This window comes from Amblyomma mixtum, chromosome 9 (assembly GCF_055824585.1).
Source record: "Amblyomma mixtum isolate Tamu chromosome 9, ASM5582458v1, whole genome shotgun sequence".
Classification (NCBI taxonomy): Eukaryota; Metazoa; Arthropoda; class Arachnida; order Ixodida; family Ixodidae; genus Amblyomma; species Amblyomma mixtum.
This window is the reverse complement of record NC_143020.1, coordinates 30,079,718-30,140,665: the sequence shown is the minus strand read 5'-3', so window position 1 is coordinate 30,140,665 and position 60,948 is coordinate 30,079,718. Positions and strand designations below refer to the sequence as shown.

The 60,948-nt window shown below is 47.1% G+C and overlaps 1 protein-coding gene across 1 annotated transcript; it reads left to right on the top strand.

The window, feature by feature from the left end:
• The first annotated feature begins 1,765 nt into the window (after window positions 1–1,765).
• LOC149328641 (uncharacterized) lies at window positions 1,766–32,571 on the top strand. The gene is made up of 4 exons (XM_089559044.1): window positions 1,766–1,832; window positions 13,036–13,209; window positions 29,766–29,960; window positions 31,986–32,571. The coding sequence occupies exons 1-4, from the start codon at window positions 1,766–1,768 to the stop codon at window positions 32,018–32,020; spliced, it is 471 nt and encodes a 156-aa protein (XP_089415170.1). The 3' UTR covers window positions 32,021–32,571.
• The last annotated feature ends 28,377 nt before the right edge of the window (window positions 32,572–60,948 follow it).

Genomic DNA, 60,948 nt, shown 5'->3' with positions numbered 1-60,948 from the left:
TGGCGCACCTGATTCGCATTTGGCCTGACTACGGAAATCTACCGTCATTTTTTTTTTCTAGACAACACCGGACGGTTCCCGCCAGCCTCTTCACCGCTGAGACCTCTATTCTGCCGCATAATCAACTACCACTAGTAGGATTTAGCTCATGAATTTCTAATCCGATACAATGTTTCACAGTATCAGCCCTAATGCGCAACGAACCCAAGGATTGCAACTAAACTTACAACACTGAAATAGCGGGTACAATTTAGCGAGAGTACGCTAGCGGGAAAAAGAGCGCAAATCTCGTTTTGGATTAGCATTCAAAGGTTCGGATTAGTTGTAAATTAGGCAGTCGGCTTCTATGGTAGGGGGAGAAAAATATTGTTCGGTACACCCCAATAGTGTAAAGTTTTGCTGTCAGCTGAAGAACATGAAGTACACGGACGAGGATGGCTGTGCTCTCCTGAGATCAGGAGTAGTAGATCTATGTAACAGTTTAAAATATCAATATAACTTTGCTAAATATGCCGTAAATGCATTTAAATGCCACAAACGATTCTCTAAGCCGCAGTATTGTATGTTTTACTACTGACAAGTACCCTTGTCGAAACGTTGGCTCAAGCAACCTGAGGTTTTCCCCTCCCTTGTTCATTTAGTGATCGCCAAGGACCATCTACCACACCCTCTCTCTACCATGGACTACTGTCTGGAGGTTGTTTTCACTAATGTCCAAGTTACAGAGGGAACATTACTTTTCAAATCGAATGAAAATGTTTTCATTAAATACGCCCCACTGTGCTGTTTTTAAAACCTAGTGAAAAAGAATATAATTGACAACAGGTGATTAATATGTGTGAACGTATATTTGCTGCCGTACTTAGAGTATTTTAAGTGTCAACAGTATGCAAAAGCGCTTTAAATAACTTTGGAAAGTATAGCGCGTGCTTCCAAGTTAGCTGTTTATTTATTTATTTATTTCTTCCTTTCTTCACTCCTTTCTTTCCTTATTTCCTCTTTTTTTCTTACTATACATAACGCTAGACAAATCTGAGATTAACGTGACACGGAGATCAACTAACACCAGGGATGGAATGCTAATTTTAGTAAACTTGTATCAAGTTCTAAAGCGGGCCTCACTGCAGTTGCCAAACTTGCTGCCGTGCTCCACTAAGGTCGCAAATACAAAAAGCTCGCGTCGTCTCCGGTTATTTCCCTTAAGTTCCGCAACACTACGAGCAAAGCGGTTGATACGTCACTATGACAGAAAGCTCTTAGTCATGTTTAAATTCAGTAAGGCCGACAACCTCGGCCGTGGAGCTTATGACAGAATGAAATATGTGCATATTATTATAACCACCCATTATTCTTTTCATTTTTGCCCCCTATTGAAATATTGACGAAACAAACAGCTTGCGGCCTCAGTATTCGTCCGTCAACCTGCCGTAGTGTCGTCACCGCCAAGGAGAACAATGCCGCTTGAGTGGAAGTCTTCGTAAAGCGATCGCCGCTGACAATCGGCGTTAGGTCAAAAACGATGCCGCGTCATTCGAGAGCCGAAACCCCAAGGGTTTTTGATTGTGCAGCCAGCTTTTGTTGTCTGTGTGAGAATAATTTCGCTGGTTAAAAGTTGTGGAAATGAAAAAAAAAAACAGACATAAGGCTTTTCAACACCAGTTGCTTAGTACGGCTGCTGCTTTGTTTGAATAGGCGGCGACGAAGTTGCTTGAATTACGCCAGGGAACGATATCATGCTGACAGCGTTGTTGATATGACAACAGGGATGTCGAGGTTACGCACCATAGTTGGAATTCTGGTAGCATACGGCAGCGCTCTGTACTACGCGAGAGGTAAGTTGCGTGTTCGAATTACGCGAAATTAGTCTTTGGCTGCAAATTTTATGCCGATTTGTGATGCTGTTGCTTCCCTTTATTCCCTTACGAATGGGATGTCGAATCAGGAAATGGGCGCTAAAATTGCTGTGCTGGCGGCCGTTGAATGCACTGGGGTCAGAGAGACAATTCACTGCAGGAAACAAATCTTTATTAAGGCGAAAGCCTTTATTGGCACATACTCGCGGCCATGACTCTGTTCGTACGTTCCACCGTTCATTACACCTGAATGAAACTCATAATTAGTCATTACTAGTCACGAGCCATGACTAACTAGTCATTAACCGAAATAAATCCAAAAATTTTGTGCACGGCGAGAATCGAACCACCATCCTTCCGTTCCGTAGGTGAGTGTGCTAACCACTATGCTAAGCCGACTTTATTTTTCCTTTATTGCCTGGCTTTGGCTCATGACATTGCACAACAAAAATACACATAACGCTATATACATACGACACTGTCGTGGTCAGCCAGCACGAGACTGGCTTCGTCAGCTTAAAATTCCCGCAACATACACAACGGCTCTAGTCTTGAGAGCCACTCGGGGGGCTCCGCAGCTGCTTTTTGGATTGCAAGAAACCAGTCCATGCTCTCCCGAAAATAAATTTCCTACCAACGGATGTGCAGTTCTTCTGGTCTAGCGTAAGGACTCTGGAGAGCGTTGTGGGAAAAGCTGCCGCCTTATCGCATCGAAGTGCCCCCTCAAATTTTTTTTCAGGGGCTGCGATGGTTTACAGCATGTTATTGCGCGCGACCACGTATTAATTCCCTTGTGTTTATTTTTCAAGATAGAAATGTAATTTATGCAGTGTTTTTGTTGTCCATGTTCGCCTGTCAGCATCGTTACAGGCTGCTGCCAAGACGGCGTGTGTCGTCGTTGGTGAAAGGAAATTTCTTGTTCTTTCTTTAACCATAAAGCCAACCTGTCGCGTTAACCTCAGCACACCCAAAATTGTTTGCCGCTTCTGGCTTGTCGGTCCATTTGGAGTGTACTGACAATGAGCGCGCCATCGACACACAACACTGTCAACGCCAAATCACCGTTTCCTTTAGTGCCCACGAACACAGTCGAACCATATCTCCGTTTATTTTAAGCTGAACATCAAAGGGAGGTAAATAGCCTGTAAATTTTTTCTGTTTCCTTTTCTATCAAGTGAACTCCGCACTCCTCAAGCTTACACCGTCCCGACCACATTGCCAAGACACCCTAGAACTCCGGTGTCATCAGCAAGCTTCGCTTATAGAGGCACTAGAAGCACTAGTCTTTAACACTCACTTTTGAGTGCTAGACAAGTCGTTGCTTACGGCGTCCACCACTCTGAAACAATTGTTCGGGAAACAATTTTGAAATTTTTAATTAGCCGCGACGAACTTTTCTAGCAGCTTCCTTTTGGTCCGTTCTCCTGCCGACAGATGCTCTGCTTGGACTGAGTGCCAGTGGAAGTAGCGAATAAGCCACTGCTGTCTGGTCGCGTTCGCCTATGCATATGTAGTTCAATGTGGCTTACCTTCTTATGAGTGTGCTGACCGTTCTGCCGCTTCTTCCCGTTTAAAGAGTGGTTTAAAAGATTTTCCGGAGCGCAATAGTTTATAGAGCCCAGCTCTGGCCATCAACCGCCGTTAACATCCTCTCACGGCGCATCGATTCTCTCTTTTAGGGCCTGCTTTCTTATATATTCTTAAGCAAACTGTTCTAACGCCCGTTGTTCTATTCCGGCACATGTCATCTCCCTTCCCCTTTTTAAATTTTTCTCTTTTCTTAGTATGAACAAAACAGCGCTTCTCAGCTTAAAACATTATGAGCAAGAATGCTAAAGCATTTCAAACTGAATTTCCGAAATTCACTAGACCATACAGAAATCGATCACGTGGCTTAAAGCGTCCCGATATATAGTGTGAAAAAATTAACCTTAACAGTTTTCCCACAATTAAGCACTGAGAGGTACGTGAAATCGGCCTTTGCACATAAGTAATTCAGCCAGGTGGACACAAAGTGCGGTGACAGTTGTCGTCGCCAGGTACTTCATTAACCTGCGCCGATTTTAATCTAACCCAGCTAATTAACAAACCCACACGTACCACCAGCACATCGTCTAATATTTTAGACCTCTGTTTTACTACAGCTCCAGATTTGGTCTCTCCGCCAACGTACCTAGAAGGACTGAGTGACCACTCACTGCTTCACTTCACAATTAGGAAGAATGTTCGTCCTAAGAAAATAGTTAAGACCATATGTGATTACAATGCCGCCGATACCACGTCCATCACAGCTGAACTAGAATCATTCATTGCCGACTACACTGAGAACTTTTCCGAACTTACTATTGAAGAAAACTGGTCCTTGTACAAAAATAAACTGATAGAATTAATAGATAGATACGTACCTAAAATTAGGATTGTCTCAAATACTACCTCTCCGTGGTTTACCAAAACCCTACGCCTGCCTTTTCTGGATGTCCTACTTACAAGGCACGACAAAGGCCTGCAGTCCTCGGTGCACAGGAAGCCAACCCACACAGGACGGTACCTACATTTCGATTCGAACCATCCCATCCCGCACAAAGCATCTGTCGTGACGTCATTACTGAAGAGAGCCGACTCCATATGTTCCTCAAGTGAAGATAAAAGGAAGGAGAAGAACCGAGTCATTTCTGACCTCCAAAAGAACGGCTACCCAAGCTCATTCATCCGGCGCATTATCAGGAAACAAGAAAGGCAAAACAAAATCCGGTCTATTATTTCCTCAGACGCATGCCAGAAGCGGAAACGTGTTTGCATCCCCTACGTGAGAGGCGTGAGCGAGACGCTCGGTCGCATTCTCGGAAAAGAAGGGGTGCTGACAACGCACAAACCGACCAGCACTATCGGTCGCCTTCTCCCCCGCCCAAAAAACCGGCAGCCCAGAGAAAAGGCCCAGGGCGTCGTGTACAAAATTCCGTGTTCCGTCTGCCCGGCGTCGTACATAGGGGAAACGAAGAACTTCGCGGAAAGGATGAACCAACACAAAGCGGACGTCCGTCACATGAATCGTCAACGCAGCGCCGTGGCCGAACACTGTGAAGGGTGTGACCACCCAATTGACTTCGACAGCACCATTGTATTGGAAACGGAAGCTAACCCACGCAGGAGGCTTCTACTCGAGTCGTGGCACATACAGCAAACACGAGAGAATGTTAATCGTTCCCTGGGGACTCTCCCCTCATCCTACGTCCATGGGATGCGGCCATTGACCCGCAGGTCCTCCACACAGGGGCTTAAAAAGCCAAGCTGCGCTCGCCCGTAGTCACACCGTGAAGAAGGGGCCGAGCCGGTCCCGAAACGTCGTGTTTTTCCTGTATTTTACTTGGTTGGCGTCACTTACCTTCTCCTAACAACAAAAAGAAGCGTATTTTTCGTCGCGCTAAAGCATCTAACCTTCCTGAACGCTGGGCAGCATATCATCGCATTCATGCTGAATATTTAATGGCTGTTAAAGATGCTAAACAGAACATTTTGACAACACCCTCCCATCACTTCTGCAATCTAATCCGCATAAATTCTGGAATATTGTTGGGGGCAAAGAAGATAAGGTAATTCAACTAAGCCGTTCTGACAATATTTCCATTCCTCCGAACCAGTGTTGTTCCGTTTTAAATGATGTGTTTGCTTCCGTTTTCCAGAAAAGTGCTAATATTTTACCGTCTGTAACTACTTTCTCTTATTTGCCAATGGACCCTATCAGTATTGACTGGGTCGGTGTGCAAAAGTTGGTTGAAAACTTGAAAATGTCTTCTTCGCCCGGTGACGATGCAATCAGCTCTAAAATGCTGAAACTCTCTGAACCCTACTCTTCTATTATGCTTTCAATGCTTTTTTCCCAGTCACTCTGTTCCTCAGTACTTCCAGGCGATTGGAGGGTTGGCAAGGTTGTTCCAGTACCAAAATCAGGTAACACTCATTTTCCCGATAACTATCGTCCTATATCACTCACAAGTATACCATGTAAAATTTTGGAGCATATCATATACTCTCATCTGATTGATTTCCTTGAGTCTAATTCCTTCTGAACAACACGGTTTCAGGAAGACATTTTCATGTGAAACACAGCTTGTATGTTTTACTAATGACCTTTTTGCTTACACTGACTTGAACATTGATGTAGACTGTGTGTTTTTGGACTTCGCGAAAGCTTTTGATACTGTTTCCCACGATCTCCTAATTCTTAAGCTTAGCATGCTTAACATTGACCCTAACGTACTGAACTGGATTAAAAGCTTCTTATCGAATCGAACTCAATATGTCTCTGCTAACGGCTGTTCCTCCTCTCACACCTCTGTGACATCCGGTGTACCACAAGGGTCGGTACTGGGACCTCTTCTCTTCCTAATTTACATTAACGATATTCCTGAATGCATTTCTCATTCTTCTATCAGGCTTTTCGCAGACGACTGCGTCATCTATCACAAAATATCTAACCAAACTGATTCTATTTATTTTCAGGATGATCTCACAAGCGTATCTAACTGGTGTGATAAGTGGTGCATGCGACTAAACGTTAATAAATGTAAAACGATGCATGTGTCACGTCGCACTAACATCACTGATAAAAAGCGTACTTATGTTCTTCACGACATTCCACTTGAATCAGTTAACTCCTACAAATACCTAGGTGTTCATATCTCACGTAACTTATCATGGCATAGACACGTCGAACATGTCGCAAATAACGCCAACAGGACTCTTGGATACTTGCGCCGAAATTTCTCTACCGCGCCTCTGCCGATAAAACTAACCCTTTATAAAACATTAGTACGACCAAAGTTAGAATATGCATCTGCAGTTTGGGATCCTAATATAATCACACTGATAAACACACTAGAATCCATTCAAAATCGTGCAGCACGTTTCATCTTAACTAACTATTCCCGTTACGCCAGCATTACTTCTATGAAAAACACACTTGCCTTACCAGACCTTTCTTCGCGCCGGAAGTGTTTTCGACTATGTATTTTCCACAGACTGTATCACCATAACCCCCTGTTAAAGGATCATCTTTTTTCGAGCCCTTCATACATTTCATCCCGTTCCGATCATATATTTAAAGTCGGTGTTCCATTTTCGAGAACCAAATTGTGTCATGATTCTTTTATTCCTAAAACCAGAGTTGACTGGAACGACCTTCCTCCCTCCATCGCTGCCATTACTGATGTTGAGAACTTCAAGAAAACTGTGTTTTCTGCCATCATATAACTTGTTTTGTATAACTATGCACTGTATTTTTTTTGTTGTACCACTCCTTTCTGTAATGCCTTCGGGCCCTGAAAGTATGTGAAATAAATAAATAAATAAATAAACTAAAAAAAATTAGGAGAATGTTTAAGCTCCGCTTTATGTATAGACGCGATAGTGCGTTTCCTTCTTTTTTTCCATTTTCATTCTTTCTGTTTCGCAATTCCTACAAGCCACCTATCCGCTATGACATTACCAATCGCGTTCATTGATTGCAATCACAATTACCAATCATGTTATCGATTACCAGTCAGGAATCAAAATTACAACACTTGGTGCCCCTCTAACACGTTTGAAGCAGCGGCCCTTTATGGCATGGAATTGTAAACAGAATAATGTCATCACCATGGCGTACTCGCAAGAATTAGTATTCCCGATGCTGAACTTGCGATGCCTAAGGTCTCGCCAGCGGCCGATACAACTCCGCCAACTTATGCAAAGCAGGCGTCTATAGATGCTGTGGCTGTCCAAAAGACAAACACTGAGAGTGAAGAGGAGACCCGAAAGGAACAACAGCCCTTTCTGGCAGATTTTAACGCTCTGGTGACTCATGCTGTCGGCTTGTCGGCGGGTTGCTGTCCTATTTTTGTGAAACACGTTCCTTTGTTCTGCCGAAATTTATAACAGCTACGCCGAGAGCCGGTGCATTAGCAGCGATTGTTTGCTTGATGGGAAGCCACGGCGACTGATAAATGTTTATGCGTTCAATATCGTAGCCCGGCGCATTAGACAGTTTGAAGGTATGGCTAAATTACTTGACTGTGACCGATACGTCATGCTAATGGGCATTTTCAATTGCATTTGTGACCCGATTGATCACGTCGGTCCTGATGACCGCAGGGACAGGAACGGTGATGTTTGCTTGTTGGTTACAGAAGATGCGAGGCTTATTGATGCAGTGCTTATGGATGCAGGAGCTTCATGCTTTGGTTTTCGATCATTCACGCGCATTCAGGGGCAGTCTCACGATTGCCTAGATAGGATTTATGCATCTCGTGCACAAGTTTCTCATGAGCTTGTACTTGAAACTATACTGGTTTTGTTTTCTGATCATTGTGTGGTAGTAGCACGGCTCGGTGGCAAGGACAGGTCACAGTTTAGGCCGCAGTGGGCGCTTAGAAAGTTAAACTCATCGCTCTGGTGAATGACCAAGAGTTTGTTATTCTTGTGCGCTCGCAGCTGCTGTTCTGTTTTTCTGGCAGCCTCCCCTTGTTTGCCGCATAAGAAAGGTTCATGCCGGCAGTACGTGCGATAGCTATGCAAATCGGCTCTGTTAAGTCATTTCACAAGAAGCATCAGGAAGAGGCACTTAAATAAAGGTAGTGCGATGTGTATGAATTGGAATGTAAAACACCTGGCTTATATGCGGATGAAATCGCTGGTGTCAAAAGTGAGTTACAAAGGCATGAAGCGGAACGATGCAGTGGAGCCCTAGTCAGATCTCGTACCAAGCGTAAATTGCACTGTGAACACACGACACGACACGCTTTGAAAAGCAGATTCTGGGAATGATGTCCAGTGGGACTATAGTGACAGGTGCTGGCGAAGTAATGTCCGTATTCGTGGATTACTACACGGCGTTGTGTAGTGGTACTTCTGATACACAAAATTCGGATATTATGGCGCGCTTCACATCACTGGTGACGCCTTTATTAGAAGAGGACTGTTCCTTTATTAGCGGCTCTTTCACTCATCAGGAGTTACAACTATCAATCGATCCCTTACCGCTCATAAAAATGCCTGGTTGTGACGGGATTTCGAGTGAATTTTTAAAACATTTAAATCCATTCAAATTCCTATTCTTCAGCAGGTCATAATGATGGATTTCAATTTGGAGGCTCTTCCGCAGTCTTTTACAAGGAGTCACACAGTCGTAATTCCTAAAAGTACTGGTAAATAAAAACTACGGTCAGTATAGGATTACAGGCCCATCATGATGGCAAATGTGAATTGCAAAATTTATGCTAAAGCTTTGAAAAATGGCCTAAAATTCGCAATGTCGTATCAGTGGTCTTCACCGGACATGAGGTTTGAGAGGCCGTTCAATTCAAAGTAATTTACACACGCCGCTGCGGTGGCTCAGGGATTATGGCACTCGGCTGCTGACCGAAAAGATGGGGGTTCGATACCGGCCGCGGTTGCCGAATTTCAATGGAGGCGAAATCTTAGAGGCCCACGTACTGTGCGATGTCAGTGCACGTTAAAGAACCCCATGTGGTCGAAATTTTCGGAGCCCTTCACTTCGGCATACCTCATAGCCTGAGTCGCTTTGGGACATTACGCCGCAATAAACCAAACCAAAGTAATGTACACATTGCGCATACAATCCTCTAAACTTGCTCCAGCTCTCAAGATCAACTTGCTTTGCCTCAGATCGATCTCGCTAAGGCGTTCGACCCTTTTCGCAATTCATTCCTGTTTTCTCTTCTCGAACAGCAAATATTGGTGCACTTTACTTCAAGTGGAGAAAATTTGCTGCAGCAATTGTTTTACCCGCTTAATTTTTAATGGTCATTTGTGAAACCATGTGCCAATCCGCTATTCTATGAGGCAAGGCTGCCCGACATCCCCGCTGCGTTTTGCCCTATATCTGGAGCCGCTTTGTTTGACTGTTCTATGTAACGGTAGTATTCATATCTTCTCTGTTTTCGGCAGTGAAGTTAAAGTGCTTGAATGTGCTGATGATTTTCCTCTTTTCTACATTGACAAGCACTGCATTGACAAAGATGCATCGAGAATAGAACACTTTGGCATCGTCTCTGGCGCACAGATGAATCGCTCCAAAAGTTGTGGCTTGTGCTTCAGTTCATGGGCCTCAACATCACTCCGTTATGCCGGTAAAGAATGGTCTTGTGTTCCTCATAAATATCTCGGTGTTCCACGTCTTGCATTTAAATGAAGTGCACATTAATGCAGTGAGCGGGATCCGGCCACTGAGAGTTATGCTCAGAGCTTTGTCCCACATTGACTTTCAATTATTCTGCACACTACACTCTGTCTCTTAAGTAATTCTACATAATACTTTGTGGAGGTATTGGCTAGCACCATCCGATCACATCCAAGATCATCGAATTGGTCGTCGTAATGAGAGAAGCACAATGCGGACCGACGAAGCCCCTTCTACAGTGCATATTTCAATACCGACTGCCGCCATGGCACAACCCCGCTACCCGGACGCCATATTGTGCATTGACGACATCGACAACTGGCTTGCCATGTATGAGCGCATGATCAAACACAACCGCTGGAATGGGGCTCTACGGTCATACTAGATTAAGTTATTTTATAGTTGGTTAGCACCGCTCGCGTCTCCTTCAAAACTCATGAGGACGACTTGACCTGCTGGCGCATCATTGAGCAGAAGCTCCAAGACTCGCCTGAACAAACAATTGAATGCAAGCTCGCTACTGAAGCTGGTCTAGCCTCGTGAACCTAGTCTTCCGCATAGTCCTTGCTATCTTACACCCAGCATGCCCTAGCTTTGTGCCACAATGCGGACGCCGCCCTGAGGTAGACCCATAAAGTGGGCCATGTCCTGGAGGGGATTGCCTCATGGCCAACTTTCCCTGAAAAAAATTTCGACAGTGTGAAAATTGTAAGATACCCTTATCGAAATATCGAAGGTAATGGTCCATTCTCCTGATATGTATCGAAGTCTTCCTTTTAAAGTTTTTTCACCAACTGCGTAGAACAGTTAAGATTGCGATAGAAAACCAGTGGGCAGCTCCTTTGACGATGGGAACAACTTTCATAGAAAAAAAAATGCACAATTGGCGCCGGGTGATCTGCGGATATATTGATCGTTAGAGTGAAAACTTGTAATATATAGAAAAATTGCGTTCGTGAACGGTTTCGCGCTTAAAAGTGATTTTGTCCAAAATTTTTGGATATGGCGACGCTTACACTTTCTGAAGTGAATGAATTCAAAGTCAAATCAGTCGTTGTTTTCAAACCTGCACGAAACTCTATCAAAAATATTTGGACCGATGCCGTGCGGCTAGGGAAATGGTTCTGCGCAAAATAAACTAAAATACACAAGACAGCCGTAATGAGCAACAAAAATTAAAGTAAAAAGTAATAAAACAAAACAAACAAGCAGGAATAAAAAAGGGAGCGCCTCCAAGTGAAGGAACGCAGTGCGCCGCGTCTACAGGTCACGCGTGGCTACCGGCCGCCGCTGCACGACGACTGAAAGCGTCTTCAAAAGCGGTGCGCCGCGTCTACAGGTCACGCGTGGCTACCGGCCGCCGCTGCACGACGACTGAAAGCGTCTTCAAAAGCGGTGCGCCGCGTCTGCAGGTCACGCGCGGCTGCCGGCCGCCGCTGCGCGACGACTCAAAACGTCTTCAGTATTTTTTTTATATTTTGTTTTTGATGTTGTTGCGACTGAGAGAAAGAAAACATAATCTACAGCTGGTATGACGTTACACCGGCAGTAGCGCCACAGGTGCGCGGCGCGGCAAACACACACCGTAACTGCAGCCGGGCTCTCTGAAGGAGCGAGTTGGTCGCCCATAATCTACAGCCGGTATGACGTGACAGCGGCAGTAGCGCCACAGGTGCGCGGCACGGCGTAACTGCAGCCGTGCTATCGGAAGGAGCGAGTTGGTCGCCCATACGCACTCTGCTAAAGGTCAAACGTAACTACGGCCGGGTCACGCGAAGGCTTGAAAGTGCGAGTAGTATTGTTTTCGCAATAAAATGACCTGGAACGAAACACGCACCTGAAGCAACACTTCATAGCAAAGCAAACGTAACGGTCAACAATGCGCTCCAGGTGTGCCGACAGTTCGAGCAAGCCAAACAGCGCCACATTGCGCATCACTCGGCCGCCCTCCGAACACGACGGCTAGCTGGCTGTGCGACTACCTGCCCACCTGCCCGCGGCAGGTGTGCTATCCATCGAATTTTACCGGGACAGTAAACAAAGAAAGGGAAGCTATGACATCCCTTCACTTTTCCCCTCATTCGCAACTCCCCCCCCCCCCAAAAAAAAAAATATTTTCTTGACCTCAGCTGTCGATCCCCATGAGTTCCCGAAATGGTATTACTCTTTTTAGTGTTGAATGCGGCATGCGGAAGCACGATGACAGCGATGACGCGTGATGCCTGTAGCCTGTAGGCCTGATAGTTTTTCGAAATTTGCGAAAGTTAGTGCGCAGCACATATACTTGCTTTTCATAGGCATTTCTCATGTCAATAAGATGTAAAAAAAAATTGAAAATTTCTGAGCTCAGCGCCGACTTCGCAGAGTCAACCGGTCTCGAATTTTCCATATCGCACAAACAAATACTGCTCAGGCATAACTGCTCGTTTTTCTATATCCACGTGCAGAGTGTGGAATTAGAGTAAACAAAATCTACGCAATTGCTGTGCATTCGTATCCATCCGTGCGCCTATTTTCTGTTAAGTTAGGCCGTGATTTGCATACGTAGGTGTTGCGCGGCCATCAAATAGTCGAAGCCCGCGTAGTTGTAGTGTCTTCCTGTCCGTTCCTGTTGGTTTCCTGCGCGCTATGATGAAGTCAAGCTTGTAACCCTAATTAGGCCAGCGCAATATGAACGGATTATTTTCAAGTTGAAAACCACCTCTTTGTCTTTATCTGTTGGAGCAAGCCCAAAGGCGCCGTTAGAGCTTCATAATATACACTTAGAACCAAGGCTATTTGCGTTTGATCAGACGGAAAAGAAGGCACGAGGGGTAAAGGATACGTCTACTTTGTTTATAAAAATGGTATAACACTGGGTAACCACGACACTAAACAGAACAAAACTTGTAGGCTCAATAAAGAACGGGCGTCCATCGCGATTAATCCGTTCAGCAGTGCTAATAGATAAAGAAGATTCCATTGTACACTTTCTTTCGTCTCGTCTATGTTCTCTATCTCTAGCAGGTGCTGCTCGAAATTCCAGCTGCATCGAAGAACCAACTGTGGAAAACTGCACTACTGTTAGGCTTCTGTGGCGATTTATGCAAATAAGGAATAAGTGCGAGGCTGGATTTGTCTGCACAGATCACAAGAACGCATTTGAAACGGAAGAAAACTGCAATGTGACTTGTCCTCCTGGTGAGTTAGTCCTCACAACTAACTTTTTTTTTACTTCAAATCGTTCTGTACTTATTCACATGCCCATATGCGAAAATACATGCGCTTTCGAAAGCATACAGCAAAGCAACCCCTTAAGCAGCCGTAACAAGTCTAAAAAGCCAAATTTTCCCGAGCCACAGCGCCAAGGGTACTCGCGTTTTCTAAATTCCAACAACTATTACTAACGACCGACTGCAAATCTCAATTTGCGACTAGTCGCTTAACTCTACTAGTTAAAATGTTAATTATTATTCACCGGTTTTCTTGTCTCCACCAACGCTGGTAAAACTATGCGGGAAAAGGCATTTTTTAACCCCAAAAAGCTATCTTTGAAAACTTTTCGAGAGAGAGAGGGATAGCTTTTATTTTTCAGCTCAAGTCCGAGCCTTCTTAGCTGCCCATTTGGTGGGCGTTATTTATCGGCGGTGGCGGAGTAGGGCCACGTGTCCCTTGGATGTGTCGGATGTGGGCGGCGAGGAGCGGCCCGAGGGTGTGCTGCAGAGGGGTTGGTGGAGCGGTCCTTCGTGCCCACGTGAGGTGAAAGGAGGGAGGCAAGGTATGCGAGGAAGGTACGGTGGGAGAGTTAGTGGCGCGGGGGCATAACCAATATGTATGAATGTTTGAGGGATGTTCTCCGCACACGAGACAGGCGGGTTTTCCCCGCTCATGAGGGGTATAGTGGGAATACAGTTCGCAGAGAAGGGCGTTAGTCTGTGCCTGTCGAATTAGAGTGGCATCGGCACGGCAAAGGAAATGGGAGGGTGACGGAAGGATGACGGAAGGTCGCATGTCCCGCAAATTGCGAAGGTGTTCGCGGCAGTCCTGTCGGTGTGTAGCGCGGTCTGCCTTGAGATTATAATGGGCTGGCCAGGTAGTCGGAGGGCCCGGTGGTATTTTTTCTCGGGCCAGAGCATGAGCAAGCTCATTCTTCGGTATACCTAGATGACCAGGAATCCATTCAAGGCGGACATGGAGCGTAGGGTGGGCTGTTAGGTATTGCAGCAAAGTGTCTAGGATATGGGAAGGTTGGTTGGTTTATGGGGTTTAACGTCCCAAAGCGACTAAGGCTATGAGAGACGCCGTAGTGGAGGGCTCCGGAAATTTCGACCACCTGGGGTTCTTTTACGTGCACTGACATCGCACAGTACACGGGCCTCTAGAATTTCTCCTCCAAAGAAATTCAGCCGCCGCGGCCGGGATCGAACCCGCGTCTTTCGGGCCAGCAGCCGAGCGCCGTAACCACTCAGCCACTGCGGCGGGGTGATATGGGAAGGGAGTTTTTGAGATTCGATTGAGCGTATGGCAGCCTGAGAGTCTGCACATATGGTGATGGTGGAGGAAAGGTAGTTGTCAAGCGTAATCGCCTCTGCTATGGCAAGAGTGTCTGCTCCGGTTGAGGAGGGCACTCCTGTGTGGAGATCTGTGGAGGTGCTTCGAGGGCCGACTACTGCAGTAACTACTTGGTGCTCGAGGGTATGGGCATCGGTATAGAAAGTGTCGTGGCCCAGTGCGGGTAAATGTTGCGCCAGTGCTTCACGCCGCCCGGGATTTATCGTTGGAGACATGTGGCGTGGAATTGGTTTTACAGTAAGACGCAGGAGGTTTTTCCACGAGGGAGCAGATGGCTGAAGCGGGGGGGGGGGGGGGGGGGGGACTTTTTGAAGTGTTCGCTGAAACACGCAGTATAACTGCTATGTATTGCCTGCACTCACCTATGAGGTAGAAACATGGAGACTAAGAGAAGGGTTTTACTTAAGCCGAGGACAACGCACTGAGCCATGGAAAGGCAAATGATAGGTGTAACCGTACGGACAGGAAGGAGGAGGAGTAAGAGGAAAAGCAGGGAGATTAACTGGAAGAATAATGGGTTTGCTACCCTACACGGGGGGAAAGGGCTGAGCAGATAAAAAAAAGAAAGAGCAAGGGGGGTAGCAGAAAACTGAAGTCACTAAGAAAAGACACCGTTTCTAATAGTCACAGCTTATCATGCAGGCAAAAGACCGCAAGAAGCGGAGGAGTGCCTTCGAGGCCTTTACCGACAACGATCGCCGCGGCCAGTGGCTCAGAATCTTCATTTCCGTCAGTGGGCGTGGATCTAGACACTCCAGCGCATGACTGAGATACTGTCTTTCGGCGCTGTAGGTAGGGCAGCGACAAATAATGTGGGGGACAGTCTCCTCATACCCGCAGATGACACAGGCAGAGCATCAGCCATACCGATTAAAAAGGAGTAATGGTTGGTGAAGGCTACACAAGCCACAGGCGACACAGTAAAGTTTAATCACGTCGTGGTAGGCCGGACGGAAGCCCAAGCTTCAGATCAGAGTTCAATAATTTTAAACGTGAATTGAAAAATTCTACGCGGCAAGAGTGATGTTCCGGGCAAGTGCGCGAAGCCTGCCCGCTGCGTCTGATCTTGAAATGGGGATCGACACAAAATCGCCGTCGTGGTGAGCAGTTCGCGCGACCTCATCCGCGCGGTGATTGCCTGCTATGCCGCTATGCCTCTCGGTTGACTCTCACGTCACAGGAAGAGGGCACAGTAGGTCAGGCAGCAAACAGAGCTTCATAACTTCTTAGTCGAAATCAAGTGGAAGAAATGGGCTTGGGCACGGCATGTAATGCGAAGGCAAAATAACCAATAGTGACTAATGGTAACGACTGCATTGCAGTAGAAGGCAAGCGTACCAGCGGGCGGCACAAGTTATGTGAGTGGATGTGATTAAGAAGTTTGCAAGGACTGGGTGGCGGCAGCTGGCACAGGAAAGGGTTCTATGGAGAGATATGGGAGAGGCATTTACCCCTCAGTTTGTACAACAGTCAGGCTGATGGTGATGACAATGATGATGTTACGTAGAGGAGAGGACAGTCAGTTTAAAATCAAAGAAGCTGCCTGGCGTCCAAATCACAAATACTAATAAGGCCAACTTGTGCTCTCCCAGAAAAGGCTGGTGATAGGCTGTAGTTCAAGGTGCACTGGAAATTCGACGAGGATCATGATTACCGTTGCACTCGCTCACACTAAATTTGGTAATAACTGCGAATTTCGAGTTGAAAGTCTTCAAACACCGACAACAATGTGAAGCACCAGATACCAAGTTCTCGCGAAAGGGGAGTTTGCTAGTTATACCGGCACATTGAGCGCAGCAGACAAAGACTGACAAAGTTTCTTGGAGGAGATTGTAGGAGAACATAAAAAAGAGTCTTAAAAAACTGTGCATAATTCCTATGATAGGAATTCAGCGATCAGATTTTTTACAGGACACAGCTAATTGACGATTACGATACTCGTTAATCACAAGTTGAAATGCAGCTGCTTATTACATTTTCAATAAGCCCAAACAAACACATCAGGAACATAAACATGATTATATAGTTCACAGAAAACACTTTCACGAATGCTAGACTCATCTGTCTGTCATACTAACCAAATTCATTTAACGGCTCTCTCTGGCGCTGTACTTAGAAGCGATAAATGACTCCTTGTTGTTCGCAAACTGACGAAGCATTTGCATCAATCCCAGAGCAAATACTCCGCATTGGCAGCGCTCATTCCCGGATTCGAGCGGAGGCCCAGCAAATAACCTCCGAATCGCTCGGGCGGCCAGCTGCGCGGGCGCCCGAAGCCACAGCTGCGCGCTCGGCATGGACGTGTCACTGCGGGCGTTGTGTTTTGAAACGAAAATCTTCACTACGCGGGCCAGAGCCGATATTCGCGTGAGCGAACTGGTGAGTTATACGCATGCGCGAAACCGAGTGACGTCACGAGCCACGCATGTGGTCGCTCCTCGCCGCTGCCGCAGCCATCGCCGCCGCTGACTCCGTCGCCTGATCTTTTGGTGCAACCGCGCGCTACTGCGCAAGTGCGTCGCCTCCTCGCTGTCGCTACAACCGCGCGCTTCGCCTCCTCGCCCATCATTGGACCTTTCGTTGCAGCCACGTGTTGCCCGCATCACAGCCGGCAATCCTCTTCTCCGCATTCCTGCGGGCAGTTTTAATCGCGCCGATTTCCGTCTCCTCCTCCGTCTCCGTGCAGGCAGTGTGTGGACGGACATCAAACCAAGTATAACTGAAGCTTTTCGCTTGTATATCTAGGCTCAACCAGAGCTAAGCCACTGCCTAATTTTTTTGCTGGGATAGTGTGTTTAATAGTCTCTACCGACACAACATTTGTACTGGCGGTGGCTTCCTTCTTGCAAGTGCTTTTTTAATTTTTCTTAGCATCTAGGTTGTCCTCTTAAAAAACCTCCAGGCTTCTCTATAACGAAATTCCCTGATTGGTCTAGAGGGTCCTGCCGTCATCAGGAAAGCAAATTTTGAGAATGTGAGGTCCAAAAATTTCGAGCACCTTATTATTGTGGAGAAGAGATGACATAAGTTGTTATCGGGTCAGCTCGAATTGTATTTGTCGGAACCCGCTCAGTAAGCCGGGAGCGAGACAGCGCTTCGCCGCCATTCCGCTATGGAGCCTGAAAAAATCGAATCTGCTCGTGCTGGACAGGCGTGCTGGCCCGTGTCCTTGTATTATGCGGCTCGACCACTATGGCCCGCTTCAGAGCCCCCTTTCAGTGATGAAGCTATGCGTAAGGGATGAATGGCGAAAAGCTGATAGTGATGACGGGAACGACATGCGGCAAGGTCTGGCAATGTCGGGAGCTGATGAAGCTGCACATGTAGCGATGACGTCGGAATTAAGATGCGCAGGTTTTAGCCAATCTACACCGATGGTATTCTCCCTGCCGTTGATGAGGAGAAGTACTGAGCAGCACGGTGGAACACCTGGAACAGACCATCGTATGGCGCCGTAAGGGTGGACACACAGTGTCGTCTTCGGCGCTCGGCGCAGGTACCGCTGAAGGCCGGGGGGGGGGGAGGGGGGTACGTGGACCCGGCGAGAGTACTGTCATTAGCAAGAGGGGGGGGGGGGAGTGAGAACGACAGTGATCATACCGCTGCATAGACTGCAGGTGTTGTCGGAAACGCTCACAGGTGCGGGCGGCGAGTGCTCGAAGAATTCGCCAGGGACGCGAAAAGTAGTAACGAATCTCAACTCTTTGCACAGGCGGAAGAGTCATCGCGAATGCGGTGCGGAGGCAAAGCAACGCAAAGGGTAGGTTCTTAAAGGGTCAAGGGAAAATCGACACCATAAAAAAAGCTTTCAACTGCCGGCGAAACGTTCCATCACACTGTTGGAAATCGGTTGGTACGAGGTCGTCATGATGTCATCGACGCCGTGGAGGCGAGTTAGGTTGGCCAATAACATGAAGTCGAACAGACGAGCATGGTTTGTTGCAATGATAGAAGGGACACCGTAGCGCCTTATCACGGGAGTGATGAGTACTCTTCCGATCGACTCTGCCATTACGTCCATAAAGGCCATCGCGTCGGACCATCTGGTGAACCGGTCAGTGCAGGTGAGTAGGTAGCGGTGTTTCCCCCTGGAAGGAAGGACACCAACAATATCGACTTGCTTATAGCAGAAGCGGGCGTCCAGTGAGGGAAAGGTGCCAAGAGGAGTCCCAATGTGTCGATGTGCTTTGAACTTCTCAAAAGCGGAGCCACGCTCGCGACGAGCGGCGAACGTGGACGAGGATGCCTGACAAGACGTAACGAGATGTAACGAAGAGTTGGGTGGCGCGAATTCCAGGATGTGCCAAAGAATGAAGGGCATGAAAGACAGTTCGGCAGTACCACAGAGGCACACAGGAGCGGGTTTAAGTGGTCGACGTATTACAAACGAGCGGAACGGCGCAAGTCGTTATCCATCACAATAGATGTCTGGTTAGTATAGTGTCTGGTTAGTATAGATATGAAAGGTGTGTCCTTCCACCAAAATCCACCAAGTCCTACACTGTTTGACGTGCTTGTTCGCCTCCCTTGACGACATCCTCGTCTTCAGTCCCACTTCCGAGGCCCACAAGCTCTATTTCTGCCGCTTTGGCCTTGTGGTAGGCGCTCCCAAAGCAAGTTCGGTGTCGCAAAGCTGGATTTTCTCGGTCATCGCGTCAACGCACAAAGCACTGGCTCGCTACCAGCCCGTGCTACAGCCGTCAGTTAGTTTCCTCGGCTCGCCACCACCCGAAAATTTCGCGAATTTCTTCTCCTCATCAACTATTCTCGGCGCTTCATTCCTCGCTGCACCTCTATCCTGTAGCCACTCCACGACTTCCTCTCGGGCCACAGCAAGCCGACCGCTCTTGTCGCTTGGACTGATACCGCTGACCTGCACGAAGGAGCATAAAGTGTCATAGAAACCACACAACTAGTTTCCACAATTCATTCCTTTTCCTCTGTTCTCGATAGTTCCGGTCAGATTGACGTTATATTCCTGGACTTCAGCAAGGCATTCGATGAAGTCACTCACTCCGGTCTGCTATTCAAACTTGACGAGCTGGGTTTGCCACGAACTGTAGTGGACTGGGCATCGTCATATCTTGATAAGCGCCAGCAATTCGTTGATTTCGAAGGGCACCATCCCGACGTCCTCTCTGTAAATTCTGGTGTCCCGCAGGGCAGCGTCCTAGGCCCTCTTCTTTCCTTAATTTATGTAAACGACTTAATCTCCGTCATACATGAAAGCGTCAGTATTCGATTATTTGCGGATGACTGCTTGCTCTTCAAGGCTGTTAAAAATAGTAATGATAAGGCTGTGCTTAATGAAAGTCTTAATGTTGTTTCCAATTGGTGTGATCGCTGGGATATGAAACTAAATCTCGATAAAACTGTTTTCATGCGTATCAGAAACAAAAAGTCTCCTCTTGCTCACCAGTACACTATCAAGCAGAACCCCATAGCTCAAAATGACTGTTTTAAATATTTGGGCGTAAAGATTACAAAACATTTAAGCTGGTACGCTCATGTTGACAATACCTGCGCCTCGGCGCGCCACAATCTCGGCCAGTTAAGACACAGACTCAAATACTGCCCTTCCTATGTAAAGCTTCTGGCCTACAACACACTGATCAAATCTAGATTACAGTATGCATGCGAGGTTTGGGAACCTTTCAGTAAAAAAATGGCTCAGGCTTAACTTGGTTAACCCTGGTCAGATGCGAAGCATATTGATGGCTAGGCTTGGTAATACATGTCCTTCGCCGCGCGTTCGAAATGCGCGGGAATGCCGCTCGAGGACATTCCGGTGTCTGTGCGATGGCATCGTTCTCCCTCTCCCAGCGCGTGACGGCGATCTGTCGTGACGTCATGTGTCTTGTGGTATGTCACGTGGTGTGACGTCACTGTACCACGTGGTCTGCACGGCGTGCAACCACAGCGACGGCGCGAGGTAGACCCCCATGTTCTCTGTCGGGACGTCATGTGTCACGTGGTGTGACGTCACTGTACCACGTGGTGTGCACGGCGTGTAACCACGGCGAAGGGCTGTAGTGTACCTCCGTCTTCCTCTGTCGTGACGTCATGTGTCACGTGGTATGTCACGTGGTGTGACGTCACTGTACCACGTGGTGTGCACGGCGCGTAACCACGGCGAAGGGCTGTAGTGTACCTCCGTCTTCCTCTGTCGTGACGTCATGTGTCACGTGGTATCTCACGTGGTGTGACGTCACTGTACCACGCGGTGTGCACGGCGCGTAACCACGGCGAAGGGCTGTAGTGTACCTCTAGTAATATGCTTCGCATAAAAAGGCATTAGCAAACTTGAACGGATTCAAAGATCAGCACTTCGCTTCATATACAACCGGTACCGTCGACATGACTCCCCATCTGAATTAATGAGAATCAACAACATCAAACCCTTAGAATACTGGAGAAAGCTAGAAAGAATAAAATTCCTATTTAAACTCTACCATTCTCAGTTCCGTCCTGACCCTTCATTGTATATGAAACCGTCAACAACTAGAGCAACAAGGCATTACCATCCACATAAATTATTATGTCCTTTGTTTGCCCGCACCAATAACTTTAAATATTCCCTCTTTCCTCGAACTATAGCAGAATAGAACAACCTAACCCCTCCTGTGTTTTCATCTGAAGATGTGCTCTCCGCCGTTTAACAAGTACTTGATCGTTAACCATTATCTGTTGTTTGTTGCGACTTGTTTTATTTTCATTCTCCGTATTTACTACATCGCTTCTACGGAATTCTGCTGTTGGCGTCGTCTTCTGCAAGTCGTCGGAGTTCTCTGTGTGTTTATCACACTCCTGCTTGGACCTTAACGGCCTGCAGTATTGTATAAATAAATAAAACAAATAAAAAATCCGCACCGAATGCACAGCGAAAGGTACGGCGGAGCCCGATGTCAAGAATCAACCACTTGTAACCTTATGACCGTATGGTCGATCTGTTTACTGCGGTTAGAAAAGGCGATTCTGAAGGACAGCGTCGATCGGCCAACGTAGGAGGAAGGACATAGATCTCGGCGACGGTGTCAATACGGTAGCTGAATTTGGAAACATGATCGGTGACTTGGCAGCTGGATCTTGAACCAAGAACAACGGTCGCCTTCAATGTTCGGCTCCACCGTTTCCCGCGTAGGCGCTGGGCTGGCGGCATTGGCGTGCGCGATATCTCTAGCCGCGGCGGTACCAACAGAGCATACCGGGGGACGGAGCAAGGTTGCCAGGAGCACTGTGGATGGTGAAGCGGGAATGAGAAGAGGAACGCGGCCGGCGAGTCTTAAGGGCGCTAATAACAGCTGTAAGCAGCGCTGCTTGCCGGCTCGTTAGCAGCGATGAGAAGTGCATATCAATCGCCAGCAGCTGCGCTGAGGAACTGAGGGGCTGGAAGGCGATGAATTGCGATGAATCTGCGAAGGAACGCGGTGGCGATAGAACAAGGCCTCCATGGTCTGGAGGCAATGCTCCGAGTGATGTCCAGAATTCGGGGAGCTTGAGGGCGGAGACCGCGGGTTCACGAGGTGGTGGCGTAAGGGGCGATGGAGGCGGTACATGCGCGGAAAAATCCATGCCTGAGGCTTAAAGAAAGGAAGGCAGGCCGGCGAAGGGAGGCGAAGGCAGCCGGTGTCTCGAGCTCCGCGCGGTGGTAGGCCTAGCGAAGCGGCTGAGGCAAAGGCAGTGCAGGAGCAGATAGCGAAGAAACGAAGTCCAGAAACACCAAGTATGGAGAACAACCGACACAAATTGATGTCAGCTGTACACAAAACATTTCTCGAGAGCCGCTCTGTCAGACGGGTGCGGGAGGGCGCGCCGCCGTCATTCAGCTCTGCAGCGACGAAAAACGAATCTTCTCGTGCTTGCCCGGCGTTCTGGGACCTCTCTTCGGCGGGCGTGCCGCTATGGCAAGCTATATTATCATATGTTATTATACTATCCGCATTCACTCTTCTACCTTAATCCAGGCGTCCATACCTACAATATAATATAAAACACTACTAATACCCTCCAATTCCTATAGCCGGACTAAAGTGAGCTAGAAGGGGGTAGTGGGCTCACTCCTCAGCCGGCGCCATGCATTGCGGTGACGCCGTCTATGTCAACAGATTCTACTTCTCCGCGCCACCGCGAGGCGGCACCACCGCCGCCTTCACTGTAGGAGCGTGCGTTGACGCGCGCTTGAGCCGCTGCCGCCGCTGCAGCCGCTGCTGTTTGCCTTCGCGTCTTGCGCGTTGCCATAATCAGTACTTCAGCCTATCTGACGCAGAAAGTTGGATACAAATACTGGATGGCGTCAAGAACCAGTCAGGACCCCCTTGAAAACCTATTTGGTATTATCCGGCAGTCATCAGGTAGCAGTGACGGCCCCACTCCCAACAGATAATGTCTTTCATTTAGTGGTCTTGTCAAGACAGTAAGCCAGGGGAACTGTGACCAGGGCGAGCTAGCCGCATTGCTAGATATACAGACTTGTGCTGACACGCTGTCACATCAAGAAAGCACAAATGCAGCTACGAGTGTAAATAGGTCAGCCAGTTACTGCACCGACATCTGCTGACCACAGCCAGCATACAGCTAGAAGTGATTCTAGACTGATATTTTACATTTCTAGTTGCTAGAAAATGTGTAGTGAAAACGAATTGCGAAGCCTGTACAAGCCTACTAACCATGGCACCGCAGGGAGGCTTTCAACTTGTTCGGCTTACAACTTTTCGCGACCATTTCCAAATTTCAGCCAACTTTCATAACATCTCAAAGAACAGCTATATTTTACTCGCGTCCGCACGGTACTCGAATATGCCTCAGTGTGCTGGGACCCGCACACACAAGAACTTATTGGAAAAAATACAAAACAGCTAGGGCAGTCCGCTTTTGTATTTGGATATTATTCCACGACACTATTTCAGAAACCAGAAGGAATCTTCAGTGGAAACTCGAAGCAGAAATCTGTGATCGAAATTTTTACATAACATTTTCTATTCCAAGAGTGGTATAGACGGAACAAAATATTTGAAGCCGCCTTTCTATGTCTCGAAGCGAATTGGGACCACTACTTAAAGCTTTATGAACTTCCCTTAAGAGGTGGCGTACTCCGTTATTCGTTTTTCTGCTAACAGTTCGCGAATGGAATGCTTTGCCGCCACATATTGTTAATGTTCTACCTAATGAAGCCTTTTTTTTCACGCGTTGAGTGCATGATTTCTTGTTTTTTGAATATGAAGTGCCCCCCTGCTGTAATGCCGAAAGGCGATGCAGGTACCAAATAAATAAATAAATAAATAAATAAATAAATAAATAAATAAATAAATAAATAAATAAATAAATAAATAAATGAGAGACTGCTGTATAACGTCAGGTCAGCTGTACAGCTACATGAACAAACTAGAAAATATGTTCACGTTTTTCCTGCAACGATCGAGCTGCATTCGGACAGCATCATGGATGTACTCAGAGTTGTAAAAGAAAGGCTCTCGCAAGAAAACGGGTGCCCACAACATGCCTCGCGTCCCTCGGCTAACGTTTTTATCTAACGACACGGTTGCATTTTTTTTGTGTGTGTTTGTGAAAGGAATGCTGGCGGATCAGGGAAGCGAGAAAAAGATAAACATTTAAAGTTGAGCCGCTGCTCATGAACCATACACGTCCTATAAATCGTGGTTTTCATGTGTTCAGAACTCCATGGTGCGGCCTCACTTCTTTCCTATTCAGTTTTCATGTCAATGTAAAAACTGCATATGCGCTAATAGCCATTTCATATTACAGTTATTTGAGATAAATTATCTACATTGGACAAGCGCTGCTGCAAGCTTTTAAGCTATGTTGAACACAACAACTTTAGGTAGCTCTGTTCCAGAAACGGTGTGAGCAGCAAATTCACGAGCCAAAAGAAATGCGCGCAACGAAACGGCGCTGACAACTACAGCTGTAGTGAAAGAAATACCAAGAACATATGCTAGTCCTTGCACGCTTCGTATACTTGAAGCCGTGAGTAATAATCCTCAGAAAGCGGGGCTATTGGGCGCCGCAATCATTTTCATACAGGTGTGTATTCGTGTTTCTGATCTGCGTTGCGGCAGGTTCGCCGGAGAGGAGCCAGAAATGCGTTTGCGGTTCGAACGCGGTAACCTGTTAGTTCATCGTGTGCTACCGGCAGCAGCATTATTTATTATTATATTCGACGTCTGTCTACCTGCTCCATGCAAGTCTAACAAATGTGACTGAAGGCAGCGAGTTTTTCCAAGCCAGACTGCCGCGAGAAAGCTGCTCAACCAGCACAGCGCTACAGTGAAGTCGCCGGTGGCGCCACCCCGTGCGTGTAACATATACTGCGTCAGGGAAAGAGCCCCAGCGAGCCCACTACCCCCTTCTAGCTCACTTTAGCCGGACCCAATCCAATTGGACCCCCCTTAATTCATTTCCTGCGGCTGCTTGCTTCAAAAATTTGGGCGCTCATTTGAAATGTTTAGACGTGGGCAACTTTCAAAATGCTGTTGCATTTTCTTCTGTAAGAATGTAGTAAGAAGCACCCCGCTGGCCCAATGGTCTTCATTTGTGTTGCAATAAGTTAAACTGACATATGCCCAATCGGAGCAGCAATCTCTCTCTCAACACTCTTTCCTGTCTCTTCCTGCTCTCTCTTAACATCGCCACAGTCACTGACCCTCAACGAGGGGAAAACTACATTGAAACACAAGCCCGGATACCACACAGGGGACTAAAGATGTGTCCATCAGCTCTTTGAATTGCACTTCACTACTCCCAACGTCTCATTTCTGCACCTGCGTGCAATCGGGGAAAAGGCGTTGCGCCGTCGCGAAAATGTTCGCAGGTAAGGTCGCAAATTCGTTGAAAGATCCTGTCTGATCCGAATTAGAGGCGGAACAATTTTACGCTGAGTGATTGCAGGTGAACCGCTGTGTGTTGGGCCACACTGTCACCGTCTTCAATTGCGCACCGCGTTACAATATAGGGCAAGGTTTGACATTGACGCATCGACGGTTTTAAATACGCAACAGGTGTGGTTTCCACGACGCTGCCAGGCGCAGCCTATGACCATTATCGGCCATACCGCCGACAGTAATCTCCCATACACAGGATAGAATCGCATTACTTCGGTTGTATAATTGACAGTGGGCTCAGTGAGTAGAAAAAAGGGTAGCATGGTGTAATTCTGTTGCGAGGTTGCGATGAAGTCCATACAAAGAAAGCTTTTTTTTTATTCGAAGTAGATTTCCCTAAACTTGTTGGTACCCAGAGTAGACGTTTCCTTACCAGCCGCTTGCTGGCGCCCCCTACGTTAGGGAGCCTGAATGGCGTTGTTGAGGCACGGCTGGGAAGGGAGAGGGGACAGAGTGTGGGAGTGCGTGCGCATCAGGGGGGTAAAGCTGAGCCAGCAAAGCGGTCCACGCATGTAAGTCGCCATCTTGGACGCCATCTTACAGCACATTAATGTGGCCAGCACAGTTTTTTCTCGCGAAGTCAAGGATGGGTGAAGTTTGAACTTGAATTCGGAAAACTGCGGCAGAGAAAATAATTTTATGTCACTCATACGCGTATTTTCAATGTTTTAAATACGTTTTGTAATCTTTAGCATACTGATTGTGGTCATTTCTTTTAATATCGGACGATTGTGAACATGTTCACGAGTAAACTGAGAAAACGCTCTCGGAGTTTCGGTTTTAAACTTCTGCTTCCGAATCTGATTTCAAGTTGCCTAAGCTATGGGATCAAGGCACTTAATGCAAGGAGCTGCATACGACAAGGAGTCACTCGCGCTCTCGTGCACCGCGATGCCAGCTTCGTGCGTTGATGCATATCAAAAGCTCCAAAAGAATCGGCCATTTCGCATCATTTTGTGAGTAAACGTGGGAAGTGGTGCATATGCACAGTTCGCGACAACTGTGTACTGCAAAGGGTGTGAACGAAAATCTCCCATTCTCGGAATTTCTCTTTAAAAGCCGATGACACGAAGCGAATCAACCTTGCTGCCGTTTACTTTTTCACGGTATTCGGCTTTCTTAACGCCATTGCCTCAATCTGCTTGACAGAGTACACATTGGTGCTACTTATTAAGTATGTAGGTGCTCTTGCTTAAATGCATTTTATTACGTTTTTCAGCAATAATGCATGCGGTAATTAAAGGTAACACTGTTGAAATGAACGGCCCCGCAACGACAACGGCACAAGAAGGAGGACAACACATACGCACTCTACCAACTGTTTATTAGACGGAAAAGAGGCACACTAATGAATCTCAGCTCAAGCATGTGACACAGCTCTTTATCGCTCCGAACAGAGCCAGTGACAGGAAATCGGCATGAAAACAAGACAGCATACGTGTAATCGCAGGACACTTTTGTATCCCGTGCATATAAAGCCCTAGCGGCACTAGCTTCTCATAAATAGGTTTTTAAACCAAACATAGGAATAAAAAAAATCTCAGCGAAAAAGTAGTGTCATACATTAGAAGCAAAAGCACAAAACACAAAAGCACCACAACAACCAACCAAGCACCCACAATTTAGTGTGCACAATGTTACACATCGAACGAAAGTTTCTCGAGCGGTACATGCTGTTTCATATATTTCTGCCTCCACCTTGTTTCAGTCGTTCATGATGAAGCTCTGGGCGTTGCTGCGTACGAAAAAAACCCATTATGAGCTCGTCCCGCGCGAGTAAAGACACGGCGCAGTCTTGCTCGGCGAAGGCAAAGGATAAAAAACAATGCGAGAGGCCCGCGCTAATTTAACAAACCTTCGACATTTAATATAACAAACGCTGAACATTCAAAAGAGACCAGGCAGAGCAGTTGCTCCATTTACTTTGGGCATACGTTTCCTTTGCGAATTGTGTTCGTCCTTTTGGGGCCAAAGAAAATTTCCGACGTGTATTTGCACTCGGCAACAGAGGACATGCAAAATCCCGCGCGCTCTACGGATGAAATACACTCCAAGCGCGTCACAATCGCGGTACTTGCCTTCAAATAACAATTCAGTACACACAAGCCACCTACATGAAACTGCAGTCGGTTCTCTACTGTTCCGTCCTACGTTGTTGCTGCTCTTTCTAAAAAATTCACTTAATTCAATTAAAGCTTCGACTCCCGGTCCAATGCATATTCAGTGCCAGATTTTCCAAAATTTAGGCATAGTTGCTACATCACCGCTAATGAATATTCTGCGTATTAGTTATATGAGTCATTATGGTAGCTATTATGGCAGATCATGAGTGATAGTTTAGAAATATCCCTCAAGAGAAAAGTATACAACAGCTGTATCTTGCCTTTACTCACCTATGGGGCAGAAACATGGAAGCTAACGCAAATGGTTCGGCTTAATCCAAGGATTAATCCAAGGACAATGTAGGGAGCAATGGAAAGAAAATGATAGGTTATAACGTCACAGACCGGAAGCGGGCAGAGTGTGTGAAGAAACAAACGCGGGTTAATGACATGCTATTCAAAATCTAGTGGAAGAAATGGGTTTTTCCAGGGCACGTTATAAGAAATCAAGATAACTACTGGCCATAAAGGGTAACGGAGTGGCTTCTAAAAGACAGCAAGCGTAGCAAGGGGCTGCAGAAAGTTAGGTAGAATGATGAGTTTAGAATTTAGTGCGGATATGGTGTCGCTGTTGGCAAAGGACCGGTTTATATGGAAAGACATGGGAGAGGCCTTTGCCTTGCTGTGGTCGTAGTCAGGCTGGTAAAGATGAGTCATTGTGGTTCTTTGAGAAGTCAATTCTTTTTCGTTATAATGAGACAGCAGAATCTGAAGTTGTACCGAGACCAAAATAGGCATTGGTTACCAGCCCACCTCTTATTAAACTTTGCGATACTTTCTGAGTTTCAGTTTATGTTTCGTCCCTTTTTCCTAGAGTCACTGCGCAATTTTCCTTTGGCCTTCCATGAGTGAGACCGCCACTGCCGCGTAGACCACAGTGGGAAAGTTTTTCGCAACGGAACTAAAAACCTGATACTCTAAACATGTCTAAAAAAATTCGGCGCATTAGAACCATTGAATGCTGCTCTAAGCACAATGCGTTATCTGCGCTCAGCAACTAGAATTGTATTTGTTATTTTGGTACTTGCACAGGTAGCTGTCCTATGTTTGCTTGTCATTTGTTCAATGAATCAACTTTTTTTGTTTTATACCTTCTTTTGTGTCTGGGTAACAACCTTGTGCAGTAACTTCTATTCAAATTCTTATAATTTTTTTTCGATCTGGTGTAACTCGTCGCCAGTTTTCTAAGGCACTGTTAAGTTTAGGTAAACTCACGAATGTTAGGTTTGGTTTGGTTTATGGGGTTTAACGTCCCAAAGCGACTAAGGCTATGAGAGACGCCGTAGTGGAGGGCTCCAGAAATTTCGACCACCTGGGGTTCTTTAACGTGCAGTGACATCGCACAGTACAATGTTAGGCCAGGTAGATGAGACTTTTACCGCTGCCTACATCGTTTCTTTGAACAGAAAAATAATTTTTCTTTTTATGCTTTTTTATTCATTTCAAAACTACTGCACGCATTACAGCAGACCTAAGAAGGAGGGGCGTAAATATGCACGCAGAAAGTCAGGAATCTGAAACCAAAGCAGTATAAAGTAACAAGGTAATCAAACAAATGCAGCTAAAACTATAAAATGCAATTTCAAAATACAAACCATATGGGCACAAATGAGAATACAACTATACAAGCTGTGAAAATAAAACATAAAGACACATAATTAGTGTCAGAATAACCCGTTAACAATCAATTGCAAGAAAAGAATCACGCTATTGAAAAAGTGTGATTGCAATTTGTTACAATCATCCATAGTCAGGGGCAGAAATGTGTGCTTAAAATCGTCAATTCTACAATAGGTCTGTAAAGTGTTAAAGATTGCGTATTACGATGTGATAATTGTCAATAGATTCATGGCGGGTGATAGCGAATTGATAGCAGCGGGGGTGGAAGCTAAACTGTACAGCAGCTCTAGCTAATAGTCTGCTTCCTGTAACTTGAAGGCTTGAAGGCGACATTTCGTATATTAAATGAAAATATCCCCGGTTGTGCTACTCCAGAAGGAAACGAACCTAAAGGAACTACAGACTGATTTGATTCCTCTCTCCATATATTCTGTGGCATAAGTATGCGCACTTCTTTCGTGTAGTACTATCAATGCTAAATAATCTGGGCATTCCTTTTCTGCAGTTGTGACTGATAAGCCTATGTCTGAAAAGCACAACTGCAAGTACTGGCTGAGTCATCAATACCTGTGTAACAAGACGTCAATGAAGATGTACTATGACAAGAATAACAAACTTCACAGAGTGCTGTGGTTCACGCACTGCAAAGAGGAGGAACGCAAGGTTTATTCTTATGATTCGACTGACCACAAATGCAAAGGTGAGGAATTGAAAAGCTGCATGAATGACTTTCTAACGTCGCTTAGGTAAAGGTTATTTTAGGCACGAAATTCCATCGTACTGAATTTTTCCCCGTAGTGCGTTTTGCTCCACAAGTCTGTAATTTAATCAATGCCTTAAAAAAAGTTTTTATGTGGCCCCTTCAGCGTTTAATTTATTTCAGCCTACTCGCATTGCAAAGAACAGTATACCTTCTGTAAAGAATCGCAAGCTGGCAAGTTTATATATTGCATACATTTATGAAGTACCAGAAGATATCCAGCAGGCTTTCACCGATTCATCTCCTAGTATACGCATTATTACAGCAAAAACAGAGAAATAAAAATTCTATATTTCCTGCTACCTTCCAAAAGAAGGCAGCAAGTTCTACGCGCTTTCCAGCAAAGTGAGATTATATGCCCTTGATTTGATTTGGGTATAACATAGAACATGTTTTTAGAGATGTTCATGTACCATGAACTATAACTACTTTCAATAAATTAATTAAGCTCATCTGCTTGCTTGCAACAGTTATTTTACTTTAAAAAAAGGTTAGACGTTACCCTGGTCACACAAAATGGAGTTCTCTAGAGTAACTTCGTTGCAAATAGCACCCCTAATCCAAAGTTCTGTATTGTATGTAAAATGATATACATGTGTTTGTGTGCATGTAAATGTCAGCGAAAGGAAAAAAATTCCGGGGGCACTTTGGCTGTCTAAAGTGCTGCAAGGCGGAAGCATTTCCTGGCGCATTGTTTTTTATTTACTTTTCATTTTTATATTTTTTTAAAATGTATTTATGCTCCTTTTCTTATTTTTATTGTTTGTTATTTTCCCTTCGCTTAATTTTCTAGTGCAAGAGAAACCACATGACGGAGAATGCACAATTTTCCATGCAATTTTTCCATTTGGAGTGTGGGACAGATAACATTAAGGTGCTGAACTGCGCAAGTCATTCGGAGTGTAGAAAAGCTATATTCAAAGCGGGAATGAACCAAGGAGTGTCTTTGACACTGAAATTGCTCAATGTTCTAGTGCAAGAGAATCCACATGTCGGACAATGCACAATTTTCCATGGAGCTTTTCTATTTGGAGTATGTGTCAATTAACCTTAAGGTGCTGAACTGAGCAAGGGATTCGGAGTGTAGAAAAGCTATATTCAATGTGGGGATGAATTCCGGACAGTATAGACACAGAAATCGCTGAAATGTTCTAGTGCAAAGGAAAGCACGTGTCGGACAATGCACAATTTTCCACGCAATTTTTCCCTCTGGATGGTGTGACAAATAACCTTAAGGTGCTGGAGTGGGCAAGGCATTCAGAGTGTAGGAGAGCTATATTCAATGCGGGGATGAACCAAGGAGTGTCTATGATATTCTAATCGCTTAAAGTTTCAGGCAAAGACAAAGCACGTGTCGGCAGTAATGCTACGGGCGAGCTCAGATAAGGTTTAGACGAACGATACACAGCGGTAGCTCCCCGTTGTGTTGCATTTGATGCCAGGCTATCAAAATCATGCACTTTTAAGGTATGGGCGATGCTGGAAGCCGCAGGGAACTGCGGCCCCACTGCGTGCTTCAAACCTGTCGATATATTAAGCGGGGGTATTAGTTTATGCTTTTCTCCCCTGGGTATCAGACAGGGTAAATAATTTATGGCTTGTGCAGCCTCGTAATTAATACCATCAACAGAGTCCCACTTTCGGCTTCTGAGGCGATGACGAGCTGCCTCGTGTAGGGCACAGGCACTCAACCCAGAGAGGTTGCCACTTTGACCCGCATACGGCTCGGCGAAACTCCACGGCGCCTTCAGTCAGAGCTACAAGCCTATGCGAGGTTCAAATAAGCCAGTAATTTATCACCAATAAAACTGCGCTTCGAAGCCAGTGTGAATACGGCGTAATGTACTGTGTGATGAAGCAAACATTCTCCTTCACAAAAAACAAAGCAATTTGTTCCTGAGGTGTGCATTGTGTTTGAATAGTGTGCTGTTGCAAAGTTTGCTTCGTATCTTTTGTTTTTTTCAGATTGGTCGAAGGGTTCCACGCCGATACCGAAATAAAACACAGCTACCTTCCTGCCATGAAAGATGTATTAGCCAGGATATTTCTTATTTCTGAGAGCAGTACACGCATACGGGCTTCTTCTGTCTTTCTTCATGTGGTTTGGTTTAATTTTGGGGTATAACGCTCCAAAGCGACTGAGGCTATGAGAGACGCCGAAGTGAAGGGCTCCGGAAATTTCGACCACCTGGAGTTCTTTAACGTGCACTGATATCGCACAGTACACGAGCCTCTTGTGAACTTCTTTATGTTGCTGTATTTTTTTTTTACCTTACAGAATTAAGCTGCAACCAGCCAGCAAAATTTTCCGGGTACACCAGAATATTTCCAGAGTACTGCTGAAAAACAGGCTTAAGCCGGCGTCGAAATTTTGTACTGACCGATTAATTTAACTGAATGGTTTCCTATTATGTTCTCATACAGCCTGAAAACGGCTGGTCTTGGCACTTATCCGTACTAACGGCCACCGCGGTGGCTCGGTGCTTGCTGCGCTCGGCTGCTAAACATGAAGACGCGGGTTAGATCCTGGCGGTAGCGTTCAAATTTCGGTGGAGGCGAAATATTAGAGGCCCATGTAGTGTACAATCTCAGTGCACGTTAAAGAACCCTGGGAGGTAGAAATTTCCGGAGGCTTTCAATGCCGCGGCGCTGATTGCCTGAGTCGCTTTTGGATGTTAAATCCTCATAAACCAAATTTATCCTTAATTTTCAACTATCACAAACGGGGAAGCTTCGCAAAATACGGCAACGTCATGTGAAGCGTTGGACACGCAAAACCCTAATAATAATGAAGAAAGGGCGAACGAAAAGCAAAAATAAAACACCAAATACTATTAATTCTGTTCCGCTGTACCTCATTTGCTTCTTTTGCAGATTAAATTTTCATGCTCCGAAAGTATTAGATACCCTTTTCTTTACTACTGCTCCCCACCTTCTTAGCTCATCCTTAGCGTGAAATGAAACAATACGACCCTTCCTTATCCACTGTGTTGTGTCGTTATCCACTGGTTGTGTCGGGAGAGTAAGAGTCAGGACCAGTTCCGGAGAAGAGCGCCGGCGTGGCGTTTATTAAGGACCACCTGACATCCGGAGTAGTCACATCTGCTTCATCGTTCCACCATGTTTCGGCTGGAGTGGCGGATTTTTCGTCCGACCCCTAGCAAACCACCAACATTCAGTGCACCAACTTACTTGATTTCCACGGACACTTTCCCCTTTAAGGTGGAGCCCGCGAAACCATCCTTTGGCACAACTTACCGGGCGGCTACTCCGGTGGTGCAGCTAAGCCTAACGGTGGCGCCAGCGCCCAGCGGGTCTGGGCTTCCGTCCACGATTCAACTGACACCAACTAGCGAGTCGGCACCACTTACTTTCAAGAGCAGCGCGCTTGCTGCTGCGGTCGCTCGCCGAGCGCAGCGCAACGTGTCCGTCGACGCGGCCTCCCCGCTCGTTCGGGCAACACACTGACGCCGGCGTCGCACGCAGCGGACAGCAAAGGCAAACTCCTTACCAAAAGAAGGCCTCAATTTGTACCCAAGCCTGCGGATGACTATTATGTGATCATCTTCGAGCGAAGCAAACAAATTTCTCTTCATACGGCCTTTCAAGCCAAAAGCTACCAGCGGGCGTTTAACGCTCATTTCGGACCACAAGCTATTCAAGCCTTCACAGTCATAACGGTGAGTGACCAAAATCTCCTCATCTAGACTTCGCGCCCGGAGCTAGCCGATAATGTACTGGAAGATTTTGAGGTCGACACGCCAACAGAACGTGTCCTACTGGTAAGCCACCTGAGGCATGATACCGGAAATGTGTGATACGGAGCTGTGACTGAAAAAACCGCAGACACAACATTAACACTGCGTGCTTGTCTGCAATGGCAGCAGGGAAAGAAGACCAAGGTTATCCGCAAATTCGGATATTCGAACAAAGCGCGGTTGCTCGTAGTCAACGGTATCCCCGACTGCAGCTTCTTGTGCACGGAAAATGGGAGCAGGTTGACAGGTTGACAGCTACTGAGTCCTCTTTGAAGGCCAGCGTTGTGTCCGCAAGTTTAGCTCGGACCACCCAGTCATATTCACGCGCTCATTCTATGCTTCTGACACATATATCAAGAATATGAAATTCCGCTTCACAGCCTTCGCTGCTCCTGACTTCCTTTGCTTCCTTATTCACGTTGCCACGTGCAGCAAAATGATTCTGCCTTTGCAATTTCCTGTAAATTTCGTCAAATGCAGGACAATTTCGCGGACCGTGCGAACGTCCACATCTACGGCACTTGAACGTTGCAGGTTACTCGTAGCACTCATGATGGTGGGGCTCCTGCTGGTTTTGATGGTGTTATCTGTATGTGTTCTCGGGACCAGATTTCGTTTAGCGCGACTGTCATTGCCGAAGCCCAGCAGATTTGTTCCGTTTTAGCCAGGGTCGGCTTTTGTCCTGCAGGAACTTTGTTTACTTTGTCATTATGTTTTCAAAAAACTATTTGGTCACGTAAAAAGGACTCTGCCATAGAGCCAAAGTTGCAAATCCAGACATCCTCCACATTTCTCTGACAAACTGTTCGACTGGCTCACCTTGCTTGACCTTGGGGGCGTTGCCGAAACAGGTAGCGTTTATGCACATCATTTCGGTGCTCTGCGCAGTAACTGTCGAACTTGGCGATGACAGTTGCAGTGCTCTCCCGGCTCTCGTCGCTGTCAGAGGTGAAGTTGTAAATTTCCAATGCTTCGTCGCCTGCCTCCGTTAGCAATGCAGCTATCTTCGCATTGTCTTGACTAGGTTATCCGTGTCGGGCTCGGAAGCAACCAAGAAGGGCTGAAACGTTAGCTTCAAAAGTAGCCACTGCTTATCGATTTCGCCGGTGAATTCAAGCGGCTCCGGTGGCTTCATGAGTTCCCTTTTACTTCTCTACCACTAACACTGCGGCAGTGACTTCAGAGCACTTATGACATCATTTATCGCTGGCTGTGTCTCCAGAGTAACAGCCGGGACCAGCTCCGAAAAAGAACGCCGGGTGACGTTTATTCGTGCCCGCCAAGGGAGAGGGCACGCACGTTCCGAGTATGCGCGCCGCAGCCAGAGAACGCGAACATGCGTCGCAGTGGGCTTACACAGAACGCCGGCACGCGTGGCGCTCACACAACGTAGATATACGCGCCAGGCAGCCATTATTCGCTGTTCCTTTCCTAAAAATGATCGGAGTGTAAAGCGCGGTCAACGCCAACGCCAATGAACACAACGAACGCCGATGGCCTATGGTTTCGGCGCCCCGTTTCTTGCACAACGTTGTCAATGCCCACGCTTGCAGCGCACACCTGTCACTACCGCCACTTAGCTTAAGGCAAGGTTGAGGTGTCCACTGTTCCAAGAGGGCAGTTATGCGCCTTCCCTCTGGCTCAGGTGTCCACCGAGATGTGGACACCTCGCACTCACCTCATGCTACGTATATCCTGGCATAGCAGAACTAAGCCACTGCCAATTTTGCATGCACCCAAACCACGCAGATGGCGATGCGTAATCGTAAAGAGAGAGAGGGAGAATGTCGGCGAGGTGATGGAGAGCTCGCGATGACGGCTGCGGCCCCGGCGCGCCAGCTGTGCGTCGTGTGACGTCACCTTCTTCTCGCGCATGCGCGGCTTGGTCTTGTCAGAGCTCTGCGAAATGGCTCAGCGACTAGCGTAGTGTTGCTTTCGCAACAAAAGTCTTTTTCACGCTCTACATCAAGTAGGGAAGTGTGCTTCCCCTGAGCGAATCACCGCCAGAGTATATATAAATGAGTCAACAAGCGAAACGCTGTGTGCATGAGGAACAGCGGCGCTTCCTTTATTCCGTCACTCGAAAAGAGACACAGTGGGCGTTAATCCTGGCGACATGGAGGGTTGATGGTAGCTGCGTCCAGAAATCCACCACCATGGCAACACAACCCGCAGACATGTATACTTGTTCACAAGCGATACACTGCGCAGGAGGTCACACTTCCCACAACACCGTCTTTCCCATACACGATGGTTTCACTGCTGCCCCTAAAGCGGTATGACCCACCTGTACACATTCTAAATATTTACTGCCCACCGAAACTTAAGAACGTCACGTTCAATGAAATTTTCACTCAAGCTATGCAGGTGGCGGGTACGGATCCCCTCCTAATCGTCGGCGATTTCAACGCCCCGAGCAGGCTATGGGGATACCCCCGGGATGACAGGCGTGGGAGGAGGCTTGCGGAACTTCTTTCCACACTTGGACTCACCCTGCACACTGACCCCGCATACCCAACACGTGTCGGCAATTCCATTCAACCAGATACTTGCCCGGACCTCACATTTACACGCAACATACGCCATGCCGACTGGCTGAATACAGAGGACACTCTAGGTAGTGATCACTGTATAATCAACACAACAATTTACATGCGTCCCCTGAAATGCCCACTAAAACAAGCTCGTATCCCTGACTGGACGACTTTCCGCACCTCTCTACCTATCGTAGACCCCCTCCAGTCGGGATACGACGCCTGGTCCAGATCGCTCACGTCTACACTCACACAACACGATAAGCAGATACAGCTCACAGAAACACAAACAGACGTGGACAACCACCTTCTCCACCTTTGGGAGGCCCGTCGCAGCCTCACGAAGCGATGGAAGAAACAGAAACATAACAGACGCCTAAAGAACCGCATCCTCGAACTCACACAACAGGCAGCGGAATATGCTACTCAGCTAGCCGACACTAACTGGGTAGACCGGTGCAACGCGGCTGCTCGCCAGATGTCTGGCCGCTACACGTGGCGCCTGTTCCGCGCTCTCATCGATCCAACACAAACACGCACGGAAACCCAACGCCAATTACATAGGGCCTTGCACAACTGACAGGAACGACAAAACAGCTAGCGCACACGCTCAGGGATCGATACCTGTGCACTACTGAGGACCCCCGGCAGGCGGCGTTCTCGTATGCAGGCGAAGAGAACACGGAGCTGGACAAGTCTTCCCAACTCCACGACCTCCGAGCAGCCTTAAGCAAAATGAAGCGGAGCACTGCACCCGGGCGCGACAAGGTTACGGTCAAGCTCTTGGCCAACCTTCCCGACGCAGCCTACGCCGCGCCCCTCAAATACATCAATAGCATTTGGGACGGAGAGACTCCTCTCCCTCTCGATTGGAAATCGGCTCTCGTGACATTCATTCCGAAGGCCAGAAAACCTATTGATGTGGAGAACCTTCGCCCCATCTCCCTCACGTCTTGTGTCGGCAAGCTGATGGAGACGATGGTGCTCGACAGACTCTCCGATTTTCTCGAAACACAGCACACTTTCGCGGACACCATGTTCGGTTTTCGCCCTCACAAGTCAGCACAGGATATACTTCTGCAACTTCACCACGACATCTTAGATCCTGTCGAATGTCCCCACAACGACAAGGTGGTCCTGGCCTTGGATCTTAAAGGCGCATTCGACAACGTCAAACACGAAGTAATCCTGGACCACCTCAGTAACACCAACTGTGGCCACAAAACATTCAACCACATCAAACAATTTCTTACAGACCGTCAAGCCTACATACGCATACAAGATGCGGAACACGGGCCATACACCATCGGCTCGAGGGGAACACCTCAAGGCGCGGTCCTGTCTCCCCTCCTCTTCAATTTGGCAATGCTTCATCTTCCCTCCAAATTGTCTTCTCTGCCCGGGATACATCACGCTCTTTATGCGGATGACATTACAATCTGGGCCACGCAAGGTAACCTGGGCCACATGGAGTCCTGCCTGCAAGCAGCGGCGACCCTAGTCGATGACTACGCGGCCTACTGCGGACACCAGCGCGCCCCAGCTAAATCAGAATTTGTGCACTTACGTCCCTCCCCTCGGGACACAACACCGCTTCGCATCAGTCTTCCCTCGGGACCGATCCGGGAGGCCAAGGAGATCCGCGTCCTTGGCCTCTTCATACACCACCAATGCAGAGTCCACACCACCCTAGCCAAACTTCGCTCGGTGGGAGACCAGGTGTGCCGAATGGTCCACCGGGTCTCCAACAAGCGGGGCGGATTACGAAGCAAGGATGCATTGCGGCTTGCCCATGCTTTCGTAACGAGTACAATCCTCTACTCAACTCCCTACTTGCACCTGCGCAAACACGTTGATGACCAACTGGAGGTCATCCTGCGGTAAGTCATCAAGCGGGCTCTCGATCTCCCGGTCACCACATCTAACCAGAGACTTCTGGCCTTGGGCGTGGTAAACACATTCCGGGAGCTTCGAGAAGCCCACTTAGTCAACCAATACACGCGTCTTGCACAGACCACGTCCGGTCGCCGCCTCTTGGACCGGCTACACATCAAACACGACTGCCACATTGAGGAAAGGGAGAGAGTGCCAGAACCCTGGAGACGCGCCCTCCGGGTCCGACCCCTTCCCCGCAACATGTCCAGAGAAGACCATAGCGGTCGTCGCCAGGCGCGCGCGGAAGCGTTGGCGCGATGCTATGGTAACCAAGAACATGTCTATTACGTAGACGTTGCCGGCCCACACCACGGCGGGCGGTACACGGCCGCAGTCGTACACAACACAAACACAGTTAACGGGCTCACTTTCAAAGCCTACAGCGCAACACACGCGGAGGAGATTGCCATTGCTCTGGCTCTCACGAATCCCAAGTCAAAACACATCATCACCGACTCGCGAGGGGCCTGTCGGAACTACGAGTTGGGCTGGGCTCCCCCGCTTGCCTGGCGCCTACTGGAATATAGCTGTCGATCTGAAGATCCAACTCCACGCAACCTGATTTGGGCCCCCGGTCACCAGGGACTCCAGGGAAACGAACAGGCCGATCAGGCCGCCCGCGCACTCTCTCCCCGGGGTATCTCCTGTCCTTGGAAGGGTACTCCCAATCAGACAATCTGGCCATTACATTCAAACAAATCACCGATTACTACAAGGAGGAGCACCGGCGCTACCCGGCCCCTTTTAAGGTCTGGATCGCGCTGACGAGCGCCTCCTCATCAAAGAGAGAGAGAGAGAGAGAGAGAAAAGGACGGAAAGGCAGGGAGGTTAACCAGGCGATGCCCAGTTGGCTACCCTACACTTGGGGAGGGGAACAAAGGGGAAAAAAGGAAAAAGAGCGGCAAAGAAATGAGTCTGTCAAGTGTCCATCGACCACTATGTGACAGGGACAGAGGGCGCGCACAGAAAACATAGATTATAGGCGGGAATGCAACCCCGAGTCCCTTAGGAAATTCAGGAGCGCTTTCACCGCTTTCCGTTGTCTGGAAGGTTGCGTCCAAGGCCCCAGAACGTTAGACTCTGTTAAAGGACGCGAGTCCAAGCGGAGCATAGAAGCAACTAGGCAACCGCGCTCTCGCTCAAAACGAGGGCAGTCACAGAGGAGGTGGCTGATCGTCTCGTCACAACCACACTGGCCACACGCAGGAGAGTCAGCCATTGAGATGAGATGGGAATAGGCGTTTGTGAACGCCACTCCCAGCCACAGGCGGCACAACAGCGTAGTATCACTGCGGGGGAGGCCGAATGGTATATGATGTTGGAGCAAGAGGTTGAAGTGATGCGAGCGGGGTGTCGCATCCTATGAAGTCTCCTCATCAAAATTCTCACTAACACTGTACTGTGCCCGGCGGTGCTTAAACATTTCAATACATCCTTTGATGGCGCGTGTCAGTTCTCTGGGGAGGTGTCTGACACCTTCCACATGATTTGGGCGTGTCAATCTAACCCATCTATCCCCCCCAACCCCAAACCCACCAGAGAGGACTGGGAGGCGGCCCTGCTCGGCTGTCAAGATCTAAAGAGCCAAAAGGCCTTGATTCAACGGACGCGGGCGGCGTTGCTTGCCAATGGGCCCCCGGAATAGGGGCTCCACCTAGTACTGTGAGGGGAAAGGGCCAATAGGGTCCTACCCCAATCACCTTTCTGTAAAATATTCAATTGCCCATAAATGTTTTTCACCACCACCGCCGCCTGGAGTAGAACCAACAGGGTCACCTCCATCTCAGGGCTGAGTACGTATCGAGGGCCCATCCCTGGAAGAATAAAGCAAGCATGCTTGTTTTAGAAGCCCGATGCTCAAATTGGCAACAGGATAACGAACGAAAATAAGGGTAATTGAGGGTGAATAGGCTGCAGGGCATAAATATATTTTTGACACATGAATTTTTCAAGAAATGAATGCGGAGCGGACGTGTGTAGAACGAGCTCTGATAACACTTCTGTTTCTCATTCGGTGAGAATTGGAGGTCTTGAGTAGGACTCTTCGGTGCTTTAAACAAGGCAGAAGAAGGAATGGGCACGGCAAGAAAAAGGCTTAAAAACTGTTCGTTCTCTGTAACCATTAAAAACAATAATGTCCTTACTGTGTAGTGTTTTCATTGTGCCGTCATTGTTAGTCGCGTTGCCTAACAGATACAGAATGGGATAGAGTAGAACGACTGGTGCCAACGCAGCCGTGTGCTTAAAAAAGCAAACGACGTCAAGGGCTAATGCTTGTATTTGGCAAAGCGTATTAGAAGCAGGCGAATGTTGCAGTGCAGTTACATTTGGAATGAACTCTCAAGTACCTATCTAAAGAATCTGGCCAAACGCTGCAGGACCGCTTCGTACCCGTTATGAGATATAGTCTACATAAAACGCTTGTTCCGAAGACAGCTGACCATGCCCGATGTTCTATATCTAGACTAAAACTCTATTTTGCAACCAAGAGAATCATTTTTTGCGCAATGCGGGTCGATGCGGGATAGAAGCGTAGCATGGAAAGACCACCGCCCTAAATCGTAGGTGCAAAACTTCGCGGGGCACTTTGGCACTTTGACTGTCTAAACTGCATAGAGGCGAAAGCGTTTTACTGCACCACTTTTTGACTGCCTCTATGGCAATGGTGACGTCACACCTAGTAAGTGAATGGATATATTATGACCGATTACTATGTAATGAGTGACTAATTACTACGTAATTATCTCTTAGCGAGAACTAATAAGTTTGGAATATACGGTGGACTATTTAAATTGTATTTTAAACATAATTCGCATTCACGAATGCACTAAAAATATGTAGTAAATACGCTCCTGAAATTTCATGCTTGGTAACAGAAATATATTCTTAAAATATGCCAATAATAACTCACTTAAAGCATCTTTCGAGCATTGTTCTAATGTGTGACAAAATATGTATTCAATTTTAGCATCTTTGCAGTGTATTAAAAGTGCACTTCCGTAAACACGAAACTAATTCAGCCGAAGTATACTTCAATTCTAACGAACGGGCAGTTTTTTAAACGTAATTGCAGCGCACATCGAGCTGCCGTTGAATAGTCGAGTGCTCGAAATCGCGTTTCGGCAAAATACATTTGCGTGTTGTCAATGTATTTCGAGAGTACTCCCTTAAATACTCATGAATTTGTTCACAGGGCAACAAGAACGGGACAGGAGACGAAAGAGTAACACAAAAAAACCCTTGTTTGTGTCCCTCTTTGGTCTCCTGTCCCGTTCTTGTTGCGCTGTGAACAAAATCATGAATACTTACCAACTTGCCCAAATTTCCGCCTTGCTCTCGTAAATACGCAGTTAATTCGTTCAAAGAATATTTAAATTTTAGCAAATTGACAGTCCACATTAGCATATTTACACCACACTTCAAGCTGCCGTTGAAAAATCTAACGCTCGAAATTGAGTTTCGGGAAATCGCATTTTCGTGATGGCATAGTGTTTAAAGTGTACTTTTGTAAATACGCAGTTAATCCATCCAACGTGTACTTAAATTCTAAGAAATGGGCAGTCCGCGTAAACATATTTGCATTACACTTCAAGCTACCGTGGAACAATCTAGGGCTCGAAATGGTTAAAAGAGTAGAAAACTGAGCTAGTTGGTTCATACTTCTTGGTGGGTACCGCCGAAATAACAAGACGCAGACACAGAAAGGAACACGTAGAACGTAGACGAAGCTGAGTACAAAACTGAGCTAGTTGGTTCATACTTCTTGGTGGGTACAGCCGAAATAACAAGACGCAGACACAAAAAGGAACACGTAGAACGTAGACGAAGCTGAGTAGAAAACTGAGCTAGTTGGTTCATACTACTTGGTGGGTACAGCCGAAATAACAAGACGGAGACACAGAAAGGAACACGTAGAACGTAGACGAAGCTGAGTAGAAAACTGAGCTAGTTGGTTCATACTTCTTGGTGGGTACAGCCGAAATAACAAGACGGAGACACAGAAAGGAACACGTAGAACGTAGACGAAGCTGAGTAGAAAACTGAGCTAGTTGGTTCATACTACTTGGTGGGTACAGCCGAAATAACAAGACGGAGACACAGAAAGGAACACGTAGAACGTAGACGAAGCTGAGTAGAAAACTGAGCTAGTTGGTTCATACTTCTTGGTGGGTACAGCCGAAATAACAAGACGGAGACACAGAAAGGAACACGTAGAACGTAGACGAAGCTGAGTACAAAACTGAGCTAGTTGGTTCATACTTCTTGGTGGGTACAACCGAAATAACAAGACGGAGACACAGAAAGGAACACGTAGAACGTAGACGAAGCTGAGTAGAAAACTGAGCTAGTTGGTTCATACTACTTGGTGGGTACAGCCGAAATAACAAGACGGAGACACAGAAAGGAACACGTAGAACGTAGACGAAGCTGAGTAGAAAACTGAGCTAGTTGGTTCATACTTCTTGGTGGGTACAGCCGAAATAACAAGACGCAGACACAGAAAGGAACACGTAGAACGTAGACGAAGCTGAGTAGAAAACTGAGCTAGTTGGTTCATACTTCTTGGTGGGTACAGCCGAAATAACAAGACGCAGACACAGAAAGGAACACGTAGAACGTAGACGAAGCTGAGTAGAAAACTGAGCTAGTTGGTTCATACTTCTTGGTGGGTACAGCCGAAATAACAAGACGGAGACACAGAAAGGAACACGTAGAACGTAGACGAAGCTGAGTAGAAAACTGAGCTAGTTGGTTCATACTTCTTGGTGGGTACAGCCGAAATAACAAGACGCAGACACAGAAAGGAACACGTAGAACGTAGACGAAGCTGAGTAGAAAACTGAGCTAGTTGGTTCATACTTCTTGGTGGGTACAGCCGAAATAACAAGACGCAGACACAGAAAGGAACACGTAGAACGTAGACGAAGCTGAGTAGAAAACTGAGCTAGTTGGTTCATACTTCTTGGTGGGTACAGCCGAAATAACAAGACGGAGACACAGAAAGGAACACGTAGAACGTAGACGAAGCTGAGTAGAAAACTGAGCTAGTTGGTTCATACTTCTTGGTGGGTACAGCCGAAATAACAAGACGGAGACACAGAAAGGAACACGTAGAACGTAGACGAAGCTGAGTAGAAAACTGAGCTAGTTGGTTCATACTACTTGGTGGGTACAGCCGAAATAACAAGACGGAGACACAGAAAGGAACACGTAGAACGTAGACGAAGCTGAGTAGAAAACTGAGCTAGTTGGTTCATACTTCTTGGTGGGTACAGCCGAAATAACAAGACGCAGACACAGAAAGGAACACGTAGAACGTAGACGAAGCTGAGTAGAAAACTGAGCTAGTTGGTTCATACTTCTTGGTGGGTACAGCCGAAATAACAAGACGCAGACACAGAAAGGAACACGTAGAACGTAGACGAAGCTGAGTAGAAAACTGAGCTAGTTGGTTCATACTTCTTGGTGGGTACAGCCGAAATAACAAGACGGAGACACAGAAAGGAACACGTAGAACGTAGACGAAGCTGAGTAGAAAACTGAGCTAGTTGGTTCATACTTCTTGGTGGGTACAGCCGAAATAACAAGACGCAGACACAGAAAGGAACACGTAGAACGTAGACGAAGCTGAGTAGAAAACTGAGCTAGTTGGTTCATACTTCTTGGTGGGTACAGCCGAATTAACAAGACGGAGACACAGAAAGGAACACGTAGAACGTAGACGAAGCTGAGTAGAAAACTGAGCTAGTTGGTTCATACTTCTTGGTGGGTACAGCCGAAATAACAAGACGGAGACACAGAAAGGAACACGTAGAACGTAGACGAAGCTGAGTAGAAAACTGAGCTAGTTGGTTCATACTACTTGGTGGGTACAGCCGAAATAACAAGACGCAGACACAGAAAGGAACACGTAGAACGTAGACGAAGCTGAGTAGAAAACTGAGCTAGTTGGTTCATACTACTTGGTGGGTACAGCCGAAATAACAAGACGCAGACACAGAAAGGAACACGTAGAACGTCTACGTTCTACGTGTTCCTTTCTGTGTCTGCGTCTTGTTATTTCGGCTGTACCCACCAAGAAGCTCGAAATGGTGTTTCAGGGAACAGTGAAAACTCTCCCTTGCCTGTCGTCCTTTCGTTTGGAGTAACTTCTGGCAGGAATATATTCACCACTTATTTACACTACGTGCGGTGAACGTGATAGCATTATACTGGCAAAGGCGGCTTGGGTACTTCCGGACCCGAATATGCCAGCGATAAGGACCCCGACTGGCAAGGCCGACTGGCTGGTGATTCAGACATGGTGGTTCTGACAGCTATACAATATTCTCCACCATACTTGTTAAAACGTATTTCTCTTTTTTCATACTCTACACTGAGTAGGTAAGGATCTGGTGCCCTAAGAGAAGCACCGCCACAGTACATCAGAAATAATAAGGGAGTGATTACTCATTGGCATCCACCCAAGCGCAGTCATACGGCTACAAAGGAAAGCTATACAGCTTTCTCAGAAACTTCGTAGTTAAAGAAAAACTCTTCCTGGTCCGGGGTTCGAACCCGGGACCACCGCTTCAACGAGCAGTCGCTCTAACAACTGAGCTGACCGGGACAGCAAGCTTATGGTAGGGCGAGAGCGACTTGATCAATAACTCGAAGTGGGAACAGTGTTGGTCAAATGTTTAGGGGAATCCCCCAAGGTGGAGTAAATTCGTAATAAAGGAGTATATTATAAATTTGCAGTAAAGTTTCTGAGAAAGCTGTATAGCTTTCCTTTGTAGCCGAATGGCTGCGCTTGGGTGGATGCCAATGAGTAATCACTCCCTTATTACAAATTTACTCCACCTTGGGGGATTCCCCTAAACATTTGACCTACATCAAAAATGAGTCATCAAGCGAAGCGCTGGGTGCATGAAGAACAAAGGGCAGCCTTTATTCCGTCGCTTTAGGAGAGACACCCTGGGCGTTAACCGTGGCGGATTGGAGGATTGGTGGTAGCTCCATCAGGAAATCCACCACCATGCATCCCCTGAAGTTCGCCTAGCAGCCGGAGAAGTTGCTCACGATTGTGCGCAGCCTGGACAAGGACGAGCCGAGTGGACTCCGTCTCAGGGCTGAGCAGGTATCGACGGATCATCCGCGGAAGTATAAAGAAAGCAGGCTTGTTTTGGAAGTACGATGTACAAATGGGCACAAGCATAGTGAATGCAAGTGAAGATAATTAAGGGTGAATGCGCTGAAGGGCATAAATATATTCCATGTCATTTAAAGCACTCGAATACACCAAGGAAGTAGCCAAGAAGAAATGAATACGCAGTGCACAGTAGACGAAACTGGAACGAGCTCTGATTACACCACTGTTTCCCATTAGGTGAGAATTGAGGATAACTTTAAGACTCTTCGGTCCTCCAAACGAAGCAGAAAAAATTGGCACGACTAGAAAAACTTGCTTAAAAACTATTCTTCCTTTGTAATCATTAAAAGTGAAAATGGGATGTGCTATGTACTGTTTTCTTTGTGTCGTCATAGTTAGTCTCGTCATGCTACTTAACAGATGCACTATGGGATAGAGTAAAACGACAGGTGCCAGCTGCAGCCGTGAGCTTAAAAATATAAACTATCTCAAGGGTTATTCCCTGCACTCGGCAAAGCGTACTGCAACCAGGCTAATTTTACAGTCCAAGTACATTTGGCATGAACTTTCAAGAACCTATCTAAGAAAACTGGCCCTATGTCCGCTGGTGGCCAAGACACCCTGGTGGTGGAAATTATTCCGGAGAGCTCCACTACGGCACCTCATCCTTCCTTTCTTCTCTAAATCTCTCTTTTATGCCTCCCCTTATGGTACGGTTTAGGTCTCCACCGATATATCTGAGACGGATACGGCGCCATTTCCGTTCCCAATAAACCAATGCAATTTAAACTTGACCAACGCTGTAGGAACGCTTCGTGCCCGTACCGAATTATAACAGTCTACAGAACACACTCGATATTCTATATTTAAAGAGTGGAACTGGATTTTGCAGCCATGAGAATCGGTCAATGCGGAATGCCGGCCAAGGTCTTACGCGCGAAAAAGCAGAAGTACAGCTTGGAAAGAAAGCCCTCCTAAATCGTACGTGCAATACTGTCTCAGTCAAGCAGGGAGAGGAAATCGTTGGCGAACACACTGCGTGGTGCATGAGGAACTGCGCATCTGTATCGTCTATAGAGGCGTGAACATGCATTGCTGACAAGCAACACAAACAGCTACGGTTTCAGAGCAGTTCACTTGCGAAAGAGAGGCGGCGATTCCGCTGGACGCTGTTCCTCGGTGAATCCATGAATGCTGGTACTCGCACTCGCGGTCGGGCCGTTGACGTCGAAGGACGGAGGAGGGCGGCACCTCTAACAAAGCTGTAGTTGTAGCATACGGGAGGCGGCCGTCCTAGATGTTGTTGTCGTTGTTGTTGCTTTTGACAGAATGGCACATACCCACACTGGGGGATCGGCAAAGAATCGGGAGGTAAAGGTTGGTTTTCACCTGTACGTAGTAAAGGCAAAAGGAAAGCACACGGGAGAGGAACATCGCGGGAGTCTACCAGAAGAAGGACAGGGAGAGGATGAAAAAATAAAAAAAATATTAATAAAAAGTAATGATAATTTTAAATAATAATAATAATCATAATATATATATATATATATATATATATATATTATATATATATATATATATATATATATATATATATATATATATATATATATATATATATATATATATATATATAAGAAGGGGGTGAAGATCGGATGGATCCGGTAGAACATAAACGTAATTCGGTTGACACACGGTCGAAAAACAACAACTTTATTCTTAACGTTTCGACCAGGGTCTGGCCTTCGTCAGAGTCTCTGACGAAGGCCAGACCCTGGTCGAAACGTTAAGAATAAAGTTGTTTTTCGACCGTGTGTCAACCGAATTACGTTTATATATATATATATATATATATATATATATATATATATATATATATATATATATATATATATATATATATATATATATATATATATATATATAGGAGTTTGGATTGGAGAGAGAGTGAGAGAGAGAAAAGAGGGAGATTAATTCGAAAAATAATGAAGCATAAAAAGAAAATACTGAAAGCTTTAGCAAGGCAATCGATGAGATTCCAGCAAGAAATTTTGTACAGCATCACAAACAGACCTGAGGCTGAACCCAAGCATGGTGACACCAAATGATAGCAAGTGTGGGCTGCTCAAACTAAGGCCAAGTTGCTGTAAGGGCAACTCCAGCAGTCTTCTTCTCAAAGAGGTGAAACGACGACAATGGAGCCAAAAATGATCGATAGATTTTACTCGCAGTCATCATCCTAAATGACAGCGTTGCTCCCAGGGCACGAGCGGTCGGAATGATAAACACGTGATTCGCTTCTTCCGAAAAAGAAAACGTTGAAGGAAGTCCATTTCTATTCAAGAATCAGCTGTTTGTGAATCAAGAAAATTTGAAGCGGAGGTGTATTCAACTTGCAAAAAAATCTAAAAAGCTTTTGCAGAGGCTGGTCCAGTAATGAAGGATACCATCAACGCTGATTTATTTTATTCTCTAGCGACCGCCATCAGCCAGCGCCGGTTACCGTCCGAAGACGACGAGGTAGCTCGTGCGTGCTAAAGCGCGCGACCAAATGTCTATTACTTTTGGTGTGTAGGTGGCGTTTCAGAATATGTTAACATGAAGACAGAAATTCCTCGCTACCTCTAAAGTCTGCACAAAATTCTGAATCGTATGAAAAACTTTAACCTATGTAATGCTTTCATAGCGCGGTGATCATGTGGCGCTAAAATCGACTCCTCACCCCCTGCATCACTTGGCAAGATATTCTAGCCACCGCTCATTCTCTGGAGTGATGGGAGACCGTGCTTCTAGCTCTGACCCCGGAACACAAGTTCTGGCGGTGTAGTGGGCTGACAAAGTTGTCGAGCGCTATGCACACTCTACACCACTTAACCCGACCTCTTACCGAGCTCTTTCCTGTGAATAAAATGTTTTACAATAAAATGACCAGCTCTTTGCTCACAGCATCTGTCATTGGCCCCACCGCGATGCACTTGAGCCATTCCATCTGGAAAAGAGTTCCTCTCTGCCTTTGTGTTCCGGACACGTTGGCTCGCAAAGGCTGCAGCCGGCGCTGTCTTCCGCTATTATTCGCGCGCAATTTTCGAAACCTGGTCTGGAGAAGGATATCGGTTCTCATGAATGTTCATGTTTATGTTATGACATTAGCAAAGTTCGGACTTAAGCTTGGCTCGTCTGCTTTCACCACCAGAGGCCTCGTTTCAAAATGCTGGCGACGCTGAGCGTAGCGCTGCTTCCATGTTAAGTAAACAATTGGATTGGAAAACATTTATTGTATCAAAAATACAGATGCAGACAGTCCGCGCTAGATGGCCACTAAACCATGGCTGGCGGCGACCTGAGCGGCCCACTCGGTGGCCAAGGCTTGAATGCCCAGGTCCGAACTGACCAGCACGGCCTCCCATCGCTCAACTGAAGGAATTCGTACCAGATCCTTCCGTGAAGGTTCTTCTTTACATTGCCATAGTATGGGGTCATACGTGGCTTTTTCGTCGCAGCACCTGCACTCGGGGATATAGTCATCCGGGTAAATTTTTGATAATAGATAGGAGGTAAGAAAGGACTTCGTTTGGAGTCTCCTCCAGGTGGTCTCTTCAGCCTTATCCAACGTTTTGTCAGGTGGCGGAAATTTGTGTCTTTCCAATTTGTAATGAGTTGTAACATCATGAAAAGATGCCGGAGCCTCCTTGAAGTAATCCATGGATAATGACAACCCACCTACTCGGTTGACCAAACCTCGAGCCATGTTGTGGGCCGCCTCGTTTCCCGGATTCCCCGAGTGAGCCGGCACCCATATTACCTCAATTTCTTTTTAAGGTTCCCTGGTCAGTTTCAGTATTCGCTGTGCCGCATTCAAAATTCTTCCCCCCCCTCCCCGCAGAACTACGGACGAAGTTTTTCCTCTTTGAAAATATTTAGAGGTACGCTGTTGGTAATGCATATATCGTACGGAAATGCTTAGAATCACTATTCCCACTTCATTCAATTTTAATTCGGAGGCATTTGCGGTATTCGAGTGCGAACAGGTATGTTCCGACGAACTACGCATTGCTGACTTATAGCGGGATTCCTCTTACGTAAAACAATGACGAAAAGGTTTGCTGACTGGAAGCGTATTACAAAAGCATACTCTGTAGGCGCACTGGAGCAAAATCCCCTGAACAGCTTTCAGGCCTTTCAGCTTTCAGCCTTACAGTCGACGTCACTGCACGCCGGTTGCGAAGGCTGTCAGCGCCTGGCGCACGCTTGATTCGATGCAACTGATGCCACACACAAATTCTCCGACCGCCAGGTCCTCACGATTTACCAAGGCCACGTCAAAAAATTAAGGAAAATGGCGCTACTGAAAAAAACATTAACGGGAAGTTTCATCTTGCTTTAAATAAATATATAATGTTGTGACATTTTTTAAGCCAATCGTATGACAAAAAATAGAACGAGAAAAAAAAACGGAAAATTACAATCCTGACAATAAATGTAGTCTCGTGTAAATCAAAAAGAAAAAAAAACTATATTGACATTTGCAACCCCCAGGAAATGAAAAATATTGTATTGAGAGCGCATTTGAGTTATGTCTTGGTAGAAATCATAGACAGAAATTTGATGTGGAGGTCAATATTACAAGAAGACAATTTCAGTGCATGGAGGACGTTGTCTACCACTACAGATTATACGGCGAAAATGTACGATTGCACGCCTGGCATTTGCGCTTTGAAGGCCCTCCCGCAAAATAAAGCGAGTAAGCTACAAATAGGACCGGCATTTTTACTGCAGTGGGCATTTTTGTAGCCTGCCTCATTTATTTAAATACTCAACCTTGCCATTGAAGACTCATAATAGCTGTGTATTCTTACCCTGTTGTTAACAGTTCCTTTCTTGTTTGATATTTCATTTGTGATTTTAACTTTTTGTATTTCTCGCTTTGTTCATTTTGCTGCATTTTGTTTCCTTGCATTTTGTGTTTTTCCCACTCCTGCCATAGCGCATACAAATTGCGCTGCAGTATGTATAAATAAATAAATAAACCTGAATGAAACCTGTTGAATCCCATTTGCTGAATACTGAACTTTTTCAGTAAAATTGAAAGCAGTAGCTTTGAAGCTTTGAAAGCTTCGATACGCCTATCCAAGACCTGGCAGCTGCTCCAAGACCTGGGCCCAAGACCTGGCAACTGCTCAGCTTCCTGATCGAACCCAGTAAGTCCAAAACGGCTGCCAACATAGAACAGATCAAGGCGAGGTATAACTTTAAGGGTACGGACAAACAGCTCATCGAGAAGCTCAAGTCCACGTACGTAGCTGCCCCCGCCACAGCGCATTACAGAGATTACGACGGACCGGCGAACAGCGAGCTTGACGAGCCCATAACAGTGCCACAACTCAGAGCGGAGCTGCACGGCCTAAAGAGACGATCGGGCCCCTGGCCAGACCTCGTTAATAACAAGATGCTCGGAAATCTGGACGACGAATCGATCAGAGCCCTAACCAGATACCTAAATCAGGTGTGGGAGAGTGGCCAAGTACCCCAAGAGTGGAAGAGGGCTAAGATCACCCTAATTCACAAGCAGGGAAAACCACCGGGCTTAGCGAATCTCCGCCCAATATCACTAACCTCCTGCGTAGGCAAACTACTAGAGAAAGTCATTCAGAGGAGGCTAACCACATACACCGAAGAGAATGATGCGTGGCCGGCTGAATTGGTCGGATTCAGCAACGGCCTCTGTATGCAAGATACCATGCTCAGACTACATAACGATGTATTCAGCGACTTCAGGAAAAAAAAAATACGGTAGCCATTCTAGGCTTAGATCTCAAGAAAGCTTTCGACAACGTCAGCCAGGACGCCATTCTCGACGGGCTCGCTGAGCTAGGAGTAGGCGAAAGAACATACAACTACATTAGATCATTGCTGCCAGACAGGACGGCGATCATCAGCTTTCAGGGCTTAACATCGGAAGAGTTCCCGCTGGGCAATAGAGGCACTCCGCAGGGGGCTGTGCTCTCACCCTTCCTTTTTAACATTGTAATGAGGAAGCTCCCCCGTAAGCTTGGGCATCTCGATGACTTAAAACTAAGCATCAACGCGGACGATGTGACCGTCTAGATCTGCAAAGGGAACGACTCGTACATCACATCGAGGCTCCAAGAGGCAGCAGATATAATCAGCAAACACGCAGAGGACGTAGGTCTATGCTGTTCGCCAGAGAAATCGGAGCTCCTGTAATGACCACCAGTAGCGGGAAGATAACTCCAGATATCAAAATTAAAGTCAACGGGAACGAGGTCCCGAAAGTAGATGAAATTAGAATATGAGCTATGATTACTAACCGCAGGGGTAGTAACAAAAGCCTGGTTAAGAAATTAAAGGACCAGGCGGAGCTCGTAGTCAGAGTTTTTAAGAAGACGTCCAACAGAAGGAGTGGCCTCACGGAGGCTAGTAGACTCAGACTCGTACAAGCTTTTGTCACGAGCAGAATCTGCCACACGACTCCATTCCTAAATAGCAAGAAGAGCGAAGAACGGGAAATCAACACCATAATTAAGAGATGCACGAAGTGCGCTCTAGGGCTCCCCATAACTACTTCTAACGACATTCTAGAGAAAATGGGGTTGCATAATGAGTGGAAAGAGCTGGCTGAGGCGGTCAGGATATCCCAGAGAGAGCGACTCGCAGGAACGACGGCAGGTAGACAAATCCTGCACTGGGTAAACCTACTAGCGCCCGGGGAAGGCGAAAGTGTCAGGGAAAGCATAGATCGAGAAATCAGAAAGCATCGATACGTCTGCCCCATATATGCACCCCGTACACGACGAGGGGAGGAGGAAAAGCAGAGCTAAGCACCTCGCTAACAAATTGGACAAACTCCCGCCGGGATCGGTCGCCTACACCAATGCAGCGATCGGGAAAGAAGGCGACGTAACCTCAGTCGCCCTATTAGACACCGGGATCGCCATAGGAATCGAAAGAAACCGAGATCTACCGCCGGTAGAGGCGGAGGAGATTGCAATAGCCATTGCCATTGCAGGACCAGGCGTTAAACACGTCGTCAGCGATAGCAAAGCGGCGGTTAGGAATTTTAGCAAGGGTAGAGTCAGCAATCGTGCTGCCAAAATTCTGAACGAGTCGTCTCTCGCCGAAAGCGTAACTATCGGACCCCAGCACACTCCGGTCTCGCCGGCAACGAGGCTGCCCACTTGCTCGCCCGCTCCTCATTACCTCGGGGTGCTGCGGGCGCCTCCACAACATCATCTAAAAGCAAAGAAAGTATTGGCACGTTTAGGTATGTAACCGAAAATCTAAAGAAAGACCGCAGGATATATCCGCCACCGGATAGATCCCTGAGTAAAAAGGAGTCGTACGACTGGAGAAGACTCCAAGCTCGAAATTTCTTCTCGCCCCTTTGGACGAGTTGGACGGGTGCGAGAGGGCGGAGGAGGGACGGTGCAGAAACCGAAATCTGTAAATTTTGCGGCCATGTGGCAACATTAGATCACATAATTTGGAGATGCGTTCGTGCCAAAGGGCACAGCGCGATTAAAGCTAGCGATGAATGGGAGACCACGCTGAGAAGCTCCGACCAAAAAAAAAAAAAGCAGCGCTTCACCGTCCGCATGGCGGCAAAGGCTGAAGAATTCTTCTCCTAGACGGGATCGGATGTCCTCCGGCCGCGGTGCGACAGACTGCCTCCCCGGACGCCTGCGTGCGGACCCGGAGGTGGCTGCCCCGCCATATTCGGCGAAAATAAATGTTCTTCCTCCTCCTCCTCAATACGCTTGCACCGAAATCAAAACCAACTAATTTCACCCCATAAAAGGCCTGCTAGGCCGGAAACTTCTAAACATAATTATTACTTAGAGCAGTGCATACGTTCGGGTTTGTTCTATATTTCTTCTTGTAAACAACTTTATGTTGCTCTAATTTTTATATCACAAAATGAGGCTAAAGTAGCCGCGCAAAAAGGTTTACCCGACCTGCTCCGTGGCTCAAACCCCAACGAGGGTCGTGGAGCTGGTAGTAGATCTTAAGTTAGATCATAAATGAGTCAATATGCGAAGCGCTGTGGGCATGAATAGCGAGCTCTCCTTTATTCTGTCGCTCGAAGAGGGACAAGGCTGGCGTTAGCCTCGCCGAAATAAGGGGTTGGTGGTGCCTCCTTGACGCTCTGCAGCAAATATCGCCCGAATTTCGTCGACAATCCGGAGAAAATGCGCACGGTCTTGCACCCTGGTGGCCAGCATCTCCTCCGCAGCAGGGCTGAGGTGTCCTGGGCCCATCCCTGGTAGTATAAACAAAACAGGCTTCATTTAGAAGCACGATGCTCGAACTAGCCGCAGCATAATGAACGCAAATAAGGCTAATTAATCGTGAATGCGCTGCAGTACGTAAATATATTTTTTGTCAGTGAAGCACCCCGAATACCACCAAGGAAATAGAGCATAAAAATGAATACACAATGAGCAGAGAAGGAACTACAGTTTCCCTTTAGGTGTGAATTAAATAACATTCCTAGGACTCCTCGGTCAACCCGCCACGGAGACTCAGTGGTTATGGCACTCGGCTGCTGGCCCGAAAGACGCGGGCTGGATCCCTGCCACGGAGATTGAATTTCGATGGAGGCGAAATTCTAGAGGCCCGTGTATTGTGCGATGTCAGTGCACGTTAAAGATCCCCAGGTGGCGAAATTTCCGGAGCCCTTCACTACGGCGTTCCTCATAGCCTGAGTCACTCTGGGACGTTAAACCCTAATAAACCGAAACCAAACTGCTCGGTCCTTTAAAAAAATTACCGACGATTACGTTACTTCCTAATGCGAAATTTGAGCGCAGCAAATAAGCTGTTTCACCTTTTCGATAGATTGAGGCAAAGAAATCGAGCAACACATGTATGCGCTATCACAGAATTTTTTTTTTTATTTTTCACACGTATTCCATTAACAAAGACTCCACTAACAGTTCTTGACAGTCATGAAGGAAGCTTTGTGGTCGGAGAAATAGACTGATATATGTTCGATTTGGTACACCAATGCTTGATTCTCAAAGACGAGATCTATACAAGTGCCTCGCGAGGTTGTCACAGCCGTGGGACGCGTTACGAGCGAGAGGAACGGGATGTCCTCCCGCATAAGTGTTAGGAAATTGCTGTTTGTCTTTATGTCAACATTAAAGTCCCCCACTACTAACATCGGTGTGGATCGATGGACGGTTAAAGCGAGTTGCAGGAAGTGCACGACGTCTTTCGTGAGTGCGGTAGGGGCGAAGCAGGCAGCTACTACCAGCAAGCCGTTGGGCAACTTTGCGGCGCACAGTTCGCCAACTTCATGTGACGTGCCAAACATTTCGACTGGTATTGCAGAGAGACCTGTGCGCAAGTAGATAGCGACTCCCGCCGCTCTTTTGTGGTCTCTGCGAGCACCACAGCAGTATAGGAAATCTATGATTTCGAGAGGCTCTTTGGGATCCATCCAGGTTTCAGCAAAGCAAAGTACAGAGGAATGGCGCAGAATGTGATCGTGGTGTACGTCCTTGGCATGTGCGGCAAGAGAGCGTACGTTAAGAATGTGGTTGTGAATGATGAATCAAGTGCTGCCAGCGAATGACGCGTCCATTGGCTGTCTGCGTGTGTTACTGATGTGTGGTTAACATGTTAAGCTTCGCCTGTAAGAGTGGAACGCGACAGCGTCTTGCAACGCTGCCAGGGAGTTCACAGAACGCCATCGCCAATTCGGCTGTACGCCTTGCTGGACGGTAAATTTATTTTTTGAGGAAAGGAAATGTATCTCTCTCGCATATCTGGGTGGACACCTGCACCTCGCCGTAAGGGAAAGGGGGAAGATGGGAGTGAACGAAGACGCCGTATTAGCTAGACGCGCCTTTGTTCATTCCAAACCATTCAGCTGGCATTACGGAGTGGCTAGCGTGCTCGTATCGCACTCCGGAGACCCTGGTTCGATTCCCCAACTCGACCAATTTTGTTCTCGGTTTTATTGATTTATGCGGTCTAACTAGAAAGGTTAATTAGGCTATTTCATATTTATATAATTGCATTTCTATCCATCGTGTTCTGTCATTAACCTGTCAATTGTTGGAACTGTCTACGATGTTCGATACAACGTATATGAAACGAGCAACGTCTTACTGAGTGGGGAAGTGCGTGGTGGTGGAGGGAACGCGGCTTCGTACTTATCTGTTTTTTTCAGCAGCGTCTCCTTCCGCGGACGCTGTTGTCGCTGCGGCGCGCGTCTTTCTTTTCTTTTCTTCTGACCTCTTCATTCTCCTCTATATTAATTAGGCTAATTGATTAATTAAGCAATTAACTAAACTCAGTCCAACTTAGTTGCAGCATCACTATACGATCCCTTTGATTGGTTGCATGGTTACTAGCCAAAGTACAATTGGCCCCATTTGAAATTCGCGCACTGTGACGTCACGAGCATTTCGACCAATTGAAAAGCGTGACATTGGGGGCGGAGCTGGTTACGAGGCCGACGACGACGCGAAACCCAGGAACGGACGCCAAAGAGCTGCGCTCTAAAAAGTCTGAAGAAGGAATCGGCAAAGGGACAAAAATTCCCTTTGAAACTGTTCCTCTTCTGCAACCATTATAAACGAGACTGGAAATTACACTGTTGTGTTTTTTAAGGCGGAAGCCTTTAATGTCTCATCGTTGTAAGCAGGAGCTGTCGACAGAAATGTCACGCTTTTCAATTCGTCGAAACGGTCGTGACGTCACAGTGCGCGAATTTCAAACGGGGCCAATTGTACTTTGGCTAGTAACCATGCAACCAATTGAAGGGATCATAAAGTGATGCTCCAAGTAAGTGGGAGTGAGTTTAGTTAGTTGCTTAATTACACAATTAGCTTAATTAACTTTTCTAGTCAGGCCATATAAATAAATAAAACCGAGCAGGAAATTGGTCGAGCTCGGGAATCGAACCCCGGTCTTCGGAGTGCGAGACGAGCATGCTATCCACTCCGCAATGCCAGCTCGATGGTTTGGAATGAACAAAGGCGCGTCTAGTGAATACGGTGTCTTCACTCACTCCCATCCTCCTCCCTTTCCTTCCGGTGAGGTTTAGGTGTCCACCCAGATATGAGAGACAGATACATTTACTTTCCTCAAAAACCAATTTACCGACGAGCTAGGCGTAGAACCGAATGGGTGATGGCGTTCTATGGACTCCCTGGCAGGGTTGCAAGACGCTGTCGCGTTCCACTCTTAGAGGCGAAGCATATAACATCTTAACCACACATCAGTGACCGCACTTTAGGTAAAAAAAGTGCCCCCCTGAATTTTGACGGGTGTCCACCGAGATATGTGAGACAGTTGCTGCGTAATTTCCTTTCCTCAAATACAATTTTCATTTTCTTCATTACGGCCCTCTTTGTCTTTCTTCTTTCACTCCCACTTTCTCCCTTCCTCTACGCTGCGGTTCGGGTGTCCACCGAGATGACAGAGAATTACTGCGCCATTTCCTTTCCTCAAAAACCGTAGCGTTCAAAGGGCAAGGCATCGCGCCGAACGGGTGGTGGCGTTCCGTGGACTCCCTGGCAGCGACACGCTTTCGCGTTCCACTCCTGAAAGCGAAGCTTAAGCGTCATTAATTAGCAGTTAATTAGTATTCAGTCATTCATGAGTAATTAACCAATAATTAGTGATTTGTCATCACTTAGTAATTAGTATTAAATTATATGTGACGCCACCAGTGCCACAGAGGCAGCCAAAGTGGTGCGCAAAACGCTTTCGCCTCTACGCACTTTAGACAGTCAAAGTGCCCTCTGAATTTTTTGTGTCTTCATTGTTCGCCGTGTTCTTTCACTGATACAGAATGGGACAGAGTAGAAAGACAGGTGCCAGCTGGCGCCGCGAGCATTAAAAGTAAGCGACGGCGTTAGCTACTCCCAGTATTGCACTGCAAGCAAGTAAACGTTGCAGTCTAACTACATTTAGCGTGAGCATTCAAAAACCTATCAATGCTCACGCTAAATGTAGTTAGACTGCAACGTTTACTTGCTTGCAGTGCAATACTGGGAGCAGCTAACGCCGTCGTTTACTTTTAATGCTCGCGGCGCCAGCTGGCACCTGTCTTTCTACTCTATCCCATTCTGTATCAATGCCGCCGCGGTGGCTCAGTGGTTATGGTGCTCGGCTGCTGACCCGAAAGACGCGGGTTCGATCCCGGCCGCGGCGGTTGAATTTCTTTGGATGAGAAATTCTAGAGGCCTGTGTACTGTGCGATGTCAGTGCACGTTAAAGAACCCCAGGTGGTCGAAATTTCCGGAGCCCTCCACTACGGCGTCCCTCATAGCCTGAGTCGCTTTGGGACGTTAAACCCCATAAACCAACCAAAAACCTATCAATGCCAACTCGCCCAACGTTGCACGAACACCTCCTACCCTTTACGGGATATAGTTGTCCAGAGAAAAAGATTGGTCCGAAAGTAGCTGACCACACGGGACGTTCTATACCTAAAGACTAAATCACGGTATTGCAACCAAGAGAGCACGTCAATGTGGAATGCCGGTCAAGTGTTTAAGGGCCAAAAAGCAGAAGCATAGCGCGTAAAGAACGCCGCCCTAAATCGCGGCCGCAATACTGTTTCGGTCAAACAACAGCCGAAAAAGGTTGGCAGAGACATGGCCCGAAGCGTCAAGAACTGCACATTTGCGTCGTCCGTTAAGGCGTCAAGATGCACTCCTGTGAGTTAAAACATGAAAAGCTACGGTTACACACAAATTGACTTACCCCGGAGAGCGATGCGGCGATTCTGGCCCGCATTGTTCGCTGGGGAGCACATGTTCGTCGATGCTCTCACTGGTGGTCACGCTGTGAACGTCAAAGTACTGAGGATGCCTGCACCCTCTAGCACAGCTGATGTAGCGAACGTAAGGCGCTCGTCCAAGGTGACTGCGTGGCTCCCAGAGCACGAGCGGTCGTAATGAAGACAAGCGTTCCTTCGAAAAGAAGACGTTGAAGGCAGCACAATTGTATTCAAGAATCAGCTGTTTATAAAACTATAAAGTTGCAACGAGCAGCGTAATAAAATTACAAACAATACCGGAAAAGCTTTTTTTGGAGGGCGATCCAGTAATGAAGGATAGCAGCAACATTGATTTTTTTCGTTCTAGCGACTCCCACTAGCCAGCGTCGGTCATCAGGTGAAGAAGACGAGGTAGCTCGTCATCTTCATCGTCGAAGACGATGATGAAAGCGTCTTCGAAGACGTCTTTGTCGTCGAAGACGATGTAGATGAAGAAGACGAGGTAGACGAGGTAGAAGAAGACGAGGTAGACGCCGCCATGATTTTGCTGCTCGCCGTCCGTTCCATGAGATATTGAACTGCGGGGTAGCGGCTGAGTACCTGGCGGTGTTGTGCTAGCTTGCCCAATTTGTCCTTCTTGTTTTCTGTGCCTGCTCCTGTTATAGGGTGATAGGGCGCGGGACGACGGCTTAATGTCTACCTCTTCTCCCGGCCAAGGGTTTTCCCCTTGGTCGGCCTCTCTTCCACAGGACCAGCTTCCAATCGATGTCTTTTTTCGCAGTGGAGTCACCAGCATTCCTGTGGCTTTAGTTCCAGCTGATGGAGGCGCCATTCGTTTGAATAACCCGGAAGCGGTGCAGGTGGCCCTTCAGACTACATCGCCACATTTCATGCGAATCACAGATGTGCGGCAGTTCGGCAAGGGTGGGATATTGTGCAGGTCGCCGGACAAGGATTGTGTCGCCGACCTTTTGAGGTGTACCTCCTTCGCCAACCACCCGGTGAGCGCATTTATTCCGCCTCATTTAGCATGTTCCAAGGGCTTAGTCCGAGGTGTTGACTCTCGATTGAGCCCTTCAGAAACGCTGGAGAACCTCTCGTCTGCGGGCGTCATTGCGGTCCATCGTTGCAGCAGAATGGTAGAGGGGGTGAAAATACCTACAGAGTCCGTCATAGCCACATTCGCAGGAGTAGTGTGCCCTTCAGAGATCAAAGTGTGGCCACTAGTGTTTCGAGTTGACGCATTTAACTCTCGTCCCCTTCAGTGTCAGAACTGTTGGAGATTTGGCCACAGCGCCAAAGCGTGCAAATCGGGCTCACGGTGCTGTGCATGCGGCGAAAGCCATGCTAGAGAAGAATGCCCTGAACAGCAAGAAAAATGTTGTCTGTGTGGTGGTGCCCACTCTGCCAACTGTCCTGATTGTCCTGCACGAGCTCAAGAAGTGCAGGTTCTAGAGATAATAGATAAACGTCGATGCACGCGACGAGAGGCCTTTGCAGCAGTCAAAGAAAGAGCCTCATGCTATTCTAGTGTGGCTGCCAAATGTCCACCTGCAATGGACGCCTCTTGGACACAAGGAATTACCGCTGCGGTTGAAAAAGCAGTGGCGAATGCAATGGAACGTTTTATGGAAACGGTATCCACGTGCATCTCACAGGTAGTAGCTACCCAGATGACTAATATGCTGCAAGCGCACGCCGCTCCGCTCTTGTCCTCTATGGTTTCGGCTGCTCCTCCACCATCTGTGGACATCAATAGCGCTCCACAGGGCCAAAGTCAGCATGAGCGACAAACGACTCCTGAAAAATCTCTCCCGAACAGCGTTAAGGACGCATCCTCTGATGAATGTGTTGAGATGGAATTCGATACCCGCGCCCAAAAACGAAGTGGATCTCCTTTGAGTATCCCGGATCCATCTTGTCACCAGTCCAAGTCCCAGAAAAGTCATGCAAAACAAAATCCTAAGACCAGGATTCTCGAAGCGGCAGTTGCCGCTGCAGCTCTCCCGCCAAGATAGGGTCGTTAAGTGTTCTCCAATGGAATTGCCGATCTATATCCTCAGCTTCAACAGATTTAATATGCCTATGTACTCAACTTCAACCGGATGTAATTGCGTTACAGGAAACATGGCTTACTTCAGATATTAATTATCATCTCAAACATTACCGTTCGTTCCGGCTAGATAGGTCTTCACGAGGGGGAGGGTTGTTGCTGCTAATTTCCTTAAAGTTTTGTCACAGGGCCTTCATTTCTTTTCAGTATGCGGACAGTCAGTGCGAAATACTGGCGGTTGATCTCAATATCCCAGGTCAACAGCCCTTTACTGTAGCTAACGCATATTTCCCTTCTGGTGTGCATGACACTCGGCCCCTTGACTCATTGATGTCTAGCAGCAGATCTCAGGTTTTATTAGTTGGGGATTTTAATTCGCACCACGTGACGTGGGGGTTTAAAACAGATTGTTTCGGCTCTAGACTATTTGATTGGATTTGCGACAACAACATAGTCTGCAACAATTCAGGCATGCCTACATTTGTACGTGGTCTATGCCGCTCTGTTTTAGACTTAACTTTTTCCTCCCAAGGAGTCTCTGTCTCGTCTTGGGCGCCTGTTGACTGCGCGACTAACAGTGATCATCTACCGATCAGTTTCAGGGTTGCGTGTATCTTAACTCTTCCCGAACGACAACAGCGCACCTTCATAAATTATGTTCGCTTTAAAGACACTCTCAAATCAGCTCTCACAATCGATTCGGACCGAAACACCACTACGAGTTCCGAATGTAAAGCTACACATATATGCTCAGTG

What these genes read in the sequence shown, in the direction of transcription:
- LOC149328641 (XM_089559044.1), top strand. Translation starts at nt 1,766, where the DNA reads ATGTCGAGGTTACGCACCATAGTTGGAATTCTGGTAGCATACGGCAGC. An exon ending in CGCTCTGTACTACGCGAGAG is followed by an intron (nt 1,833 to 13,035) that starts GTAAGTTGCGTG and finishes TATCTCTAGCAG; the next exon opens with GTGCTGCTCGAAATTCCAGC. An exon ending in CAATGTGACTTGTCCTCCTG is followed by an intron (nt 13,210 to 29,765) that starts GTGAGTTAGTCC and finishes CCTTTTCTGCAG; the next exon opens with TTGTGACTGATAAGCCTATG.